This window comes from Arabidopsis lyrata (genome assembly GCF_000004255.2).
Source record: "Arabidopsis lyrata subsp. lyrata unplaced genomic scaffold ARALYscaffold_4, whole genome shotgun sequence".
Taxonomy (NCBI): domain Eukaryota; kingdom Viridiplantae; phylum Streptophyta; class Magnoliopsida; order Brassicales; family Brassicaceae; genus Arabidopsis; species Arabidopsis lyrata.
Window position 1 is genome coordinate 6160872 of NW_003302552.1, and position 70853 is coordinate 6231724.

General features: G+C 37.0%; 6 protein-coding genes and 1 long non-coding RNA gene across 12 annotated transcripts; 3 read left to right on the plus strand and 4 right to left on the minus strand.

Moving 5' to 3' along the window:
* Positions 1 to 4844: 4844 nt before the first annotated feature.
* On the minus strand, positions 4845 to 5946 carry LOC110229237 (uncharacterized protein At3g60930, chloroplastic-like). Its single transcript, XM_021028980.1, has 2 exons — positions 5650 to 5946; positions 4845 to 5576 (listed from the first exon to the last, which is right to left on the minus strand). Exons 1-2 carry the CDS (start codon positions 5944 to 5946, stop codon positions 4845 to 4847), a joined length of 1029 nt encoding a protein of 342 aa, XP_020884639.1.
* Positions 5947 to 18991: 13045 nt separating this feature from the next.
* Positions 18992 to 24692, plus strand: LOC9315018 (3beta-hydroxysteroid-dehydrogenase/decarboxylase). 5 transcript variants are annotated; one of them, XM_021029719.1, is made up of 14 exons: positions 18992 to 19090; positions 19168 to 19413; positions 19489 to 19578; positions 19665 to 19798; positions 19966 to 20136; positions 21028 to 21153; positions 21661 to 21740; positions 22322 to 22520; positions 22605 to 22710; positions 23000 to 23174; positions 23529 to 23685; positions 23837 to 23903; positions 24018 to 24085; positions 24275 to 24692. In XM_021029719.1, the coding sequence occupies exons 1-14, from the start codon at positions 19003 to 19005 to the stop codon at positions 24281 to 24283; spliced, it is 1716 nt and encodes a 571-aa protein (XP_020885378.1). In that variant the 5' UTR covers positions 18992 to 19002; the 3' UTR covers positions 24284 to 24692. The 5 variants fall into 5 exon arrangements, with proteins under 5 accessions (XP_020885378.1, XP_020885375.1, XP_020885377.1 ...); XM_021029716.1 differs by having other exon boundaries at positions 24284 to 24692; XM_021029718.1 differs by having other exon boundaries at positions 24308 to 24692.
* Positions 24693 to 28225: 3533 nt separating this feature from the next.
* LOC9315019 lies at positions 28226 to 32100 on the plus strand. Its single transcript, XM_021027715.1, has 10 exons — positions 28226 to 28749; positions 29050 to 29141; positions 29308 to 29410; positions 29844 to 30097; positions 30186 to 30317; positions 30570 to 30689; positions 30817 to 30942; positions 31024 to 31244; positions 31427 to 31580; positions 31802 to 32100. Exons 1-10 carry the CDS (start codon positions 28593 to 28595, stop codon positions 32018 to 32020), a joined length of 1578 nt encoding a protein of 525 aa, XP_020883374.1. The 5' UTR covers positions 28226 to 28592; the 3' UTR covers positions 32021 to 32100.
* Positions 32101 to 32109: 9 nt separating this feature from the next.
* Positions 32110 to 35903, minus strand: LOC9315020 (polyadenylate-binding protein-interacting protein 7). Of its 2 annotated transcripts, none has more exons than XM_021027714.1 (7): positions 35798 to 35903; positions 35244 to 35297; positions 34308 to 35129; positions 33655 to 34105; positions 33451 to 33521; positions 32934 to 33058; positions 32110 to 32784 (listed from the first exon to the last, which is right to left on the minus strand). In XM_021027714.1, exons 3-7 carry the CDS (start codon positions 35088 to 35090, stop codon positions 32490 to 32492), a joined length of 1725 nt encoding a protein of 574 aa, XP_020883373.1. In that variant the 5' UTR covers positions 35091 to 35129; positions 35244 to 35297; positions 35798 to 35903; the 3' UTR covers positions 32110 to 32489. The 2 variants fall into 2 exon arrangements, with proteins under 2 accessions (XP_020883373.1, XP_020883372.1); XM_021027713.1 differs by having other exon boundaries at positions 35648 to 35899.
* Positions 35904 to 45228: 9325 nt separating this feature from the next.
* LOC9316840 (F-box protein At1g11270) lies at positions 45229 to 46458 on the minus strand. Its single transcript, XM_002880727.2, has one exon. The coding sequence runs from the start codon at positions 46395 to 46397 to the stop codon at positions 45279 to 45281; it is 1119 nt and encodes a 372-aa protein (XP_002880773.1). The 5' UTR covers positions 46398 to 46458; the 3' UTR covers positions 45229 to 45278.
* A 1472-nt stretch (positions 46459 to 47930) lies between these two features.
* On the plus strand, positions 47931 to 50231 carry LOC110229527. Its single transcript, XR_002332922.1, has 3 exons — positions 47931 to 48051; positions 48174 to 48322; positions 50124 to 50231. It is a non-coding gene; the product is annotated as an uncharacterized LOC110229527 (long non-coding RNA).
* Positions 50232 to 52962: 2731 nt separating this feature from the next.
* On the minus strand, positions 52963 to 55479 carry LOC9316842 (probable serine/threonine-protein kinase PBL12). The gene is made up of 5 exons (XM_021028787.1): positions 54780 to 55479; positions 54361 to 54496; positions 53886 to 54022; positions 53674 to 53797; positions 52963 to 53583 (listed from the first exon to the last, which is right to left on the minus strand). The coding sequence occupies exons 1-5, from the start codon at positions 55188 to 55190 to the stop codon at positions 53120 to 53122; spliced, it is 1272 nt and encodes a 423-aa protein (XP_020884446.1). The 5' UTR covers positions 55191 to 55479; the 3' UTR covers positions 52963 to 53119.
* Positions 55480 to 70853: the final 15374 nt, after the last annotated feature.

Genomic DNA, 70853 nt, shown 5'->3' on the forward strand with positions numbered 1-70853 from the left:
CAACCAAATTCCTAGCTGGAGAACTCGGAACAAACGTTACTCTTAAGGACCTCGAGCCAGAGCCCGAGCAGACCAACCCGGGAAGAGATCCCGAACCAAGGAACCAGGAGTCTCAGAAAAGAACCCGAGGGACGGAAGACGAAGATCGAGATGGTACGCGACAGAAGGTTCTTACCATAATGGGTGGATCACCATACTGTCCTGACACCGTAGCGGCAATCAAAGCTTATCAGCGCCGAGCCGAGACGCCAAGCAACTGGACGAGACGCCTCGATCGACCTAACGACGTGATCACGTTCGAAGAAAGCGAGACAAACGGGCTCGACATGCCGCATAACGATCCAATCGTCGTCACGTTAGCGATAGGAGACCACGATATTTACCGAGTATTAATTGACACCGGCAGCACCATTGACGTGATCTTTCGCGAAACGCTCCAACGAATGAACATCGACATGTCACAGGTGATTCCGACCCCGAGGCCTGTCCTCGGATTTTCAGGGGAAACTTTGATGACGCTTGGGACCATCCAACTACCAGTCCGAGCCGGCGGGGTAACAAAGATAGTCAACTTCTCAGTCACCGATCGACCTACCATCTACAACGTCATAATGGGAACCCCGTGGTTAAATCTAATGCGAGCTGTCGCATCAACATATCATCTGTGTGTCAAGTTCCCGACCCCTAATGGCGTGAAAACAATTTGGGGCAGTCAGAAAAATTCTCGGATGTGTTTCATGGCAGCACACAAACTCCGAAACCCTGTCACTGAAGTGAAGGCTGAAACGGATCACAAGAAATCAAAACTTGGCCGGAGTGAAGAGAAGGCTATATCTAAACAGTTATAGCAATTACAGATCGAGGAGGCGCGCGAGGAGAAGAAGCCTACCTCGGATCCTGTAATCTCCATTAGCCTCGACGACGAACGGCCTGAACGATGTGTGGAAATTGGCAGCGACTTAACCGAGAAGCTCAAGACCGAGCTCATCTCATTCCTCAAGGAGAACATCGACACCTTCGCCTGGTCGGCCGAAGATCTACCTGGGGTAAGCATCGACGTAATCTGCCACGAGCTGAATGTTGACCCATCTTTCAAGCCCATCAAGCAGAAGCGAAGAAAATTGGGTCGGGATCGCGCAGATGCAGTGAACGCTGAAGTAGAAAAGCTCCTAAAGATCGGCTCGATCTCTGAAGCAAGATATCCGGACTGGTTAGCAAATCCTGTCGTGGTTAAAAAGAAGAACGGCAAGTGGAGAGTCTGCGTTGATTTCACCGATCTGAACAAAGCGTGCCCTAAAGACAGTTTTCCGCTCCCACATATCGATCGTTTAGTGGAAGCAACCGCGGGAAATAAGTTGCTATCATTCATGGATGCGTTCGCAGGATACAATCAGATTCTCATGCACCCCGACGATCGCGAGAAGACAACATTCATCACAGACCGAGGTATCTACTGTTACAAAGTCATGCCCTTCGGACTCAAGAACGCCGGCGCGACGTATCAGCGACTCGTCAACAGGATGTTCTCCGAACAGCTCGGGAAGACGATGGAAGTTTATATCGACGACATGTTAGTCAAATCCCTTGAAGAAAGCGATCACATAGCCCATCTACGCGACTGTTTCCGTCAGCTCAACAAGCACAACATGAAGCTTAACCCGGCAAAATGTCGTTTCGCGGTAAAGTCTGGAGAATTTTTGGGATATCTCGTAACTCACCGAGGCATCGAGGCAAACCCGAAGCAGATCGATGCTCTACTAAACATGCCCTCACCGCAGAACAAGCGCGAAGTCCAACGTCTCACCGGGAGAGTCGCAGCCTTGAACCGATTCATCTCGCGATCCACTGACAAATGCCTAGCTTTCTACAATACTCTGCGCGGGAACAAGAAATTCGAATGGACCGATCGCTGCGAAGAAGCTTTCCAGGAACTGAAGAAGTATTTAGCTAATCCACCGGTATTAGCAAAACCAGTCCCGGGCGAGCCACTATTCCTGTACATAGCAGTCTCTGATACGGCTATAAGTGGAGTCATAGTCAGGGAAGACAGAGGGGAGCAGAAGCCGATATTTTATGTCTCGCAAACTTTCACCGACGCGGAAACACGCTACCCGCAAACTGAAAAGCTCGCCCTCGCCGTAGTAATGTCAGCTCGGAAGCTACGGCCATATTTTCAGTCTCACTCAATTGTCGTCATGGCGTCCGTATCACTCCGAACCATCCTGCACAGTCCGAGCCAATCGGGACGCTTGGCCAAGTGGGCAGTAGAACTCAGCGAATATGACATCGAATACAGAAACAAAACATGCGCGAAATCTCAAGTCCTGGCCGATTTCATCATCGAGCTGCCAACAGAGAACGTCCGAGAAGAGTCACCCAACGCTGTTTGGATCCTCCACGTCGACGGCTCATCCTCAAAACAAGGTTCTGGCGTCGGAATCCGCCTCGCATCACCAGAGGGTGAAATCCTTGAACAATCCTTTCGGCTAAATTTCGACGCGACCAACAACGTGGCTGAGTACGAAGCGCTGATAGCAGGACTTAAGCTGGCTCGGGGACTTAAGATCAACAAGCTGCGAGCCTTTTGCGACTCCCAGCTCGTGGCAAATCAATTCAATGGAGAATACGCGGCTCGCGACGAACGAATGGAAGCGTATCTTGCTCTCACGCAAGACTTGGCGAAACAGTTCGGAGAGTTTGAGCTAACCAGAATCCCACGAGGTGAGAACACATCGGCCGATGCCTTAGCAGCTCTAGCTTCAACCTCCGACCCAAATCTGAAGAGGATCATACCGGTTGAGTTCATCGAAAAGCCGAGCATAGAAGATAATAGCAGAGATCAAGTTCTAACAGCTCGGGAAACGGAAGAACCGGAAGAAATGGACATCGAACAGCTCGACCAGCAAACTACGGATGCAACCGAGCCCGAATACGGAAGCGACGCCAAATGGATCGGAGCCATCCGAAGCTACATCGCCGACGGAGAAGTTCCTATCGAAAAATGGGAAGCTCGGAAACTTAAAGCCAAAGCGGCTCGATACACTTTGATCGACCGAGAACTCTTTAAATGGCGATTTTCTGGTCCCCTCCTTATCTGTGTCGAAGGAAACGAAGCTCGGAGAGTTATGGAAGAAGTACACGGCGGATCTTGTGGAAACCATTCCGGCGGGAGAGCCCTAGCCATAAAGATCAAACGCCACGGGTATTTTTGGCCGACGATGGTCAAAGACTGCGAGAAATTTTCTCAACGGTGCGATAAATGCCAGAGGCACGCACCAACCATTCATCAACCCGCTGAGCTCCTCTCTTCCATCACTTCGCCTTATCCGTTCATGCGATGGTCCATGGACATCATCGGACCTCTACACAACTCCAAACAGAAGAAACTCGTCCTCGTACTAACAGACTACTTCTCCAAATGGATCGAGGCAGACTCTTACGCCAGCATCAAAGACGCGCAGGTCGAAAACTTCGTCTGGAAGAACATCATATGTCGCCACGGGATACCTTACGAGATCGTTACAGACAACGGATCGCAGTTTATTTCGGCTCGGTTCGAAGGATTCTGCGAGAAATGGGGAATTCGCCTCAGCAAGTCTACGCCTCGGTATCCTCAGGGGAACGGACAGGCCGAAGCGGCAAACAAGACGATTCTCGACAGAATAAAAAAGCGCCTCGACGCAAAGAAAGGCCGCTGGGCCGACGAATTAGAAGGAGTACTCTGGTCACACAGAACCACGCCACGGCGAGCCACGGGAGAAACACCTTTCGCCCTTGTCTACGGCACGGAGTGTGTGATTCCCACCGAAGCCGAGATCCCGGGACTAAGAAGACGTTTTCTCCCCGAGCAGGAAAATTCCAACACTCAGATGATGCTGGACGAGCTGGACTTAGTTGACGAAAGAAGAGATTCGGCCTTGGTTCGAATGCAGAACTATCAGAATGCAACGGCTCGGCACTACAACTCTCACGTAAAACATCGCCGTTTCCACGAAGGAGATCTCGTACTGCGCAAAGTTTTCCAGAATACCGCCGAACAAAACGCAGGCAAACTCGGCGCGAATTGGGAGGGACCTTACACGATCGCAAAGGTAATCCGTCCCGGTGTCTACGAACTCATCAACATGAACGGCAAAGCGGTACCTAGATCCTGGAACGCAATGCATCTAAGGAAATATTACCGCTAAAAAACCTAAGGTACGCATGTACTTGAACTACGGGGTGGCTTGATCCCTGAAAAGGGTACGTAGGCAGCTCGTCCTCGGACGAGTTCAGCTACCCCCCCTAATTAAAAAAGGGGGGAGTGGGTCCGTATACTTGTATACTCCCACTAAATTTTTCAAATTCACTAAGTTTTTACCCTTCGGGTTATCAATCTTATCCACCTCGGAGATTTTAACGGTCGTCTTATCGACCTATAAAGCTAAAAGTTCGTTCGGACGATGGCCACGTCCTCGGACAGAAAAAGCTCTTTTCACCGCCTCGGTTACAGCGCGCTATACAAACAGTCGAGATGGTTCGGTCGGAGATATCCTGCCATAAAGAAATCGTCTTCAGAAAACCCAGTTGACTTCTACACTGGTGCCCCAGTTCGCTTCTAAGCACTGGCATCGACTATATCAGCTCGGATCGCAACCGACAAAGATTAGTCCTACTTACCAAAACCCAGTTTACTTAACACTGGTACACGATTTGCCTGGTTCGAAAAGTGGTTCGAAAAGTTACTCTGAGACTAGAAATTTATCGAGAACAAAATATATTCATTATCAATAATAGTGGATAAAGCCGTCCAGGCATCAAGTCTTACAAAAATCCAGAATTAAAAGAAGGAATGCGCCACGGATCTACTCATCCCGCTCCTCCGGAACATGTGCGACTTCGGAACTCAGATTCGTGCCGGCCTGATCCGTAATACCAATTCCCGCGGCAACCCCCTCGATTGACCTGTTTCCGAAATTATCTTCAACAGAATCCGGAGAAGCCGGAGGAAGCCTCAGATCCTCTCGCAGCTCGGTTCCGATCCGCACAAACTCCTCCTCAGCATCTCCATACTCAGCTTTCCACTGGAGAACTTCCTCCTTCTCATCCTCGACATTTTTGCCGCCTTCAAGGTCGGCGATCAATTCAGCGTTAGCTCTGGCCTGGACGAGGAACATGTAGCGCTCGGACGCCTTCCCATACAGGTCCATCTTCGCTTCTATCGCCTCGACCTTCTTGGCAAACTCCTTCCTAGCCGTTTTCCTCTCCCGACGTACTTCCTTCTCCCGAAGCGATTTCTCCTCGGTGAATAGTCGGTTCAAGCGTTCGATTTCGGCTTCCATCTTATGACGGAGACGAAGACCGTCCTCAGCCACCTTCAATCGCTCGACCTTCTCTGCCTTAGCCAACGCTTCGGCTTCCCGCCTGGCCTCATCCGCCTCGGCAACCTTAGTCGCCGCCTCGGCAATCTTGGCCTCTGCCTCGACCATCTTGGCATCGGCCCCAGCAATTCTGACCTCCGCCTCGGCTCGGGAAGTCTCGTATCTACGGTTCGAGGAGTCGTAGGCTCGAACCATGCGGTTCATCGAATGGAAAGCCTGGAACGCAAAAAACTAAAGTTAGTACTAAGAATTTTAAAAGGCTTAGGATGCTTCGGAAATAAACCATTACCTTCAGGAATCCCGCAGCAGTTTCGCGGTAATTTTCAGCCTCCAGCAAGGCCTCGGGCGCAGCTAGGGTCGGACCCGAGCAAGAAGCGATAAGATTAGCAGATGCCGTCTTATCCTTGTAGATGGGAGCCTCGGTGCGACTCCTTTTCTCTTTCCTACGACCTCCCGAGCTATCACCTTGGGGCCTCTTAACCTTCGCCTTAGCTTTCGCCTCGGCACCAAGAGCGACAATAGCCGAGGTCCCTACCACCTCGGGGATATCGGTCGGAGGAGAGATTCGCCCAGCCGCCTCGGGCATGATCGAAACCATATCCCGAGCTTCATTGGTCGCCTCGACACCGACGGCTTCCAGACTGGCCTCGGGAGGAGTAGGAGGTCTGAAGTTTGCCTCCAAAACAGCTTTTTCCTTAGCCGCTTTCTTTTCAGCAGCCTTCCTGGCTCTCAGAGATTGCGCAGCTCCTTGCATTTCGATGAGGTGATCTAGACGGTGGTCGGATGATTCCGAAGAAGATTGGCAGGGAGCTCCGTGCAACAAACGCAAGGCTCTCTCAATCCTTTCCTGGGAAAAGTGCTTCGTCCAATCGCACTTCCGAGCTATTAGTTCGTCGTGGAGGTCTAGAAAGCCTTCGGGAATGTCTTCGAGAAACGACGGGTTCCGATCTGCATGAACAAGAAAAAAGGTCAATAAAAAGGTTAAAGCAAAACAAGACAGCAAATACGGCTTCGGGCGTAGTACCGATTTGTCTCCACTTTCCAACAATTTTTCCTAAGTAGTCCTCATGGACACTATATTCATTCAAGGCTACGAAGAAGAAATGGTCAGTGTATTTCTCATCCTTGCTCGGGAAACCACCGATAACCCTTCTATTTGGCCTCGGAGATATGTAAAATCTCTCAACAGGGCCCGGTATGCGCCGGATCTCCAGGAGATTCCTTAAATGGCTTAGGTCGACGAGGTTGACCGTCTCAATACTTCGGACTAAAATCCCCACTAGATGTCGCAAGCCTCGGGTCGTAATCTGGGATAAAGCTATCTTGTACGACCACAGAAATGCCAAAATCGGCCTCGGGATTGGAAGCCAAAGGAAGCAATGATAGAAGAACCCCTCATAAAGGGTAAAAAACCCCTCGGGCGGATCATCGGCTCGCTCAGTTGGAGTTGGAAGTCTCAGTTCAACCCCCTCGCTAAAACCAAATCGAGCCTTGAGATCCCGAAGGGAATCCTCCGTGCACAAAGTAGAGCCCGGGGGATCAGGTTTCCTAGCTTTCTTGGCTCGCTTTCTCTTCTGTTGACCCTTGGCTGCTTGGACTTTAGCTTGAAGCAACCTAGCCGCCTCGTCAGAATCGTAGTGAACCTCCTCGGCCTTAATAGGAAGTAGAGGCACCTCGGGGGCATTTCGCCAGCACGATACTCCAGCTTCACCAGCTGCCAGTGGATGGATCCTCCTTCTACTCAAAATCGCCTCGGGATCATCAGGCAAATCCTGATCTCGAGCCACATTTGCAACCGTATCTTCCCGAGCGATGAAACGGCTCGGGTCTTCTTCCAGTGAAGCCGATTCTGCATCACTTCCACGGTACAACACGATCTGGTCTGTGGTATCCGCCTCGGGGTCGCTCGAGGAACTCCAGACCATCTTTCTCTTATAGACGGGAAGATGAGTGTCGCCTCGGGGCGAATCGCTGGAATCAGATAGAGACATTTCCTGGCTCGGGAGATTGAAGAAGTTGATCGGAGGAACAAAGCTCGACGGATCGGAGAAATCAACCTAGATCTAATGACGGCGGCGCTATGACGGAAGTATTACCGGAAAAAGTAGAAAATGCAAGAAATCAAGATCAGAGAGAAGAGAACGAACCTTGAAAATTTTCCTTTGCAATTGCGAAATGAAAAAATGAGTCGAAGGCTTAGCATTTATAGAGATTTGGGGCGCGTCGGGAACGAATGAGCCAAATAAAACACATCGAATCCGCGTCTGAGGCGCGTCGGGAACAAACAAAGTGAGTAGGATACTTCGCATCCGCACGGGTCTCGGGAATCAGCGAAAGGACCTTTCCACTTCTCGAGAAGGAATCCCAACCGTCGCACGCCAAAAGAAGATGAAACGACAGAGGAATTCGAATCGCCAAAAACTTTAAAGGGACCGAACTGTTCAAAGTAAACGGCTCGGCCTAAATGTCATAAAGCTCATCACGCTTGGTTCTCCAAACTAACGAGCTGGGGGGCTAACTGTTGGGGTCGGGTTCCACCCTTTGACGCCGAGCCAGACTTTGGGAGTCTTTCAAAGATCATCTCGGGGCATCGCATCATTCACCTCGGGATATCTGTCTAAACGATTTAGTATACCCGAGCCCATCGCCTCGGGGATACTTAAACAAGACGACGAAGGCACCCGAGCTCAATTGCCTCGGGGGCACCCGAGCCCATCGCCTCGGGGGCACCCGAGCCCATCGCCTCGGGGATACTTAAACAAGACGACGAAGGCACCCGAGCTCAATTGCCTCGGGGGCACCCGAGCCCATCGCCTCGGGGATACTTAAACAAGACGAAGGCACCCGAGCTCAATTGCCTCGGGGGCACCCGAGCCCATCGCCTCGGGGATACTTAAACAAGACGACGCAGGCACCCGAGCCCAATTGCCTCGGGGGTACCCGAGCCCATCGCCTCGGGGATATCCTGAACAACACATCAGAAGCACCCGAGCCCAATTGCCTCGGGGGTATCCGAGCCTGGTCGCCTCGGAAGTTTCTGAGCCCATCGCCTCGGGGACACCCGAAGAAGCCATCCTAGAATGCCCGAGCCAGTCCTTCATGTGTACCCGAGCCGGTTGCACAAGTTCCCCGAGGCGAAGTCTTCATTATCGCCCGAAGCAAAGACTTAGTAAATATTCTTCTCTAAAGGTATCATTTCCAAGCAAGTTATCATTTCCGAAAAAGAAGGATCATTTCCGATAAACTCGGAAATGATAAGGAAGAATCGCGAAGGATCAACTCAAATCAGGAAATCTTCCGAAAACTCCGAAGAATAAGGAAATTGTCCTAATCCGCGATATTCTGGCCGACTTCAAGATAAATGGAAATCTTCCGAGAATATCGCTGGAGAGGCGGTTTATCATCCCTATATAAAGAGACTCAAGGCTCAAACGAAGGGATAGGCAATATCGCTCTAGAGATTACACTACGCAAAGCTCTCATAGCACAAACACCTTTTTTCTTTTACGATCAAACTCTTGTACGATCAAAATCATCTTTTCATTAATAATATCAAGAACACCATCTTTGGTTTCAATCGTTTCTGTTGTTCTTTGAGAATTCACGATTATCGTATCCCTAAAATAAAACCCTAGACAAATCTTGATTGTGTAAGTTTCGACTTCCACAGGGACTCATCCTGAGTTTTCGATTGGCTTCAACGAACCGATCGAGGGTGAAAGAATTCCAAAGGGTTTCCCCTTTAAGGATTGTTTTGAAGAACTTGACGAATTCTTCAGTCGGAAGAGACGAAGCGATGACAGCTGCGAAGTGAAACAACGAGTTTGGTCAGTAAAAAATAAAACAACCAGGAAAGGAATATACGACCTAGTTTCTACCGGGCTTTGCAGTCCACTTCGATGGGAGTACATCGGAAAGATTTCCAATCGAAGTAGGAGTTTTCTTAATCAGGAACCAAGGATGGTGCCAGTTTTCATCCTTGTTTGGGAGGTACGAGATGACGTTCCTGTTGTCATTCGGATACGCCGAGAAGTACCCTGTCTTCTTTGACGAACTTCTCACGCTCAGAAGTTCGTTCAGCTCGGGGACCCCAATAATGTAGTCTGCTTCCGCCGCAACGGTTATGATCCCGAGGATGGTTCGGAGAAGATTGGGGGTTAGCTGAGGTAAAGCGATCTCAAGAGCCGCCAAGTATCGAACCAGGGCTTCAGGAAGGGGGAAGGTCAATCCGCAGCCCTTGAAGTAGATTTCATAAACGCAAAAGTAGCCGTCGCGATGATTTTCCGGGGACTCCGTAGGGTCGGCTATCTGCGCTTCCGCTATGATTCCAGGGGGAATCTGGCAAAGCCCTTCTAATCGCTCTAAGGATTGAAGGGTACAGGTGGATCTGTAGTGTGGACCAGCTATGTCGTTAGGACGAGTGCATTCGTCATTACTGGAGCCACCTTCAATGGATGGAGACTCGGGTCTTTCGGAATCAGAAGTCATCGGAGAATATGAGAAATTTAAAATCCGGCAAAGAGAAAATCGGCGAAGAAAGAGAAGAGAGAAGTTTCGATTAAAGCGTAAGAGTAAAAGTGATGATGAAAGAAGTTACCTCACGAAAGCTAAGTGATAATGATGAAACCGCCTTGAGAATCGTGGGAGAAGTGGAAAGGTTTCCCGCTTTAATAGAAAATAATTAAGATACGGTCATAATGGTGACAGATGTCACGCTACTAAACATGGATAGCGCCGAAATTAAAGGACTAACGGGATCTTGGCGGGAAAATCAAAAGATTCCTCAGAACGCAATCTTTGGTCATAAAAACATTTAAAGTCCTCCGAATTGGAATGGCACTTCGAAGAACTTGGAGGGCTAATTGTTGGTGTCGGATCCCGCACCAGATGTTCGGGACCAACCAAAGATTGCCACCTAGTCAGGATAACGGCCCATAAAGGATAAAGCCCATTAGATCCACAAGTCAAAAGAACAGTCGAAGTGGTTATCACTATAAGGAGAATCCGAAGTGACTGCACCTCAACACCACTCCGGAGACGAAGTCATGGTCAAATCGGTCCAAGGACATTTGGGCCAAAAGGCGAGGCCCATGTCTTCTATGTATAAATATAAAGGCCAATGGCCATGTAAAAGGGGATCGTTCTCTTGAGCAAGAAATATATAGCAATTTTTGTAGCAATTCATAAGCCTTTTACATTCTTATTTTTTGTCCCTCAAGAATAATCTTTCCTATTTAATAAAAATACTTGAGTGTGTGAATCCGACATCCACATCTTGGAAACCAAAAAGGAAGAAATTGTTGTTCTTAAGGCAGTGAAAAGTTTTAAGTTATGTTCATAGTATGGTAGTCCCTCCTCATGGTCATGGAGGAGAAGGACTTGCCTTCTTTTAGAAGCAGGAGATGAAAGTAGTAGTTATCTCTGCTTGTGTCAACTTTTTGGATACTAAAATAGCAGTTCAGGGCAAGTTTTTAACTACCACTGTTGTGTATGGAGACCCCGAGCAGAGCGCAAAATGAAAAAAGTATGGGATGCCCTTAATTAAGGCTTTTGTAGTCAGCAGAGAAGATCCCTGGTTTCTCTCAGGTGATTTTAATGATAATGTCGATTCATCGGAGAAAAAAGGAGGACTTCCCCAATCTAAATGGTTGTTTGTGGATTTCAGATCTTTAATATCTGAATGTGACTTGTATAATCTTTGCCACTCTGGAAACCCTTTATCTTGGAGAGCTATGTGTAGGAGTAAATCTGTAATTGTTAGGCATACTCCCTTAGTCATGTGTCGCTTGGATAGAGTTATGGGAAACAGCGCGTGGGCAGAGATGTTTTCGAATGGCCGTTGTCAATACTTAAGGTTTGAAGGGTCGGATCATAGACCCCTTCTCTCTCTTTTTGAAGTGAATAAGAAGAAGAAGAGAGGTTTGTTCAGATATAATAGAAGACTCAAAGATAATGAAGAGGTGAAGAAGCTAATTGTGGAGGCATTGACTAAAGAGGAGGATATTTCTGTGCAGAGAAGAATTGCTAATTGGAGGCACACCTTGGTGATCTAGAACAAGGAAAAGCACAAAAATAGTCAGCTGATTATTGAGAGATAGGGGGAAGCTCTTGAAAAGGCTATGTTTAGTCCCATCCATGATGAACAACTATTAGTAAACATCAATGCTTCCTTGGCAGCGGCGTATAAAGAAGATGAAGATTTTTGGAAGCGAAGGAGCCGACAACTCTGGTTATGCTTAGGTGATCAAAATACTAGGTATTTCCATGCAACTATTCGGGGAAGAAAATCTATAAACAAGTTCTCACTCATTGAACATGAGTCAGGCAGGCAAAGCCTTCTTCGAAGAAGATTAGATTAGTGCTGTGATCTCCTCTTATTTTCTGGATTTGTTTACCTCTTCATGTGGGTTGAATAATAATGTTGAAAATATTGTCAAGGAGGCTCTTTTACCTTACATATCTGATGATATAAATAAGTCACTTATTGTTGAACCGTCTACAAAGGAGATAAAAGAAGCTGTTTTTGATATTCACCCAGGAAAAGCACCATGCCCTAATGGCTTCTCTACCTGCTTCTTTCATTCAATTTGGGAGGCAATAGATTCAACCATTCTTAAAGAAATCCAAGGCTTCTTCTCCTTTGGAGTTATGCCCCTCAATCTGAATGAGACTCACATTAGATTGATTCTAAAAGGGCAAGGGCCAACAGAGGTCGTAGTTTATAGATTGCGCTTTGCAACATTTACTACAAGAATATCTCTAAGCTACTCTCTCGCAGGCTACAAATTTTGTCCATGATTGTTGCTGAAAACAAGCTGCGCTTTGAGGTTCTGCGTTTCTTAAAAGTCTCATGAGGGAAAAATATTGTTCTATGGCTGTCAAGACGAGTATGAGTAAAGCCTACGACAAGGTGGAATGGAGCTTTATTCAGATGGTTTTCCAGAGTCTTGGCTTTCACCCTATTTGGACAAACTGGATTATGCGGTGCATCACTACGACATCTTACTCCTTTGTAGTCAATAATACACCTAGTGGGAGGGTGATACAGCAGAGAGGCATCAGACAAGGAGATCCTCTCTCTCTGTGTTTCTTCATTCTTTGCAGTGAGGTTCTGCTAGGGCTTTGTAGGAAGGCCCAATTATCGGGTCAACTTTCAGGTGTAAAGGTGGCTAGGGGCTATCAACGTATAAACCACTTGTTGTTCGCCGATGACACCATGTTCTTCTGCAAAACCAACGAGAAATCATGTTCACCCTTGAAAATAATTTTGGGAAGGTACGAGTCAGCCTCTGGACAAAAGATCAATGTGTTAATATCTTCCATTAAGTTTCTCGTAAAACACCTTTAGCGCAAATATTTGGAGCTCTCAGAGCACTTTGGAAGGAAGAAGAAAGATCTTTTCTCATATATTGTCAATAGAATCAGACAACTTGCCTTATCTGGGTCCAACAAATTCCTCTCAGGCGTAGGAAAATTGATTTTCTTGAAGAGTGTTCTCACTGCTATGCCATCATACGCTATGTCCTATTTATTCTTCCAACACCCTTTGCAAGAGGATCCAATCAGCACTGACGCGATTCTTGTGAGACTCCAAGGCTGAGAAGAAAGGAATGTGTTGGATAGCATGGGACAAGCTGACAGAGACTAAGCAAGATGGAGGGTTGGGGCTTCGCGACCTTCAATCTTTCAATGCAGTCCTTCTTGGGAAGCTTGGCTGACGCATCTGAAGAACCCAAACTGTCCATAATTGAGTATTATATAAAAAGAAAAATATATTTATTATAAAATTATATATAGAGACTGATAAAAAATTAATATTTTCACTTACTACTACTCCCTCTGTTTTACAAAGAGTGTCATTTTAGAGTTTTGCACACAGATTAAGAAAACATTAAATTTTTTGTTTTTTTAAAACAAAAACATCATTAACTATATACCTAAACATAATCTGCCCAATAGTAAAACAATATGCATAATACTAATAGTCATAAAACATAAAAAATCATTAAATTTTGCATTGAAAACCTAAAACAACACTCTTTGTGAAACAAAAACTCTTTATGAAACGGAGGGAGTATAATTTATCAAAACTTTATTTTAAAATATATAATATATAAAATTTTGTACCAACGAAAATTTAACCGTGCTATAGTACGGGTCATGATCTAGTATGAGTTTAAACTTAACACAGAGGTATTGATTGTAACAACTTTACAAAGCTTTACAAAGTATATAGTTTTAAAATTGGGAAAATTGGATATTAAGGAGGTTTATTTTAAAATTTGTCTGCATATGCATTCTATAGTGAAGTTTGGTGACATATGATTTACTAACATTTTAATTCCATTATACCCTTAAACTTAAAAAAAAAATCTTATAAAATTATAGAAATCTTTTCTATTGTTTCTAAAATCTTGCAAAATCTTTCCCTATTTTTTATTTTTTTTTATTTTTGGACTAAACTATAGGGCAAGAGGGACAATAGTTACTTCCTTAGTTTGTCGTCATTCATTCCAAAGTCTTAATATCTTCTTCTTCTTCTTCTCTAAATCTCTGGCTCAATCTCTTCCTCTTCTTCGAATTTCAGTCTATAGACATGTAATGATTTTTGCTTTATTTTGTTCGTTTAATCATGATTTTATCTATACACATTATAAATAAATTGAATACCAAAACACAACATCTGGAACAAATTTGTGCGTGGGAATTCAAAACCAATGACTTTGTTGAGATTTGAGTTCTTGATTAAATCCTGCAACAAAGAAAAGAATTAGTCAAAGAAGAAGAAGCAAAGCAAAGGAGGAGCAAGATGAAGAAGTCGTCGAAGAGAAGAAATTGGTGTCGTGAAAAGAGTGGTCAACGACACAACAAGAAGAAAGACACAAGTCAACAAGAAGAAAGAGTTGGGCTTTGTGTGTTTTGTAGTTATGTTAGTATTGGGCTATTAGTTAAATTAGGCCCAAAGAAGAAAGAGTGTTGTAGTTAGTCTAAAGCAAGACTATAGTAGTTGTTGTAGTTGTTAAGATTGCTTGTGTAAGTAAACTTTAGGCAATGATGTCTAGAAGTAAGTCTAGGTCCAAGTAGAAGTATGGGTGCAAGTATGTGTGGTAAGTGGAAACGAACCACTATATGTATGTGTTGTTTGTGTTGTGTAAGATCATCCTTTGATCCAATAAACAAAATGTAGACAATTAATGTTTTCTCTCTTCTCTCTTACTAAACGTTTATGTCTTTGTGTTGAAACAAGAATCTAACCAAAGACTTGAGAGAATGAGAGAACAAGGTTCTCTTTGTGTTTGTATTAAAGTGAGTGAGTGATACAAAGCACTAAAGAGAACAAAGAGAGAATAAGGTTGTGACCTCAAAGAGTGTGAAGAGGTCCAAATGTCAACAGACTTTAAAAAAATTGTTTATTTGAGAAAATGTTTTGATGCATTAGGCTGATAGGAATAATCTAGTGTCGTGTGTCCTTATTGACAAGACGACATAATGTGAGAATCGAGATAATCAAGGGCTAGATGAATCGTGTGTCCTAATTAGGATTTTGTATCTTTTAAGAAATTCTAAATATACTTTCTAATTCTTATAGAATATAAGAAATTTTTTAAGAATACGTTTTCTAATATTTTTAGAACATGACTAAATGTTAGAAAACATATTCTAATTTTCATAGAACTAAGAGAAAAATGTAGAATATGTATTCTAAATTTTGTAGAAATTAGTATTCTAAATACCGTAGAACATAATTGACTTCTAAATTTCGTAGAACATGTAGATTATGTTCTACATAATCTAAAGATCGTAGAATATGTATAGTGTATAGAATACACATTTTAAATTTCAGAAGGTGTATTCTTAAACTTTATAGATCAAATTTTATCTATCCAAAACATCAAAAAAAACCCGACATATTTTTGATATTTTATATATCCTCATGTCTTCTTCATCATTTTTCTACAAATATTTCTTAATTAAAAAAAAAACAATTGGTTCAATCTAATGCAAAAGGTAGTTTAAGAATACACATTTATTTATAGAATGCATATATGGACAAATATTTAAATATTTATCCTTTATTTCTAATTTTCTATTTAAAATTTATCAATCACAAATTTTTTTTCAAAAACTCTACTAAAACTTTTACTCTCAATTTTTTTTGTACAGTTTGCTTTCTTGTACAACATTTTCTTAGAGTTTTGCACTATTTTGATAAAATTTACAGCTATAAAAACGTTTAGTTACCAATCAGCAACAATAAAAATAGATTGGAAGAGATGGATTGACAAAAGATGGATTGGAAAGGAAGGATTAATGGAGGAAATTTCAAATGGTTGGAATTCGGATTCTGAATTAGGAAAAGAAAAATTCGTGGAAAAGTTAAATAACTGTAGGCGGGCTATTTCGCAATGGAGAAAAGAACTAACTCCTTATGGGCGGCAAACAATTGAGGAACTTAAATCAGAATTACATGTGGCACAGAGGGATGACATGAGATCAGGGGAAGAGATTACAGAATTAACATTACGGTTGAAAGAAGCTTATCGAGATGAAGAATTGTACTGTATCAAAAAAGTAGGTGCTCTTGGATGCAACTAGGAGATAATAACTCAAAGTACTTTCACGCTCTAACAAAATAGAGACGGCAAGGAATCGGATTACGGGGCTGCATGATGAAAACGGGATGTGGTTTACAGAGGATAAAGACGTCCAAAATATAGCGGTTTCTTATTTTAAGGATCTATTTACTACAACTAAGCCCGAGGCTTTTGAGGAATCCTTGGCAGAAATACAAAGTCTGATTACGGATCAGGTTAATAATTTTCTAACGGCACCTGCTACGGAGAGTGAGGTGAGATCAGCTCTGTTTATGATGCATCCAGAAAAATCGTCAGGGCCCGATGGCATGACAGTCTTATTTTTTCAAAAGGCTTGGATTACAATTAAATCAGATCTTATTGTTCTGGTTAATTCTTTTTTAGATGATGGAATTTTCGACAAACGGTTAAATACGACAAATATTTGTCTGATTCCAAAAACAGAAAGACCGACACGGATGACGGAATTACGGCCTATAAGTCTATGCAATGTGGGTTATAAAATTATATCGAAGATTCTTTGTCAAAGACTTAAAACGGTTTTACCACAACTGATTTCGGAAACACAATCGGCTTTTATCGAAGGACGGTTGATTTCGGATAATATACTTATTGCACAAGAGATGTTTCATGGGTTGAGAACTAACCCGTCATGTAAAGGAAAATTCATGGCCATTAAAACTGATATGAGTAAAGCTTATGATAGGGTGGAATGGATTTTTGTTGAGAAGGTTCTAAGAAAATTGGGTTTCTGCGAGAAATGGATTAAATGGATAATGTGGTGTATTACAACAGTTCAATAAGAGTGCTCCTTAATGGGCAACCTAGAGGACTAATTGTACCAGAAAGGGGATTACGACAAGGAGATCCGCTATCTCCTTATTTATTCATCTTTTGTACAGAGGTGCTTATTGCGAATATTCGGAAAGCAGAAAGGGAAAATTAATTACGGGTATTGAGATAGCAAATACAAGTCCTTCGGTTTCACATTTGTTATTTGCGGATGATAGTTTATTCTTTTGTAAAGCAAACAAGGACCAGTGTGAGGTAATTTTAGGGATTTTAAAGAAGTATGAAGCGGTCTCAGGACAACAGATTAATTTTTTAAAATCCTCCATTCAGTTTGGACATAAGGTACACGAGGATATCAAGGATGAAATCAAATCTACCTTGGGAATCACTAATATTGGTGGGATGGGCTCTTATCTCGGTTTGCCGGAGAGTTTGGGTGGATCTAAAACAAAAATTTTCTCTTTTGTCAGAGATAGATTGCAAACAAGAATTAACGGATGGTCGGCAAAATTTTTATCAAAAGGTGGAAAAGAAGTAATGATTAAATCGGTAGCTACAGCATTACCAACTTATATTATGTCGTGCTTCAAGCTACCAAAAACAATCACTTCTAAACTTACTAGTGCGGTTGCTAAATTTTGGTGGAGTTCAAATGGGGATTCCAGAAGAATGCATTGGATGGCTTGGAACAAGTTGTGCAATAGCAAATCGGAAGGAGGGATAGGTTTTCGGAATGTATACGATTTTAATTCAGCGCTATTAGCCAAACAATTATGGCGGTTGATTACGGTCCCAGATTCTCTTTTCGCGAAGGTGTTTAAAGGGCGGTATTTTCGGAAATCCAATCCCTTGGAAAATATAAAATCATACTCACCATCGTATGGATGGCATAGTATTTGTTCAGCTAGATCTCTGTTAATAAAGGACTTATTAAAAGGGTCGGATCGGGGACATCCATCTCAGTTTGGGAGGATCCCTGGATTCCAGCTCAATTCCCGAGACCAGCAAAGAGTAATGGTTCACGTGTTGACCCATTGTTAAAAGTTCACAATCTTATAGATAATCAGTCGAATTTTTGGAATATTGATCTCTTAGAAGAGATTTTTGATCCAGAAAATGTCGCCCTAATAAGTGCCCTACCTGTGGGTGCCCCAACTAAGGAAGATACACTAGGTTGGCATTTTACAAAATCTGGAAAATATACAGTCAAATCGGGATATCATACCACCATGTTAGAAAAGTTGGAGACCAATTTATCTTTGATTGGCCCAGACATCAAACCGTTAAAAGCACATTCTTGGTAAGTGCAATGTCCACCTAAGATACGTCATCTTTTATGGCAAATCTTAACGGGTTGTGTACCATGTTACGGAAAACTTGTGGAGAAGAGGTATTGATTGTGCCACAGGTTGTGCCAGATGTGGTGAACCAGTGGAAACAATCAATCATACACTCTTTCAATGCCATCCGGCACGACAGGTGTGGGCACTTTCCCAGATTCCTACGGCAATGAGAATTTTTCCAACGGTGTCTATTTTTACGAATATGGACCACTTATTTTGGAGAATGCCTTCGAAATTTAATTCTTCAGCGTTTCCATGGATTATCTGGTATATTTGGAAAGCAGGGAATGAAAAATTCTTTGAAAATATTGATAAAGATCCGTTAGAGCTATTACGGTTAGCGGAAAAAGAAGCACAATTGTGGCAGTCAGCCCAAATCGAGCTTCATCATGAAACTAATGGTATTGTGGAATTGGTAACTCGGTCTCGAGTGGGGGATGCTTCACTTGATTCGAATTATTCTGGATGTCGTTGTTTTGTGGATGGATCATGGGAAGAAAGTGATAAGTTCTCTGGTACAGGATGGTTCTGTACATCATCAAACGGAGAGCCGCCAAACTTGGGAGCTGCCAACCTCCGTAGAAGTCTATCTCCATTACATACAGAATTCGAGGCTCTTCTCTGGGCGATGAAGTGTATGATCGGTGCAGATAATCAAGAGGTAGCATTCCTTACGGACTGTTCTGATCTGGTGAAAATAGTGTATTTTCCAACCGAATGGCCGACGTTTTCAGTGTACTTGAAGGAATTTCAGAGCGACAAGGAAGGATTTTCATTCTTTTCTTTATCTTTAATTTCTCGTAATGCTAATGTAAAAGCGGATAATTTGGCACGAAAAATTTGTGCAGAACCGCTTCATATGTAAACAACATTCCTGGAGAATGACTCAAAAAAAGCTCTAATTAATTTCGGATGAAAAAAAAAAGAGAAAGGTGTGGGGACGCATCACACACCAAATCACTGTTTCTCCTGAAAACATCTTTCAAGCTCTCTCTCAAAGGTAATGCTTCTTTGATTTCGCCATTTTTTCTAGTCGATTCAAAAGTTCACTAACGACTTATTGCTTTTCCGGTGAAGACATGACGCCGGAAGCTACGGAGAATGAGCGATGGTGCGTTGTTACCGGTGGTAGAGGATTCGCGGCGAGGCATCTTGTTGAAATGCTCGTACGCTACGAAATGTTCAGCGTCCGCATCGCCGATTTAGCTCCGGCGATAATGCTTGATCTTCATGAAGAGAACGGAGTTCTCGACGAAGGATTAAGATCTGGTCGTGTTCAATATATCTCCGCTGATCTTCGAGATAAATCTCAAGTCGTTAAAGGTTTTTGAATCTTAAATCATGGATTGTCATTGGAGTTTGAGATCCATGCATTTTTGTAATTGCCTGTATCCATAGCTTTTCAGGGAGCTGAGGTGGTGTTTCACATGGCAGCTCCAGATTCTTCTATCAACAATCATCAGCTTCAGTACTCGGTGAATGTTCAAGGTTAATAGAAACTTCAATCTTGCAAACTGGGAATTTTGTTAGTTCTTGTGTTTATGTTGCCTTGTTTTGGGGTTTTTAATGTACAGGGACACAAAATGTGATTGATGCTTGTGTTGATGTTGGAGTAAAGAGGCTTATTTACACTAGCTCTCCTAGTGTTGTGTTTGATGGTGTTCATGGTATTTTAAATGGTAGTGAATCAATGGCTTACCCAATTAAGGTATTATTTACACTTTGGTGTTAATTTATTGAACTGGTGCCTTTGACCTTGATATTTTGTCTTTCTATTGTGGTACAGAACTATGGCTTTAATAAGATTATATGAAACTCTGATGATTCTATGCTTGTTTTGGAACTTGGTTACTTATATATTCTTCATCTATTCAGCACAATGACTCATATTCAGCAACTAAAGCTGAAGGAGAAGAATTGATCATGAAGGCGAATGGGAGAAAAGGACTACTCACTTGTTGCATACGTCCAAGCAGTATTTTTGGTCCCGGTGATAGATTATTGGTACCCTCACTTGTTGCTGCTGCTAGGGCTGGAAAATCCAAGGTTAGGTTATTCTCTTTGTCTATCGCTTTGCTCGTCTATCTGCTGCTGACCTTCCTTTTACCTTTCCTTTTCTATCTTCTCTTGATACTTTTGTTATTCTCACAAAGGCAGCTGCCCCTTTATTGACATATTATTCTCTAAACGTGTTTGAAAGTCATGATCATGCTATACATTTTGTAGATAGCTCTATACTATGAGGTTTTTCTCAGAAGTCAGATGATTGACTTTCAAGGAAAGACGGATTGATTCACATGGAATAGAGGAAAAAAATATACCATAAAACTATAAAAGCAATAACTGTGAAATCTTTTAGTTACATTAGACTTAGTAGAGCAGAGAGAGAATAATTTATGTTTGTTTTACGCAGAATTTGTGGTCTTGACTCCCCAGAGTTTGTTAATTTGAAGCATTAAGCTACAAATCTAGAGGACTGAACTTTCTATATGTCTGGACATCAAAAAGATGTGGGATTATCCTTGCAAACTTAAACTAGGTGGCATAGATTCAATGGTCTTAAATGTAGCCTAACACGAGATACAAAGGATGATGGAGAAAGCAACAATAGTGTGAGTACTTGAGAAATGATTAAGGGAGGGTTCCTGGTTGCGCGGTGTGATATTCCTTCCTAATTAAGAATATGACCTTGCATAGTAGGATTTATTTGGTCTTTATCTGGCATTATTTTTTTAGGTTTCTGTGATTCATGTGCATTGGAATTATCTCTCTTACGAAATGGTGTGCTGCTAGTTAAGAGGTGCTTTATATGATCAGGGATCTCTCTAAAATGAATTTAGGTTAAGATGCATTGTTTGCTTGGATATCTTCTTGGACATAAAATCTTTCATAAATTTTATATTTGATACGACTGTTTTCTGCTTCTTTAATGTCCAGTTTATTATAGGTGATGGGAATAATCTCTATGATTTCACTTACGTTGAGAATGTTGCTCATGCCCATGTTTGTGCTGAGCGTGCTCTAGCTTCAGGAGGAGATGTTTCTACAAAAGCTGCTGGACAGGTATTTGTTTTCAGTTTATTACATGCCTTCGTTTTCTAAGGTTGAGTTTGGTCTCAGTCTCACATCATTTTATTTGTGGTCTCAATAGTTTTCTAGCTCTAAATGTTTGAAATGAAATGCTGTCATTTGGTGAACCAGACTAAAATAAGGAAGGCATTTCTGTGCACAGCTGTTAATGCATACCTGAAGCATTAGAAACGTTTCAGACATGCCATGAAAACTGAGAGATAAACTGTATCTACTCAAATATTATGTGAACTTCAAAGGGCCTTGCTGGTTTTTTCGTTTGATATTATTTTTCTTTTCTGTTGTGTTTAGCTTAGATAGATCCGTTTGAGATGTTCGCCAAACTCTTCAGAGATGATATACATTTTTATTGCCGTATTTGAATCAAATTTAATTCCTGAATACAAATTTAATTAAGGCGTCAAATGAGATGGTAATTTCTTTATGATGTTGTAGGAAAATCCTAGTTGTAGGCTGACCTGAAAGTTAATGGATTTACAGGCATATTTCATTACCAACATGGAGCCAATTAAATTTTGGGAGTTTGTGTCACAGCTCCTTGAAGGACTTGGTTACGAGAGGTATTATTTTCCCCCTTTTTTGTTTGGGTTTGCATCTAGTGTCAAGTCATCAAGATATACTAGCTGACACATTTTTTCGCTTTATTATACTTGTAAGATTTTTCATACACAAGGAAGGGGAACAACACGTCTTACTTTCACTTTATTTATGTTCTTACATGGTAATTGAGTTGAGCTTGACCTGACTTTCTTTTCGGAAGTAGTATTTAATTAAGTTTGCTTTATGAGTAACTTTTGATGAAGAGACTTGAGATAGATGAGATTATCAAACAGCAATATTTTACAGAAGAAATGCCATTTCAGCTGGAGTGAATAAAACAGTGTCCAGAGCCTTTGATATAGAAAGATTATTATGCTTATATAAGGAAATAACATACTTCAAAATAATTGGGTATATCCAATGATTTCTGCCTACATTTTTGGGCCTGACAAGTTTTTCTGATTTCATGAAAACCATTTTCTTTGGCATATAGGTTTCTGAACTGGTTAAAATTTTTTTGACGGCTTTACTATCTAAGAACGAACGCATTGTACTAAAACCATCCCTTTTACTGTTCTTTCTAATGTATTATATTTTGCAGGCCAAGCATAAAGATCCCTGCGTTTGTCATGATGCCGATTGCGCATCTGGTTGAACTGACATATAAACTGTTGGGACCATATGGGATGAAAGTACCACAACTAACACCTTCAAGAGTTAGGCTTCTCTCGTGCAGTAGAACTTTCGATTCCACAAAAGCAAAGGATCGGCTAGGCTATGCTCCTGTGGTGCCACTTCAGGTTATACAATATTTGATTTGAAACCGAGATGTATTTGAAGCCTTTATTGTTCTTTATATATTGCATGCCTTGATGATCCTGCAGGAAGGTATACGGAGGACGATAGACTCATTCTCTCACCTAACAGCTGGAAGTCAATCCAAAAGAGAGGGCCCATCCAAGGCTTCTAGGATCCTTGGAGGCGGAAAGGGTATGACCATATATTTCATTTACATGCTTCTCCTCTCAGCTGATTTGTCTCTCACATGATAAGATACCCAGTGTTTATTTTTAAAATGCATCACTGGATATTTTCTTTTTATTTTACAATCTTGAGACAACTTCAACATCTGCACGGCTCTCCTGAGAATGATGGTGTTAAGTTCCTAGCTACCATATTAATGTGAAGAGGCTTAGGATGTTAGTAAAACTAGACATATTTTCATACTTAGAAAAATCTACCCTGGTCTTGATTCATTTGTTATGACATGATTTTGCAGTTGCAGATACACTTCTCTGGAAGGATTTAAAGCAGACTCTCATTGCCATATTCATTCTAATTAGTGTCTATTATAACTTTGTTGCAACTGGTTCTACCATCGTAACTGCTCTTTCAAAGGCTCTATTGGTAGCATCGGTATTTTTGTTCCTCCATGGCATTCTACCAGAGAAAATGTAAGATTCCTGAAATGCCAGCTTTTGATAGATTTTCATTTATGTGCAATATGAACTACCTTTACCTAGTTCTCCGACAATGGAAACAAGAAGGTATAATCTTCAATATAACATCTATTTAGATTATGGACAAATGAATATAGATGTATGCGAAGCATTTTTGAAACACATAATTATGTGTTTCTCACGAAACACATAATTTATCATCATGTTCATGTCGTAGTAGAAGGGAAAGATGTATGCGAAGCATTTTTGAAACACTGTGTCTTGTACTCTTCAATCAGGAACAAATAAAATAAGCAATTGCTGTCTATTTAGATTATGGACAAATGAATATAGATGCTTATTTTGCAGATTTGGTTATACAGTTGAAAAGATTCCTGCATCGCAGTTTCACCTCTCGAAAGACTCATCAGAACACCTCTCATTGTCAGTGATCTCTTCATGGAACACCACTGTAAAAGCTTTAAGATCTCTTTGCCAGGGGAATGATTGGAGCTTCTTTTTCAAGGTATTTTTTCCTTGAACTAGTTATCGCTGGCAAGTTCCAGTCTTATGATATCTCAATCCCAACCTGAAGCAGAAATGGGGACAAAATTTGGTTGTGAAACTCATCTTAGTTAATGTTGTATAACATTGGTTTGGTGTTTTTAATGTCATAGGTGGTCTTCGTTTTGTTAGCATTGAGTTTGGCTGGAGCCATATCTCTTCACAACATATTTGTTATTGGTACACTAATTTCTCTCTCTATCTAGTTATTACTATAAATGCCAACACTACGGTTATATGAATTATAATTGTTCGACAATAACTAGTTTTGTTGTTCTGTTTTTTGTTTAACAGGAATTCCCATTGCCTTCATTGCTTTTATCGTGTACGAAAAAAAGGAGCAAGAGATCGACTCAATAGTGGTGAGTTTTAAATCTTTCGCATGCAAGCGGAAATCTGATGTATATGAGAAACTGTTCGGAAGCAAGAAACATGACTAAGAACCCTATGCTCTCTGCTTAGCATTTGTACCATTCTTTTGTTTCCAACGACCTGTCACTCCGGTTTGAGCTTTTTTCAGGTATTATTATTTGTGAATCTCTCTTTTACAGATTTTCTAGTGGTTTTTGGTAACATGCTTGGAGGAAAATGGATGTTGCTAGCTTGCTTGGTTTGCGAGATGCCTATTAAGTCCCCAGCATTTGTCCTCTAACATGAAAGTAAGCATTAAAAAATCGAATGAATTTGAGAAAAAAAAAAAAAAGGAGAAGAAAGATTCGCAAAGCCTATAAAGTCTTGTGGCTCTATGTACGATCATCTACTAAAGCTCATGTCTTCAATTAGTGCCTTTGAATATAGGATCAATTGATAGATCATCAGAACACAAAACAACTTAAATATTAAATCAAATGACATATTAGTATAAGCCAACTTTATGAAGTGGCAGCCTTTTTTATCTACTTCTAGTCTCTGTTTCTCGAATTTTCCTATCCTAATATCCAAAATGAATGTAAATTGCGTTAATTTTCACATCCTATATTCCAATATCATTAGAACCATAGAGAGAAGAATAATCGTGATTTGTACAGTCTGGGTCTATGCGGTGTAAATCATTCTCCACCGTTGGGAAAATGATTAAAATGTCGCTTTTATAGCACATAAGCAAAAAGAGAAAGTGTCAATCAAATCAACTAGAGCAATGCTAACATTGCAGCGAGTAAAAAATTATATATATATATATATATTAGACGAGAGGATATGGTAGATAGATGATGCATATGGTAGAGAGATAATGTGTGGAAAAAGAAAATTGTGAAAATGAGAAATTGGTTTACAAAATATATAAAAAAAAAACAGACTCTTTTTAATAGGAGTTTAAAGAGGTGCAAAAATAAAAATAAAAATTAACTAGTACTTCCTCCGTTTCGTTTTAGTTGTCGTTTAAGTTTTTTTCACACAAATTAAGAAAAGCATTAAATTTTCTGTTTTACCTTTATTAATATATCTTATAAATTTTTTTCATTGGCCAAAACATTAAAACAATAGGGATAATACTGGAATTTTTACCAAACATTTGCATTGAAAACCTAAAACGACAACTATTACGAAACAAAATTTAAATCATAAAACGACAACTAAAACGAAACGGAGGGAGTAGTAACTAATAAGTGTAGGATAATATAATACCATTCATAAAAATTGTTTCCAATAAATTCCATTACTAAAAGTTTGTCTGTCTCCACCAATAGCATTTTGGTCTTCGTGACTAAAAATGAGTACAAATACAAAAAATTGCACACAATAATATAATAATATTGATGAAAATAGTTAATTTGGGAAAATCACATTTTTAATCCTCAAAGTATAACTAGAAAGCACTTTAAACTTTGAAAGAATTCTACTAACACTACAAACCACCAAGATTGTTTTATTAACACTTTAAACCTTCAAACTAACTTTTCTATTTGCAAAGCTATAAAAAAGATGAAACAATCAATTTATGTTTGTTTAATATATATTTATTTAATTTAATTTCTATTCTAATTAATTTTATTATTTATTGCAATTAATAAAAATCTATAAAAAAAAAAAAAACTTTATTTTCTTCGTTTACTCACTGTCCGACCATGAAATTTTTTGATAAACTGTTGAAACAATCTTTTAAATTGATCCATAAGCATTTTCACTCTCTCCACTGGATAAATATGAATCTCATAATATCAATTGAATAAAAAGATGGTCAACATATACAATAAACTAAATAAAAATCTGAAAAATTGTGGTGAATAGTCGAAGATGATGATTTTTTTTTACTTTTTTATTTATCGTCAAAATTGTAATAAATGATAAAATTAATTAAAATTTAAATTAAATTAAATAAATATATATTAAACAAACATAAATTGATTGTTCCATCATTTTTTATAGCTTTGCAAACAGAAAAACTAGTTTGAAGGTTTAAAGTGTTAGTAAAACAATTTTGGTGGTTTATAGTGTTAGTAGAATTCTTTCGAGGTTTAAAGTGCTACCCAGTTACACTTTGAGGGTTAAGAATGTGATTTTCCCTATTTAATTTTCTATGAATGAAAAAAAAAAACAAATGGGAGGTAGATATGTGTATTATAACGAAACAAAAAGCTACTATTTATAACAAATGGGTGTAAGTTAATAAGATTTTCCAAATCCATGATTTAGGTTTGCAATTTATAGAAACAATTGCTTGGCCTTAATAACAATTGAAAGCTTTTACCAAAAAAATAATAATAATTGAAAGCTGCATAATTTAATTGTTAATTAAAACAAAACGTAACATGATTTTTAATTGGCCTTGATAAAATTATTATATCAAGTGTGCTTCGAAGAGATATATGACTAAACCGTTTATATTAAGGTATTGTATATTAGTTGCTCAAAAGTCAAAACAACTACTACGTATAGCTGAGAGAATATCATCTGGATTGATCTTTAGAGAGATTGTGGGTAACCCGCATCCACCACTCTTAAGTCGTCTACCACTACCTTCACTTTCATCTAGCGCAGGCTTCAGCAAAATCTAATTTAAGAAAAGTTTACTCATTCAAAACTTAAAGATAATTCGTACAGATTTAGTCTTAATCTATAGAGTCTATTGAGTATTACATCAAAATCAGTAAAAAATAGAAAACGATTATAAAAAAACAGAATTGTGCCTCCTCTTAATTTTTTCTTTAAAAATTAATCATTTACTTAAGCCGAAACCATAGAGAAAAAAAAAAAGATGAAGAAAAAAATCATATACTAAAAATTCCAAGTTAAAGTTTTTTTTATCTCTCTCGAGATTCACCTTCTTAAACTCAGTGCGATATTTTGAAACCTTTCTTTTTCATTTTAATGGCGTTAATTACAATTAATCGTTTTCTCCTTATAAGATAAATGTTACCATCGTTCTTGTTTTCTTCTTGTGTAAATATTTCTTGATATAAGATCTTTTAATTACGTTTTGAGATAGATCATTTATGTTTGTTATGGTATTTATGCGTTGGAAATAAAAAATTCATAATAATTATCTTTGAAAAATAAACATTTTAGGAGATAATAGAAAAAATAGAATAGTAAATATGAGCAAGATTTTGCTTTTTTAAGGGTTCCAATCTTCATCTCATGTTTCTCCCGATGAAGAAGATGGAGCCACTAACTACTAAAAAGATCAGTATGTCAATATAGATATCCACAAATAATGAATATATAAATCATATAAACTATTTATTTTAACGGTCAGGACAATCAGTCATATTTATTTCCGAGAAGGTTGTGGGAACCGACCTCCACCTAGCCTTACAATATAATATTGAAAAAAAGCTGTTTGAATTTACTAAAGTAATTTGATTTTAAGATATTACTTTAAATGATAGAAATAAATCATATTGAAAAATATGTCTCTAGCTAGATAAATAATTTTTTTAATACAAATAATTAAATTATATTTAAAATGATTATGGTGTATTTTAGATTTGGAGTCACTAAAAATAGAGAGAAATGACACATGCCAAAAGAATAGAAGTCACGTGTCAAAGTTTCAGAACTTGTGTTTTGTGAAAATTTTACTTTATTATATTCGAAAGGTAATCACACAAAGATTAAAAATAGAAATGTATAATGGGCTCTCCTCCATCTAAACCAAAATCCTACAAAGTATTATTTTGCTATTAATTTATTTAAAAATTAATTAGTATTACCACTCTAATTTATTTTATCTTTATTTTAACCTTTTATCCCATCAAAAATAGCAATCTTTCATACAAAGCCAAATGTTATCTGAAGATAACTAATCATACAAAAATAAAAATAAATGTTTAATTGGATCTCATACAACTAAAACAAAATCCTACAAACTATTTAGCTATTAAACTAATTTTTAAATTTACAATACCACTCCACTTTATAAACTTTTATTAAAAAGCCATAATTACAAGAGTTTTGCTGTTGTAGTTAATAATAAGAAGTCGGGCCGGGTCAGGTAGGGTCGGGTCAAGTCAAGCCCAACTATTTTTGAATGAAGTTATCATTTGCATTTTGCAAGAAGTGTTAAGCGAGTTTGAAATAGAGTGGTCTCATTCTCCAAATTTGGAATCACGCCGATAAAGCCAAAATTAACCCCACGAAAAAGCTCCGACAACCAAAGTAACCATCTTTTTTCTCCCCCCACTCCGAGGATTCATCACTTAAAGCACCATTTTGTCCACAATCACTAAACCCTAAAAAAAAAACCTATCTTTTTCACCTTTGAATCCTTTTCATGCTTCTTCTTACATTCCCCGATTTCTTTTTTTCCTCTGAGAAAGTGATTTCCTTTTGATTTTGATTCTTTTTTGCAATGATTCCGTATTTTGAATTAAGGGTTTATAATAAAGCAGAGATTGGAGTTTGGTTTGTTGTCCATCAACTATCACAATGGGTGCTCTTAGAAGAAGAAATGTTGGTTTGATTGATTCAAAGGGTTGTTCCAAATTGTTTCCTGTTTTACAATCTCCTCCTCCTACTCCTTCAATGTCTCACTCCAATGGTCCATTCTCTTCTCTTGTCATTTGCGTCACTGGTTTATCCAAAGGTAAAGACTTTGTTCCTTTTTCAATCTCTATTAGGCAGAAAGTTTGAATTTTTATGTTCATCAATATTCAAGTTTCATACTTGGCAACTATTTTTCTAGAATTTTAGATGTTGTTGTTGTAACTTTGGTTTTATGTTTGTAAATATAAAGAATTTGTTCCTTTTTAATCTCGATTAGTCAGATGTTTGGAGATTTATGTTCATCAATCTTTAAATTTCAGATGCTGTTGTGATCTTGTTGTATTTGTAACTTTGGTTTTGGTGTTATGATATGTTGTTACATTGCTTTGTTTCTTTGCAGATGCGAGAAAACAAGTCAAGGAAGCGACGGAGAGACTTGGAGGCGAGTACAGTCCTCACCTTCACCTACGATGTACTCATTTGGTTGTCCAGATATCCTTTTTCTCATTTCTGTTCATCTTTATTGTAACTTGTAGTGTTTTGGTTTCGACTACAGAACCATTCATGATTATGTCCTTCTAATCCTGTAATAGAAACATATATCTGATCACTTGTTTGCATTTTATGGTGCTTTTTGAGATGCTTAACGAAAACTTACAGCTCATGTGGACGTAAGTTTGAGCACACTTTGAAACATGGGACAAGAAACGGTCTCTTTGTTGTTACTATTGGCTGGTTTGTAGATAGCGTCAAGAGAAACCGTAAGTTTTCAGCTCTGTTTAAATTATTTCCTGAATGATTTATAGGTTAGCCAGGGAGTTAGTATCATAAATTTGACCATTCAGTTTTTCTGGTTACTTATATGGCAGTACAAATTTGTAAATTCTTTGCTAGCATATCCGTGGACCCTTGACTTTTTGTTGACTCTTTCAACTTTTTTGTTAGAGGAATAATAACCTTCTAGTCAGCAGTGATACATTGGCTTCTCCTAGTTTGCTAAAGATATTCTGTGATCTATCAGCAGCATGATATTGGAATACTCTAATTAGCTTTGGTTCGGTTATTAGTGTATCAAACTCAATCAGAAAAGATTTACTTTGGAAAAGAGAGCTCATGGATATTCTAACTAAAGTTAAAAGGTTATGTGTGTCCGAAGTTGTAGCTGAAAGTTGATACTTTTGTGTAATGTTGTAGTCAGGATGAGTGAATCACTTTACAATGTTAAACAACTTGGACAAAATTGCGAAAAGGGGAATGAGCTGAGCCGGGTTTTTGATCTCGAACATATTTGTCGTCCTCGTCAAATTCAAGCTGTAAATTTTGGCACATCAACGAAGAACCACCAAGTATCTTCTTCTGGAACAGAGTCTGGCACTAGTGTAGACATGACTCTTGCTGACCATTGCATGTATGTTGATTCAGACATTTCAGATGAACTCCGGCTTAAGGTAATTTATCTCATTGGGTGTTTTCAACTTGTTGGCCAGATTGCAGTCTTTTCTGTGAGCCTCCTTAAATAGAATGTGGTCTGTTTAGGTGTTAAAGGTTGCTGGAGAGCAAGGAGCAAAAGTGATTGATTCATGGTTTATTGGTTGCAATGCAAGTCTTGTCGTGTGTGAAGGTGCTTCTATCCAGAGATATCTTGGCCATGCCAACACCATTGTCTCGGTGAGTTCTTCTTTATGTCATTGTTGTAGAATTGTAATGTATTCTCCAGAAGGTGTACTTCCGTTTGTTTTGATTCTCTATGAAAATGTGGAGAATTTTATAATCAATACCATGTAAATGCTACTTGATTTCTCTGTTGCTTTGTCATACAATTGACCATAGTGAGCTAGATGAGAAAGATAATCCTAAATGATTAACAGATTTGTCGTGATGACCTAAACATGCTTGCTTTCGCTTCTTTGTTTGCATCAGCCACTATGGGTTCTGAAAACAGTGGAGAGACATCGACAAAGACTTGTTCATATGTCACCTGATTTAGCCAGACAGTTAGGATTAATGCTAGAAAATTTTGAAGATGGTACTGCAAAAGAGGTACTTTATCTTTTGATATGGTGTGATTTTTATCCTTGCACGTAATTTCTCAGTCTTCCTTGTCCCGTCTTGTAATCTTTAGTGACGAAAGTAATAGTTGCAACCTTTCTCTCTATAAATGTCACAGAAAATTTGCGAGCAAGGTAATTCTCAAGGTGCTTTTAAATTCAGAAGTTTATCAAAACAAGAACGGAAAGAGACTGTAAATATAGCTAAAACTGGTGTTAGGAGACGGCGTGCTCGCCATATGCAGGTAAGTGATGATCCCCTGATGTCTTGAATTCACCGTAATGTCTGTATTTTTATGTCTGTTCTTCATCTGAATGTCTCATAGACTTGTCAAAACCCAATAAGACGCATAACACAAAGCAGCCTGCTGGAGAATATTTGCTGGACAATATCTGAAGTAGCTTCAACCGCCACTATTTTTACTGATCCTTGCAGCAGCAGTCGTGACATCAGTGAACCCCAGCTTTCTGTTGTACAAGAAGGGATAGATAAAGGGTTAGATTCAGTGGCTTCTTTTTCAAATTCAACCAGAGCGCTCACCGAGAGGTACTGTTTCGCTCTTCTTACATCTCTTTTTCTTCACTCTTTAGTTTTGCATGCTGCATGATTCACCTGAGAAGTAAATTGCGTCCAGTGATAGTCTACTACTGTCTATTGTTGCCGTTGTTGCAATTGTGGAAATATCTCACTGTGGCCAACTATCTTTTTTCCTGGGTGTTCTTCTGCAGCGAAAAGACGGAAGTGATATTTAAAGACAGCTTCCTTACAATTCTATTTCCAGCTGATCGGTTCTCGGAGATTGGACCATCTTCACGCACTTATTTCAGTGATAGCGGTTTCACTTGCCTGCAAATCTTAGACTATATCCACAGATTTTACCAGGTATGTAACCTTCTTGATGTTTCTGCAATCCAAATGGCAGATTCCTTAGTTTAAACTCCTCTTAGCAGCTATGCGTATAGGTGGAGTGAGTGATTTATACCATCTCTGTTGATATAAGTCTCTGATCAGATGTGTTTATGATTGTAGATTTGTAGGTTTATGACCCCTTTACTTTCACAATAATTAGATGCTTCTTCTTTGCCTGTATATTGATTCTGCAGGAGAACTTGCCGGATCATGAAATAGAGGTTGCGATTCACACAGACTCAAGGCACGCAGACCGCCTCAGAACAGTGTATTGCAGCAAAGAGACATCAGATGAAGGACACATCGTTTTCCCGAGAATAGAGTTACTGGGAAGCAGGAAAAGTTTTGAAATGCTTAAGCGTGTGAATGGAGAGAACAACAGTAATGTTTATGAGCTCATGATTAGAGCTTAATTTCTCTTATACAATACAAAATGGGAACAAGATGTTTTTTAAAGTACAAAATATCACCTTTGGCTTATGAATTCAAAGCACACTAAATCTAAGAGAATTACAAATATGAGAATTTCCAGAAGAAAGGAGTATAGCATATAGAGTAAAACTGTAAAAAAAGTACAGAGAATCAACAAAACATCGTATAGATCCCGACAAAAAGATAGAAAGAGGATCGATCCTCCGATGCTACAAAAAGTATTAACTGAACAAACCTAAACATTTTATGCATACGCCTTCATTCCTTCCTTCTTGCAGATCTCTTTCCTAACACTTTTTTTTCCTTCTTCATTTTCAGCTAGTTTCACTCTTTCTCTCCCTCCCCATGTACAGATCAGATACAACAAATGAATAGCGTGGTCACCTTTAGTCTTTTTTTTTGTTTTCTTTTCCGGTTGTGTATCCTATATAAGTACCTGGCTTTTGTCTGTCAATATATGATGACTCTAAGGAGACCAGCCTGCGGCTCGGAATAGTCAAGGCCTTCTTCTTCGAGTAGGTAGCGCTGTACAGCAACTGGGAGTCTAGCCGGAGTGCGGGAACCCCTTGTGTGGTGGCCTGTCCCTACACATATGAAAACCTGAAGCCTTTCTTGCGTTGCTCGAGCTGTGCTCCTCAACACGCTCAGTTCGTGCTTCAACACCTGAAGAGCTTCACTCACATGTAACCCATGCAAGTCTATCATTCTCTCATTCCCTCTACTGTTTCCTTGACCCACTGGGTTCCTGTTTCATTTATTGCTCATAGACAGGTTAGAACACAGATACTGAAAACAAGAGTTTTGTTTTTCGTTTATGGAAATAGCAGTGTGTGTTTTTGGGATAAAAGATCATGTCATAAGGGGATGCAATGGAGTAAGGTAAAGAAGTCAAACCTCTGGCGGTAAATAGCTTCTTGAGCTTTCCCATGAGCAGCCTTCATTTGCATGTTATGCAACTGTCCCTTGACACTTAGCTCTTTAGCTAAGGCCTTATTGCCAACAAGGTATGCTTGACGTGCCTACGCTCAACCAGAAGCAACATAGAATATTGAGAGTACATGACTAAAACAAGAAAGATAACAGGTTAATAAGATGACGCCGAGGTAATAGAACCAGTGAAAACCCCATCACTGACAAAAAGGCTTTGTAAACTATTATCTTAAATTGCATACAAGACTCGAAATACTTTATGATTCACTATGTCATACACCCGATTTATTTTTCAAAAATCAAACTGGACAATAGAGAGATCACCATCAAGGTTAGGCCCCAATACACGGTCTTAACATTTATAGACAGGTACGGACCAAATGGAACTTCCCAGTTGCACAAAACAACATAGCTAGATAGTCTGCAGAAAAACTAGAGGCCACATAAACGAGTAAAAATGTCATTTCCAAGTATATTATACCTGTTCAAAGTACACATTCCGCAAACGTGCATAATCACGTGCTTCCTCGCGTAACTCAGAATACATATTGCCTGTTCATCCCCAGGAGAAAGAGAGCCAAAAATGCAACACCGTAAGATAACATATGTTCAATACAGATGTATAACAAGACTGATATACCAACAGCATATGCGATAAAAGTTTGTTATAAAGGAGAAATTTTACCAACAGCATCTCCGGTCTCCACCCAGACAGGAGCAGGTCGAGTTTGGGCTCGACTTTGCAGCTTATCAGAATATATACTCCTCCCACGGCCACTTTTGTAAGCACCAGCTGAAGCATGAGAATTCCTGCTAGAGCCAATAGATGAGTCTGCTGAATCGTTTCGTTCATATTTCCACATACCAGAATCCGGAGATGCTAACTTCCTGACAGCAGAAACATAATCGATGGAACCGGGCTGAGTAACTGATGGTCCCGACTTGAAGAAGAACATGTTATCCTTTTCAGGAGATTGGTAATGATTTCCAGTTTGTTGCAAATCATCCCCACCAAACTGGGCAGGAATACCATGGCTATTTGAGATGCTTAGGGCAGGAAAGTCCATGGGAGTTAGACTAGGAGGAGCATAACTCTTAGGGCTTATGTTCTGATTCAATCCACCATCCACTTGTAGCTACAGGAAAAAAACATGGAAGTCAATAACCATTGAAACACACACAGTCCTATCTTCAACAGGCAAGAAACACACGTAAAATAGTAAAACAACATGATTGGACATAACAGCTAAAAAGGACAATAATCACTCTTAAATATTTTAGCATAATAAGAAAACGAAACATCAATGACGCTATGCCATATATTGACTAGGAGAATACCTCAAGCTGAGTAAGCATCTCAACTGTCAACTGCAAATCACATCCATTAGCAAAATAAACCTCTGCTAGACTTTCAGTGGCAAATCCGGGGAACTGAGAAGCAAGAAAATCCACAGGGTTCACCTCCATTTCCCCTGCACTCTCAGTAATCAGTTCGTTAACAAACCCATGTCGAGATTTCCCACTGAAAGGGTTTCTTTCCCTGTCATTCCCAAGAAGCTGCTCAGCATTCATAATTTGCTTATCCCAAGGCTTTGGACTCAAATGCATGAAACTCGGTCGCTGAGGATCTTCCACAAATGAAGAAATGGGATATATACTCTTCTCTCCCAAGCTATTACCACTAGCATTATGTGAAGCTAATCCAGTTTGGTCAGAAAATCCGAACCCTCCACTAGCAGAAGGAAACTTTTCAGCTTCATTACCGTCAAACAACGACAAGCTAGCTAATGACAAACTCCCAGATCCATAAGAATTGTCATCTTGAGTCATTAACCCAAAATCTGGAGTTATATCATCAGGAAGTTGATGACTCCAGAACTGACGTGCTTCTTCATCTGAATGATGTGATGCAGATGATTCAGTCCGGTCCAAAACCGCTTTCCCAACAGAGCTAGAGGAAGCTAAAAGTCTTGATGTCGCCGCATCCAAAGTGCTTGTACCTCCAGATGAAGGAGAACGTAGAGTAAACGGAACAAACTCAGCAGCATGAGGGTTCAAAGTTGTTGGCTTGATACTAGTACCACTTATCTTTGGATCACTAGCTTTCTTGGTTAAGCTCATTGCTAAAATGGGACAAAAGAAGACTAATAAAAATGAAACCTGCAAAAAAAAAAAAAAAAAGTTGGCTTTTATAACTCAAATTACTCAGAAAAGAAACCTGCAAAATAGTTTGCTTTAATCAAACAAATTACTCAGATAAGAAAGTAGTCTCACCTGACGGTAATAGAGATACACACGTGCGTGGACTCTCAATTCATATTACCAAACCTAATCAAGAAAAAAAGAAAAGATACATTTTTCAGTGGCTACAAATTCATAAGTCAAACCATTGCAGCTTTTTTTATTTATGATAATGCAAAAAAAACAACTCATTGTTCTTCTTACCAGACAAACATATAAAAGACTCCAAATTTTGAAACCCAATTACTAAATTCATAAATTCTAGAAAAAGAAATTGAATGAGGGTATCTTTAAATAACTGAAATAAAAGAAAACCCTTTATTAAAAACAAGATTTTTAAGAAAATCCAAGAAAACAAAAACCAGATTTGTGAATTATTCAACCACACAAAAAGAACCCAAATCAAGATAAGAATATATCTAAAAGAAAGAGCAAACCTTTGCGGAAGAAATAGGATTGGATCCATGGAAGATAACAAGATCAGAGGTACAAAGAAAGAGGTAAAGGCTGCTGTTGAAAACAAGATAAAGAGAGAGAGAGATTTTGCAGTTTGGGGTAATCGGAGAGCTTAAAGTTGTTGTAGTTACCTGCTTCACCTAGGGATTCGAGTTTTGGGCTAAGCGTCGTCTTCTTTCTTCTAGTCGAGTAATATTTTTGTTTGGGGTGTTGTTTGGCTAAAGAGGTAACACGAGCACCACAAGATTTTATTAAACAAGACACCAAACCTTGCGCCACTCGATTTGACCTTTTTTTTTTTTTTAATCTATCTACATATATTTATTACTAATAACACTTAATCCTTATCAAGGGTTTTAATTGTAAAATTTTGGGCTTTAATTATTTGCTTTTGATTAGACTAACTTTTTCTTTTAAATTATGGTTTTTTTTAGATTTCTTTATATTTTAAATCATCCGTAAAGGGAATTCATTTTTAACCATATTCCTTTAATATATTAATATAAGAGATTATTTTGTTTAATGTGCTAATAAGCGATATAGTAGAAATTTTAATATGTGTGAAAAATATAGAACGACACTCTTTGTGAAACAGCGAGAGTAAATAATTTTAACAAATGTTTGTATAATTTTCTTTAAATTTCTCATTTTGATCGAAATTTTCTAAAGTTGTCACTTATGTAGCAATTGTGGTCATGTAAGGAATTTGTGGTCAATATGCGGATGTCCTGTACCTAATTTGAGAATGCATGATTGTTTGTATGTATAAATTTGTGTTCGATGGTATGAGCCTATGAGGATTACATAGTTTATTAACATTCAAAAACGTGAACACACATGGCCTTACTAATCTATATATACATTTTTGGAGTACACTTAGCAAATAAATTCTAGAGTTGCTAAGTATTTACAAAGAATGCCATTGACATTTATTATTTACTTTTACAAAATTTAAATAAAAGATATTAACCAAACAATATCTTGCCTAATTTGTTTCTAAAAATCTCTAAACAATCTTTCCATATATCTTCAAAACAAAATTATATCAAATATTTATATTAACATTTTGCATATTAATAAAAATACTAATTTATAATAATCAAACTATTCATATAGAAAAATCATATACACATACAAGAAAAAAACTATATATGTCATCATTTAAGCCGTTGCTTTATTTAAATAAAATAAAAACACAAAAACCTGAAATCATATATTTTACATGATAAATTTAAAATACATATTAGTAGTATAAATTTAAAATCATTCAAAGAACGGTATACCACGGGTGAGATCTTAAAATTATTGGATTTTATTACAATAATAATTTATTTTCTTGGATTTTATAACACTAATAATTTAGCTAACGGGATAATATCGACGTGTTTATATGGAATGACGGGTTTGGATCGATATTAATAAATAACGGTATATCACGGATGAAATCCTAAAACTAACAATAAAAATACAATTATACAATCTTAAACACAAAACAAAAGAAACAATATTAACAAAACAAATACAACTTAAAATTTTTAGTTATAAAAAAACCGACCCAAGGTATACTTCGGAGTCAAAATTTTAAAATCCACCATACATCGTTACTTAAAAAAATGTATGTTTTCGTATCTATACTTTAAAATTGAAACCTAAACAATAGTAATCATACACTAAATAATACATAGATATATATCTACATTTAAAAATACAAATTAATATGATATATCTTCAGTTAAACTTTAAAAAATAACATTATATTTTTTTAAAAATATAGTCCCGCGGTGTACCGCGGGTTAAATTCTAGTCTACATATACATTTTAGAACACAATTAGCAAATAAATCCTGGAATTGGGAAGTATTTACAATTTATGCCATTGACATTTATTATTAAGTTATAAAATTTAAATAAAAGATATTAACCAAACGATATCTTGCCTAATTTGTTTCTAAAAATCTCTACACAATCTTTCCATATCTCTTCAAAAACAATTTCCTGAATGTTACCCTACAAAATAGAGAAATTGTTAAAAATGCCCCTTTTTCAACCCCTTTTCAAAAATGCCCCCTTTGAGAGTCTATTTTTAAGTTTGCCCTCTTTTAATTTTTAATGACCATTTCACCCTTATTTAAAACAAAATTAGGTCCACAAAATACAAAATATTTTTTGGCGGGAAAAGTGATCCCGCAATTTTCCCGCCAAAACACTTGTAAAAACCTTTAAAATACCTTGTAAAATTTTCCAGTAAAAATTTTTCCTGCCAAAAAATTTTCCCGCCAAAATTTTTTTTTTGCGGAAAAAGTGATTCCGCAATTTTTTTGGCGGGAAAAATTTACAAAGTATTTTAAAGGTTTTACGGAGTATTTACAAGTGTTTTGTAAGGTTTTACAATGTATTTTAAAAGGTTTTACAAGGTACTTATAAGGTTTTATAAGGTATTTATAACTTGTAAAACCTTATAAAAAACTTGTAAAACCTTATAAATTGTAAAACCTTATAAAATAGCTTGTAAAATCTTATAATATCTTATAAATACTTTATAAATACGTTGTAAAACCTTTTAAAATACATTGTAAAACCTTATAAATACACTGTAAAAAACCTTTAAAATACTTTTTAAAAGTTTCCCGCCAAAAATTTAACGCCAAAAAATTGCGGAATCACTTTTCCCGCAAAAAAAAGTTTTTTGCGGGAAAGTTTTTTGGCGGGAAATAATTTTACGGGAAAATTTTACAAGGTATTTTAAAGTTTTTACAAGTATTTTGGCTATAAAAATTGCGGAATCACTTTTCCCGCTAAAAAATATTTTGTATTTTGTGGACCTAATTTTGTTATATTTCCTTATATATTTGTGATATCTTTTATTAAAAGAAGGGTAATTTAGTCATTTTATACATAAAAAGGGGTATTTTTTAAAATGGACAGCCAAAGGGGGCATTTTTGAAAAGAGGTATTGAAAAAGGGCATTTTTGTGAGTCTCCTTACAAATTATGCATAAATCCGATTTATAGCAAATATTTATATTAAAATTTTGCATAGTAATTAAAAATACTAATTTATAATAATCAAAATATTCACATAGAAAAATCATATATACATACATGAACAAGAGCTATATATATCATCATTTAAGCCGTTGCTTTATTTAAATAAAAAAAAACACAAAAAGTTGAAATCATATACTTTATATGATAAATTTAAAATATATATTAGTAGTATAAATTTAAAATCATTCAAGGAACGGTATACTACGGGTGAATTCCTAAAATTATTAGATTTTATAATAATAAAAATTTATTTTTTTGGATTTTATAACACTAATAATTTAGCTACCGGGATAATATAGATGGGTTTATATGGGATGACGGGTTTGGCTAGATATTAATAAAAAATAGTTTATCACGGATGAAATCCTAAAATTAACAATCAAAATACAATTATACAACCTTAAGCACAAAACAAACTATACAATATTAACAAAACAAATATAACTTGAAATTTAAAAATTTTAGTTATAAATCTTAGACCAAAAAAAATCCCCTAGCCGCTGCTCTGCTCTCGCCTCTGCCCTTCGAGCCCACGGCATCTCTTTGCCGGCCTCATGGGGCCGCCAACACAGGCCCCATACTAGCTCTTCTCCTCGAAAGGATTCATGGATTTCCCTTGCGAAAGGGAATCCTATGTCTATCTCAGATTTTCAGACAAATGTTGATGTAGTGAATGGAGTGGCGAAGTTAACCATTCCAGAAGAAGTTTTCGAAAGCTCTATCCCTTTGTGGAAGAATTTTGTAGTAGGTTACTTCATGGGGGATGCCCCTCATGTTGGATCCATTCACTCAACAATGAATCGGATTTGGACAGTAACAGAGAGAACATCAAAGATTGATGTGCAGTTCCTTACCAAATCTTCAGTTCTGTTTCGGATTGAAAACTCTCGGATCCGAGAGCACGTCCTTCAACGTCGTTGTTGGCATATCGCGAATGTCCCTTTGGTAGTCAATGAATGGAATCCAGAGTCGGCTCAGGCTCCACCAGATCTTTCCGCCATGCCTTTGTGGGTTGATTTGAAAGGAGTGCCTGCTGAGCTTTTCCAGGCACGAATGATGAATCAGTCACAGTATCAGTAAGCTATCCATGGCTACCGCCGAAATGCCAACTCTGCTCCAGCTGGGGTCATGTCGTAAAGGACTGCACAAAGAAGGTTGTTTTGGCGAAATCTAGTTCTCCTAAGATCAAGGAAGTTTCAGCAAAGTCTGTTCAGGAGATGGCTCAAGGTTTACTTGCGGACCTGGCAAAGTCTCTAGTGTTTCAGGGTATTGATTCACCGAGTGTTGCACTCTTTCCTGAAGTATCTTCTCAAAATGATGCAGTTATAAATCCTGTGGTTGCTGGGGGTCCGGGAAGTGAAACAGAGCAGGAAGCATCACTTGAAAATGAGGGAAATTTGATCTGGACAGTAGTAACAAAGAAGAGCCCGCTCAAGTCACATAAGCCTCCCAGCGCAGTTGGAAAACAGGGGACAGTGGCCATTTCACCAAATGGTTTCGGGATTCTTGATCAAATAGGTGAACCAGGTGTCAGTGAAAACAATCAGACCCATGAAACAGACAAAATTCGCGAAGAAGGAGAAGTGGTAGAATCAGATGCAGATGAAGATAATGTGGTTACTAAGCAACGTGAAGAGCTAGTAAAGGAAACTGTTTCAGGGAAATCCACTCTTCCGCCGAAGGAAGTGGGCTCAAGGAAGGGTCGTAGTCGGTCTCGTGGACCTAAACAAGTAATTGCTAGACGTAAAGATGGGGGACAATCAAATACCGCTTCCACTCGGAAGCAATGATATCCCTTTTTGCTTGGAACATGCTAGGGTTCAATCAACCTCGCAAGCATAAGGCAGTCCGTGGTTGGATACAAGCAAAGCGACCTGCGATTGGAAGTTTCATTGAGACTAGAGTACAAGAGCATCTCGCAGAGCCTATTATTCAGTCTATTCTACCAGGGTGGTCTCACACCACAAATTATGAGTATCATCGACTGGGTCGTATCTGGGTTGTTTGGTCTAGTGCAGTAACGGTCATGATCCTGGCTAAAAGCGCTCAGCAGGTTACTTGTCTAGTTTCTCTGGTCAATGCAAATATCCAGTTGGTGTGTTCATTTATATATGGTTCTAATTTCGTTGCAGAAAGGAGAAGTTTATGGGCAGAGCTGTATCACTTAAAGACTACAATAATACCAGCGACTATTCCCTGGATTGTAGCTGGAGATTTTAATGAGGTTCTATCGCTTGTTGATCATTCTCGGGCGCTTGATTATTCTCTAAATGAGGCGGGTATGAGAGACTTTCAGAATGTGGTATCTCTTTGTGACTTGGTGGATCTCTCTTCTTCTGGGCCAAATTATACATGGATTAACAATCAAGATGATAATCCGATAAGTAAAAAGCTTGATCGAGCCTTAACCAACCCGGCATGGCTGTCTATTTTTTCCCAATCTCATGTCCCATTCGAAGCGGGAGGCATTTCTGACCATTTGCGCTGTGTGATCCATCTATCCTCCACAAATTTGAACCATCGCAAACCATTTAGGTTTTTTGATTTCATGGCAACACACGATCACTTTCTGCCGACGGTGGCACATGTATGGTCTGTTTCTGGTCCTCTGTATCACTCACGAGCTGCCCTCTCTATGTTCCATCAGAAACTAAAAAATCTGAAGTATCATCTTCGTGCCCTGAATCGAACTCAATTTGGTGATATCCCACGTAAGGCAGCTGAAGCTTATGACCAGTTGTGTCTTTGCAAAACGCTGCAATTTCTGACCCGTCTCAGGATAATATGATGGCTCTCTCTTCAGCCACAGAGCGATGGAACAAATTATCAGGGTTCAGAATGTGCTCTCTAAATTGTTGGACCGGGCTATGTTGGAAGGCCGCATTGGTAAACATCCCCGCTGTGATCAAGTCTGCGTAACGCATCTTAGCTTTGCAGATGATATTCTGGTCTTTAGTGATGGCTCCCCGGATTCTTTGAGAGAAACAATGGTCGTGTTTGCAGAATTTGCAATTATTTCGGGTCTGCGTATAAATGCTAGTAAGTCCGCAGTTTTTGTTAGAGGCCGGAGCCAACAATCAACAATTACCGCAGCAACTGAACAGGGACTCAAAGTTGAGACTCTACCGATCTGTTACCTTGGGCTACCTCTCACCACAAAGACAATGACCAATCATGACTATAGACCCCTTATTGACAAGATCAGAACACGTCTACTCTCCTGGACGAGTAAAAGTCTCTCTTATGCTGGCCATCTCCAGTTAATCTCATCAGTCATTACGAGTATCTCAAGCTTCTGGTGCTCGGTTTTTAGATTATCGCAAAGATGTTTTGATGAAATCGAGAGTTTATGCAGTGCATTCTTGTGGTCAGGCAATCCGAACACATCTACGGGGGCAAAAGTCTCTTGGAATGATATTTGTAAACCAAAGGCAGAGGGAGGTTTGGGTTTGAGAAGACTGCGAGATGTATCAAGGGTTTTCGCGTATAAATTGGTTTGGAGATTGTTTTCTCTATCTGGTTCTCTATGGGTGGCTTGGACAAAACAAAATCTGATGAGGAAAGGATTTTATTGGACAACTCCTAACACGAACTTAGGCTCCCGGATCTGGCGTAAACTTCTAAAACTATGAGACGACATAAAGCCTTTCATACAGGCTCAGGTCAACAATGGAGAAACAGTGTCGTTTTGGTATGATAACTGGCTTCCCATGGGGAGGCTGCTGGATTTAATGGGTGACGCGGGTCCGAGGATATTAGGCATACCGCTCCTGGCCACAGTCAAGGAGGCGCTGGGTCCTAATGGTTGGAGGCGCTGGGTCCTAATGGTTGGAGGCTTCGTAGGACGAGGCTGCCTCATCTAGTTTCGATCATTGAACAGTTACGAGCTCAACCACTACCGTCTCCGTCAAAGGGCCATGATTTGTTCTTATGGCGGCACGGGGTAGATGATTTCAAACCGGCATTCTCAACTTCAAGAACATGGGAACATTTTCGTATACATTCAGCTCTAACAGAGTGGAGCAGAGTTGTGTGGTTTGGCCAGGGCATACCACGTTGCAGCTTCATCACATGGTTAGCGGTTCGCGACAGGCTCTCCACGGGGGTAAGAATGCGGTTGTGGGGAGGTGATCAACCATGTGTGCTTTGTGGGGAAAGAGATGAATCGCGAGACCATTTGTTTTTCGCGTGTCCATTCTCTTTCTCTGTCTGGTCTAAGGTTGCGGGAAAGATTCTCGGACATCGATTGGATCCAGATTGGGATATTACACTAGCAAGCTTGTTAGGACGGCTGGGCAGTCATGATAAGAACATATTAATACGCCTCAGTTTCCAAATCACAATCTATTTTGTGTGGAGGGAGAGAAATACTCGGATACAAAGCGGCACATTCTGTTTGGTGCCACAGATGGTGAGACTCATTGACAAACAAATTCGGAACAGGATAGCTTCACTAGACTACTCCAACAAACCTCGACTACGTACCTTGCTTCAAACTTGGTTCGCGGTCGCACCAGTCCGATAAGATGCTCGACTTGTTAAGCTCTGTTTCTTTGTGCTCTGTTTTCCTTTTAATTCATGTTGCTTTCAATTACTTTTGTACATAAACTTTCACTCTTGGATCAATAAATTATACATTCAATCAAAAAAAAAAAAAAAAATTTAGTTATAAAAAAATCGACCCACGGTATACTGCGGAGTAAAATATTCAAAATTTTAAAATCTACCATACATCGTTACTTAAAAAAGTATGGTTTCGAATCTATACTTCAAAAGTTGAAACCTAAACAATAGTAATCATACACTAAATAATACATAGATAGATATCTACATTTAAAAATACAAATTAATATGATATATTTTCAGTTAATCTTTAAAAAAATAACATTACATTTTTTAAAAAAATATAGCCCCGCGGTACACCGCGGGTTAAATTCTAGTTCAGTAATACTTTCTGACCCTCAATTTTCGATGGCCTTTGTGCATTGACAAACCACTGATCTATGTAGTAAAGAAAATCACCATCATTTCAATATCTAGAATTAGGTGATTGATTAAAGTTTACACAAGTGTAGTTTCTCTGCGCTTAACTATATGGTTGGTGATTTAGTAGAGCACCAGATACATATAATACAATAGCAAAAAAAAGGTCTTCGTTAATCAAATCATCATTTATGCCGAAAATGTTATGTTACAAACTTACAATGGTCCATCATGGGTATTTTGAAGAGTTTTGACAGATATATCTAACTCACCACGCATGCAATAGCTCTAGACTATCACCATCTGACCAAAGAACTTTGTCATGTTCCACTGTAAGAGGCCAGGAAAATGTTTCAAACACTCCATATCAAACTCCTTCTAAAAAAGCAAGAAATCTCTCCCCTATTCCATGTAAGTCATATTCTTCATTGTTGTATAACAGTCTAAAGATTGTATATGTAATATTTTAATGATTCAAAGTAAGCTAATACGCTAAATCTTATTAAAAGTGTCAGGTAGTCCATTCAATAAATCTTAGCTAACCTCAACAATAATCGGTGACTCCTCATATCTAGCTGAATCTTCTTATTCCCAAAATGATGAAATTTCCGGAGCTTCTACGGTAAAAAACAGAAACAAAGGTAAATTTTCGTTTTAGAATTCACTTTTTTTATTAGATCACAATAATGGATCCAGATTTCATACTTAACAAATGCATGTTCCTATTTGTTCATACTAACTATCCATATGGATCCAGAATTGTGAATCTTTTGGAGCGTTTTTTGTTAAAGTTCTTATTAATTAAGATGGTCGAAGTAGAGAAAAACCCTTCAATGGGGTAATATATATGCAGAACTAATAGAAGCCAAAAGATCTATCAAGCCTGCTTCTAACAACTTGGAAAGGTACTATCAACCATGGTGAGTTTGAGAAACAAGATTAAGTCGTCAACCACATGAGAACCCGAGTTTATCAGGAGAAACTTGGGTTTCTTCGAACACCTTTAGCTTTGAGAGGATGTGAACATAATACAGACAAGATTGATCTAGCTTATGCTCTTACCTTTTGATCTATACTACTTTTTATAACTTGTTGCAGTTGTGGTCATGTAGGGAATTTGTGGTCAATGTACGGATGTCTTGTACCTGATTTGAGAATGCATGATTGTTTGTTTCATATAAATTTGTGTTCGATGTTATGAGCCTATGAGGATTAAATAGTTTTATAACATTTAAAAACGTGAACACACATGGCCTTACTAATTCAGTAATACTTTTTGACCCTCAATTTTCGAAGGAGCAAGATTTGATCGCCTTTGTGCATTGACACTTGTGTAGTAGAGAAAATCACCATCATTTCAATATATAGAATTAGGTAAATGATTAAAGTTTACACAAGTGTAGTTTCTCTGCGGTTACATGCATACATACATATATGGGTTGGTGATTTAGTAGAGCACCAGATACAGATAATACAATAGCAAAAAAAAGTTCCTCGTTAGATATATAATCAAATCATCGTTTATGCGGAAAATGTTAAATTACAATGGTTCATCATGGGTACAAAGAAAAGAAAGAGACAAGTTAATTTGACAAAGCAGAAAATAAACTCTCGAAATAATAAACAGAACCTACGGGTCTGGAAGGTTTGAAGAGAAATTCATAGGATTTGGTATGGAGATCATGTATCACCAGTGCGTGGGAGGTATCACGACCTTGAAGCAATAACTTACCCTTGTCCATAATTGCTATCGGTGAGAGGGCAAACTTGGGTACACCAAACCACGAAAAAGTTTGGGTGAGATCTATGCAACACATTTGGTTCCATGTCTTGCCTGAAGGATGGAACGACCATATGACTTGGGTGGGCCATTTTTTCTCAGATACGCACAAGCGGTTATCGAGGATGCACATGGTGAGCTGACGAGGGTCACATGGATGGGCAAAGGGAGCTTTACATATGACTTGGAAAGTTTCGGTGTGAAGATCGAGAGATAGTACCTTGGGTTCTTCACAGTCGGTGAACCAATAAAGTGACCCATCTAAATATACCGGTTTATGGTAAGCATTGATCTGATAAGGAGAAGCAAGGACAACGTACCTCCAAGCATTGGTGGTAAAATCGAAAAGCTCACAAGTAGTAGCATTCTCTAGGCCAAATATGGATGAATTATATAACCAAACCGGCTTGTACGTGCCCGTTAATTTATCTTTACCGAGTCCAAGCTTTGGACTTGGGAAGTTGACATCTTTTTTATCGAACCTAGGGATGTAGAGCTGTTGATAGTTGCAAAGAGGAAAATTCTGATACCATCCAGTTGCGGGATTCACCACAATACTCGGTGTGTGGATACCGTAGAGGCATACAATACCATCACAACTGCCATAGCAGAACAAGGGGCCCGAATTAGGGATCCTGCCTGTCCTAGCTACTGATGACCCGAAGCTAAATACTCGATTATCATCTCGTTTGAGAGTATTTTCACCATTGACACACAGGAAAAGGACATAGACACCTCTTGAGTGCCTACGGCGCTGCAGACGTCGTTCCTTGAATCGTCGGGAATCGATTGTTGATTTCCACTTCTTGGATACAGACCTAAATACAAGCAGAGCCTGCACGGGAAGTCTCTCGAGGATGAGTTCTATTACATCGTGGGGTAGCAATTCTTCCTCAGACGAGCGATGTCTTTTCAACAACATTGTATCGTCTCTAAATCACCAGGAGAGGCTATATCTATATATATACACGGATTGAGTATCCGAGTCGGGCTGGGAATTGGAAAAATGGAAACTTCAAGTCAGTTTGGGAAAACTGGAAATTTCAACGCTTTCTCCCTTTCCAACATTTACTATGATTCAACATGTATCAATTTTATTCGTTTTTTCTATTATATATTTGAAAATTATAATATACTAGGATTTAATCCGCGGTGTACCGCGAGGTAAAATTGTATTTTATGTATTTTATATAATAATTTATAATTTATTGAATTTTTAAATTGATATTATAAAAAATTAAATTCTCATTTATTTATTTTATATTATAATTAATATAGTTGAAATATGTACTTAGAAGATTTGTAGGTATAGAAATAATATAGTGTTAATATTAGCAAGCATTTATAATTATGGACTATTATAATAATTTGATATTATTTTGTATCAAAAAAATTTATTCCACCGTATGTTGTGGGTAAACTTTTTTAAACTAAAAATTTTAAATTTTAAGTTATATTTGTTTTGTTAATATTGTTTGGTTTGTTTATTATTTAAGACTATATAATTATATTTTTATTTTAAATTCTAGGTTTCACCTGTGGTATACCGTCCCGTATTAATATAGACCCAAATCCGTCCAACCATATAACCATGTTTTGCATTCAGAATCATTTTGGTCCTTTTTATATTATGACTATGAACCATTGCCCAATTTTTTAAGCAATGTGGGACATTGTACACATATTTTTTCTTCATCGATTGAGTAATATATGTCCGTTTTAAAAAATTTGAATCATATTATATACAGAAAAATCAATTATTTTTTTAATTATATGTATTTTATATAAATTCAAAATAAATTACTATAAGATCATATAAAAGTGAAAAAATAATCATATATTAATATTTAAATTAGGTAGAGATTTTTTAGGAAAATTAGCAATTAATCGAATTTAGAAACAAAATCAATTTGTTACCATATTTGAAAGCCATGGTTTCTAAAAGATTTTTTGAAAATATTTTGTAATATTAATTAATAGATAAATATTTATGACAATGACATTCTCTTGTAAATAAGTGTCAACTCCAGGATTTATTTCACATTTGTACTTCGAAAATGTATATATAGATAATTATAAATAAAAAACAATTTCCTTGTTAAATTATTAATTAGGAGAAGGTGTTTTAATGTGGTTAAACATTAAATTTTTTTTTTATCAAAATTTAATATAGTTAAAGTATTACAAAAATGTGAAAAAGTAAAAGTTGTATCATTTTGGTATTGTAATTGTTGTAATAGTGTGTTAAGTTCTATTTACTTTTATGTTTATCATTTTGGTATTGTAATTGTTGTAATTGTTGTAATAAAAATTTAAGTAAGAAAATATGTTGTAAGTGGTTATGGTTGTTTTACATTTTTTGTATATTCTTAAATAATCAAAAATCATTATAAAGACAACGTAAACAAAATTAAGATAATTTTCGTTTAGTGACATAAGTCTTTAAACAAAAAAAAAACAACAAAAAACAGAACGACATTTTTTACAAGATTATTTCTGATGCTCTCCGAGCATCTCGATTTTTCGATCAGATAATCCACCGATCGAGCATTTATCTGGACCGATTTTGATCGTTGGTGAGTCAATACCGAACTCAATTGACATGTTTCTTTATTTGTTGAGTTCTTATCTTTGTATAATTTCCGAAAATCTAATCCAAATCATTTCTGTTTTCAATTGACGGTGAATGACTTCAAAGAGAATCCCGATAAGACCATCTGAAAGTATGCATTGGTTTCTAATCGATATCTGAAAGTAGACAGCAGTCCAAAACACCGATTATCTTAATCCGGGCAAGAGTTAGATTCGCTAATCGACCAGAAAACAATCAAGAATCATCTCTATAAGGTTAGTTTCTCAGCTATTGTTTCAGATAAAAAATCATTTAATATTTGTTTTGTCTAGGGATAAAATTCAACTAAGCTTACTTACTTTTGTCCTAAATGTTAAAACAAACATTTTATTGTAAAGAACTGCAATCTAGATTAAATCACTTATTTTGTTTAAGAGCATTTCAGTGAATTGTATTAGTATGAATATGAATAAGAAACTTATAATGTGTTGCATTCAGAATTCTTTGACAAATCATATAATTACTAACTAACAATTGTAAAACAACTGGAGATTCATATAGTTCTAAAACAAATTGCTGTTACTTAAAAAAAAAAACATTGTTGTTCTAATTACACAAAACAGAAAACTGAAACTCTCCTAATTTCTTAGATTTCGAAAGGTCTCTTTGAATATTACATTCATGGTTTGACTCTGAGTTTTTCCTTCTTTATCCACAATAAGAACTTTCAATTTTTTTTTGGATGTAACTCTTGATAAGGCAACATATAGCTGGCCATGCGAAAACACTGTTCTCGGAATATAAAGCGCTACCTCTTTAAGTGATTGTCCTTGGCTTTGTTTATTGTCATTGCAAAAGCCACAACTAATGGAAGTTGTCTTCCCCTCAATTCTATTTCCAATAATCACTCTAGCTTTTAATATATGATTAGCCATCTACGTTATTTATAATCTAGTGCCATTACATAGCCCGCCTTTAGGATCAATGTTTCTCAGTAACATTAACCGCCGTACCAATATTCACACGCAGATTGTGATTTGGCAAACCAGAAAGCTTGATATTGTCGAGGAAATCAGAAGTGAAGACATGGTTGTTTAACGAATCCACATCATGAGGATCAATACTATATGCACTTAAGTAGATCATCTCTTCACATGTTTTAAAAAACAGTTAGAGAATTTGAAATATATTTCTACATAAGGAAATACTATAAACACTTTGCTTCATCTTGTATTCAATTGGTTGAATTGTATCATCAATTCTTTTTTCCTAACAATCAGGAAAAAAGGGCATGTTAAAATATAATTATCGAAATGAGTTTAATACTCAGCAAAATTAAACCTATCATCCAAACATTTTAATCATACATTCTCATCAACCAGAATCATGGTTGTAATCTCATCTCCATACTTTGGAGGATTATTCCAGATGCTCAAAATCTTCACAAAAACCATCCATTTCGTACGTCTTCATAAGTTTCAAATCAGACAGATAACTAACGTACTACAAGAAAACATCACAATTTCTGACAACGGTATTGGTCAGAAATTTGTCGGAAATGGCATATTCCGGCGAATTTCCGACAAAATCAAATTCGATGTTATCATATATAAAGGAGTAGGTATAGAAGAAAATTAGTAGAAAATAACAACATACCAATCAAGATGTTTGGGTTGAGACCACTAGTTAAAACATCATTGAAAGAGGTAAAGGTTAGGTAAGGTGAATCAGATAGAGGTTCCATTCTCATAACTCTGGACTAGGCCATGAATTCCAATTTGTAACGATGATCAGTTACTTATAATTGACCACTTACGTAAGTCAACCCAAAGTTTTCAATGGTCTTCCACTATCCTGGAACCACTAGCTTCTTCAAACGGTTCATATGCTCCCTTTTCACTGAAGCATGGATCTTCTTGCGCTGCAAAATAGATAAAGTATATTAGTATTACATTTGACAGTATTTTGTTAAAGTATTGAATAGTCATGCCAAAATTTAGTTTAAGAAATCTTACTTTGAAATCAGACAAAACTATGTCGAATGCCTCACCAAATTTCGTCGTGAATATTTTCCAGGTATGAAGGACATAGACTTGCACCCTGCAAGCAGTTTTGTATGGCTTTGACATCATCAAGGAAAGTAATTGACTGAGCCATTTGTGAAGAAAAAGCAAAAAAAAAAAAGAAGAATGCGAGATTTTTTATGATTAGAGGTATTTGCTTGATGATTTAGAAATGATAATGACGTCGATATTTATAGTGTTTAAGGATGTTAGGGATTTTGGCTTCAAGATTTTCGAAAATATTGGAGAGAAGTCGTAAAATAAAAGATTGCGTAAACAACATATATTGTATTTGATATATAATGAATGATTCACTATTTTTGGACAAATAAGGATATTATAGTGTTGTTTATAGTTAGGATGAGATCTAAGTGAATATTAAAATATCATTTGTTTAGGAATTAGGCGAGATATAATCGAATATGCATTGAATGGTGATCGAATATGCCCTAATTTAGATACCAAAAATGATGAATGGCTAGGAATGCATACTTGCGATGCTCAAACACGATTAGTTACTTGAATTCGTGTTTGCAACGATTTGATCCAAGACCCGCCTATTTACAAAACACACGGATCCAAAGTCTTTTAGTGGCCCACACATCTGTGGTCCAGTGGTAGTTGAAAATTGGGGAAATGTTGGAAGAAATTAACCCAGGTTCGATCCACGCTGGAAACAAAAAATCCTATTTGTGTGGGAAGTCTGGGCTTGGGCCAAAAGGCCCAAGCAGTTTACCTGATAGTGCAGTAATAGGCGATCTGGCTACTCCTGGCATTAGTCGGAAAGTATTCCAAACTCAGGACAGACAGTGTGGTGGCCCTTCGGGGAGTAGTCCACTCTGAAGCATTTCGGTGCGTTTCTACCGAAGCTGACCGGATCAGCTGATAGAGTTTATCAAAAAAAAAAAAAGTCTTTTAGTGAGATTTTTGACAAATTAACACTTTTCAATATTTATTAACACTCTCCAAATGCTTCAATTGAATGGCAATTTATACATTTTTCAATTGGTACTTCTCTTTTAATTATAAGAAGATCACTCTATGTGAATTGTCTGCTTAATACTGGTCAATCGAAAACCAACCATACGAAACTACATAAAGCCTCCCACATATGCAACCATATAAGTTTTAATAAAGCTATATAAAAACTCATAAAATTTCAATCTAATAATACAGATAGAATGGGTGGAATATTTGACTTTAATTATATAGATTTTTTGCAAAACAAAAAGCAGCAACTAGCTATTTTCTTAGAACTTTACTTTTCATCTCAAAAAATATATTGGCCAATTCTACGAAAGTAAAAAATAATACGCAATATAACATTTCGTCACCACCGTCAAATTTTTTAAATTTTAATAAATAATATATCAAATCGAAACTTCCGTGGCAAAAAAATTCAAATCCACCTTTAGAATTATGAAAATATAATGTATGTAACCTTAAAAACTTTTAGAAGATACTTATGAAAGTGATATTGCGTATTACTTTTTACTTTGTATGATTAATCTATATTTTTGGCGATATATGTTAGAGTTGTTAAAAATGGTGACTTACATTATATTTTTGACTGCATATGATTGATCTTCAGTAATATATTTGATGAAGAAAAATTTTCAAATGCATCAAGCCTCTTCGCAAAACGGAGAGAATTTTTTTTTTTGATTAATTACATTGATAATCCATGTTCCATGAGTTTTCCAAAGAGATCGCTCAACTTTAGTTTATTCCCATGGAGAACTTATCTTTATTCCCATTGTATTATCTTAATTTCAGTTTGTATGAACTTTTTTCTTTTGAGATATTAAGTGAATGAAATTTCGTTTGACAAAAAAAAAGATTATATATACATAAATTTTTCTATATATTTTTCTTCGTATCATAAAAATCTTAAATCATCTTTTCTTTCTTTCATTATATAATAATAAAAAAAACGAAGGGAATTTATATACACTAAACCTACTAAATTAAACATACAGTAATTAAAATTTATTTATTTTCCTTGATTCCATAACCCCCCCCCCCCCCCCCCTCAAACTGTGTATCGTTTAAATAAAATTCATTAAATTTAAAGCCTCCAAAATTAATCTGATTCAAATATTATGTCATCAACTTTTTACATGTTATACCATATTTCTAATTAAGCAATCTTCTTTATAAATTAAAGCCGAAGACTAATATGCACAAATGTTAAATGACACTATGAGCCTCTAAAAACACAAAATATTTTTGTCTTTCCTCAATCTTTTCATTTGGTTCACACAACAAACTGTCACAACCTTCATTAACCAACTTATCATTAAATTTGCTTTCGAGTTTATTTTAAAAATTACTCCTTCCGTTTCGTTTTAGTTGTCGTTTAAAGTTTTTTCACACAAATTAAGAAAAACATTAAATTTTCTGTTTTACCCTTTATTAATATATTTTATAAAAAATTTCATTTGCCAAAACATTAAAACAGTAGGGATAAAACTAGAATTTTCACCAAACATTTGCATTGAAAACCTAAAACGACAAGTATTATGAAACAAAATTTAAATCCTAAAACGACAACTAAACTGAAACAGAGGGAATATAAAATATTGTAAATATTTCTATTTATTTACGACATCGTGTTTTGAAAAAAGAACGGTAAACTTCTAATGTGCTTTCAAAGCGGATTTTTGGAAGATTCATACAAAAGAGTTTCCAAATGCTTCTGATTCTGAAGCATGATATGCACCTCTGACGAAGGTTCCGTGCTACATAGCCGTATAAATAAGATTATCATTTCTAGAAAATTGTATGATTTAGAAACATTTATTTTATATTTCTTGTGCATATATAACTCTTTTGTACAAAGTATTTTTGAATTATGTAAAGGAAATCTAGAATACCAGAGAAGAGGTAGACTTAATTACATCACCTTTTTTCCTTTAAATTTATGGAAGAAGGGTCATAACTTAAGATGAGAATTAATTTCGTTCATATAATATGAATATTCAATAATGTCTGAGGAAATGATGTATTTCAAACGCCATTGTTTTGCTTTGCCTTGGATTCCTTGTAAACGAGAGAATCTGAATAAGCGATGTTCACAAGTCTTTGTCCTTTACGCTGATGCCTAAACTTTTTTATATCAACATACTTCTTTCCTTCTTTGTTGTTACCATCACGCTCCATAATCTCAACTTCTTGAATAGACTCTAAGACCTTAACCACCTCACACATTGTAGGTCTATACTTAGGATGTTGGCTTAGACACTTGTATGCTAGGGCAGCAGCTACCTGAGCCGCTTCTATTTTGTACTGGTTCTCGAGCCTTGGGTCAATTACCCGCTCTAACTTTCTTTGGTCCCTTAACATGGGCCGCGCCCATTCCACGAGGCTTTGTTCCCTCCGTGTTCGGGTGTTGTCCATGGACCGTTTCCCGGTTATCAGTTCTAACAAAACTACTCCAAAACTGTATACATCATTCATCGTCGTCAAATGACCTACAACACATGTAAACCATTAAAGATATATCTCAAAGCATGCATATCGCTTACACGGTAAAACAAATCAATTCCATACAAAAATGTTACCAGTCATGATATATTCCGGCGCAGCATAACCTTGTGTTCCCATCACTCGGGTTGTTACATGCGTATGTTCGCCTTCAGGTCCATCTTTGGCTAGACCGAAGTCAGATAATTTGGCGTTATAGTCCTGCAAAATCAAAGATTAATCAGTCGAAAATAACAGTTTGATTTAATAATGGATACATAATTTAAATAGGAAACAAGAAAAAACTCACGGAGTCTAACAATATGTTAGAGGTTTTGAAGTCTCTGTAGATGACTGGTTTCTCTGCTTCATGGAGAAAAGCTAAACCTTTGGCGGCTCCAAGGGCTATCTTCATCCTTATTCCCCAAGCCATTGCTAAGCTATTTCCTGTCCCAATTCAAACACTTTTCAAAGTTAGTACCTAATATTATTGAATATTGTTTAAATTGCAAAAGATATATAGTATATAGTTTTTAAAAAGTTATTAATGTAGTGTACGACCAATTAAATAAACTAAAAACTTGACGAAGTTAACGTGAAGCATATGGATTCTTTTTGAAATATTTTTTCTTTATGTCATTGTATACGTAAAAAACGTGAAGTCTTCATGGAGTTATTCTTTTAGGTTTAAACAGGCCATATATAGAAGTTCTATAATAGAACATATATAACAAAAATCGAAACATTTTTTAGCAAGTTAGGTAAAAATTAAGTAGATGACGTACTTCGAAAGAGCTGATTCTCCAAGCTACCTCGAGGCATGTACTCATAAACAAGCACTCTTTGCTCTTCTTCACAACAAAACCCTATTAGCTTCACAAGATGTTTGTTACTTAGTTGTCCCAAAAATATTATCTCCGCCTGCAAACAAAAAGGGTTTATTTATCGATAAATTTTGTATATATTAAAAAAAACTTTATGAAGAAAATTCACAAAAAAAATATTTTCAATGACATACTGCAAAATGGTTAGATTCATAGGTAAGAAGGAAAAACAAAAAGTAACCTTAAATCCTTCTAATGCATTAAAATTCAATGAACATAAAATAATCGGGACGGTCTTTTCGTAAATAAATTGGTCTCTTTTTTAGTAGAAAAGTCTTGAATCTAACAAACACACATATTAAAAGAGAGAGAAATGTTACCAGCCATTCTCTATGACCTTGATGGCCATGGAGATCAAGAGCCTTAACCGCAACCGGTTGGGCTTCGATACCCGGTTTAACCTTATCATCAATAAACCCTTTGTAAACCGGCCCAAACCCTCCTTCGCCCAACATGTTACTTCTTGAGAAATTATGCGTAATCACTCTCAGCTCAGACAACGTGAATAAACGAAGCTTCTGAGATGTGAAGGAATGAGAGAGATCATCCATGACCGACATGGGCGAGCTTGGATCGCTTATGTCCGATAAAGACAGCCTCTTGAACGCCGGACAAGTTCTTATTTTCATTACAGAATTCTCCTCTCCTTCGTATTTTCTTGCGTTCTTTGCCTTGTAACACCCCAAGAACAGAGATGTCAATGATGTCTTCTTCTTCTTGATCACTGCCATTTTCTTCTTCCTCTTTTTTGTTCTTTGGGGAAAAATTGGAGAAAGATAGTCTTTTACTCCTTTTGATGAATCTTTTGTAGAGTGCGTAGGTTTAGAAATTAAGGATGTTATAGTTAACCTACTTGTCTTCAAAGTCCTGTAGTTTATAGTAGTTGTTGTGTCTTATTCGTACTGACCGACCTTTGTGTTTTCACATTTATATTTATAAGTTAAGTAGTTGCTTTTTTGTATAAGTTGTATACAAAAATAAGTTATTTTTGGTGGATATATTTATATGGTTCTAAGCTGATATATTTTTTTCAGGAGAAAAACGATTCCATGTTCACATGAATCATCACAATAATATTGAAAAAATAACGCAATTTGTTTTCTTTTTTATCACAGTAGTGTTATAAATATTCATATCTTAAAGTGAGTGAACGTGTTTTCACAATAATATTGATTTTAAATTCATAATTGTTCTTAGACTTCATCTCACAAAAGTCTACGGACTAAATAATTTTGCGTATATTGTTCAATGAATTAAAAACAAATTGTCTCTCGCTCTACGTTTCTACTAATACGACTCTCATGTCGTTTCATAAGACTTAGTTCTCTGTCTAATAGTTTTTGTTCTAATAATTTAGGTAAATTAAAAATGATTTGGTGAATTTAAAAGTGTCTCTCTACATTCCACTAATTCGATTTCTGGTCTCATAAGACTAATTAGTTCTTTCTAATAGTTATTGTTTTAATATTTAAGCAATTTAAAAATGATTTGGTATAAATTTCTGGCTGGCAAATATATACTACGCACAAAGAAGATATGATTCGCCTTGTTGAAAGGAGAATGAGATGATTAGGACATAATTGGTGTCCGTTGACTTTGTTTCTTCCATGATTAAATTTTAAGAAGTAAAGAACAGAAACAAATTTGAACCATTGATTTTGTTACCCTCTAATTAAATAATCATTTATTCAATAACTAAGGGTAGGTTGGTCTTCAGGTACGTAACATAATTTTCAGACATAACCTTTATATTGCACCGTTCGTTCCTGTCGTTAGAAGTTAGTATCACACTGATCAGTTTTATATATATTTGCATTGATATTGTGCACAAAACATACTCGTATAAATTTACATGTGAGCGTGGGTTTGCTCTGACAACAATATGTGATTGCAAGCAAACTTGTAAGTGTCTTGTAACCTTTGAGAATATCTTTTATCAAAAAAGAAAAGGAAAAAACACTCGTAATTACCTTTCCTCTAGCTACTTGAGCTATATTTGTCCACGTTACAAAAAGTGTTTCCACAATACCATGTCAATAACTCATAGCAGGAGATTCGAACCCAATTGCGTTAGTGAAATTTGAAACAAAGCTAATACTAAAACAAATTAATGGCATATGAGGTGATTCGGGTTTTCTCGGTCCAGTCCTTCTATTTAGGGCTTGATTAATTTTTCCAAACCATTTGTAAACGTAACATTTGCGGACGGTAGCCGGTAGGATAGCGATTGCGGTTGCTAGTGTTAGCAAAATAACAATCACAAAATTTGTTTTACACTATGTTTTGGATCACTTTAGAATGCTAAATTACAAAAAATTCTTCCTGCTAATGTTTGCGGCAGTAGGTGGTTAAAAGAAAAACCGTTTTAAGTCTTAAATCCAAATAAATTTAAACTTTCTTTTGACTCTTGGAGTCATGCTCTGAAGTTGTTAACAAATTTATTTGCCTGAGAGTATAAGTGCATTGCATCCGTCTAATCATACCAAAATAAATGTATTTTAATACCTATCAATTAAATTGAAGTGTTGTTCGTCGCATGCATGTATGTACGTACAATAATTATATAGAACTGTCGGGGAAATTGTGAATCATCACCGGCCGCCACATGAAATTATTTGCCTTTTGAAATTTATTAGCCTATGTTATAGTTTAAGGCTGGTAAGATTTTGGCGGCTATGGCCCTTGAAATATGGTAGACAAGATCATCCATATAAGATTTGTTTTTTTTTCACTTCTAAATTAATTAATGGGTGACTTGCGCGATTTTGTATTGTTCTTTAGTGGCTAGAAAAAAACCATTTAGCGATAAATTTATTTGAGCAAAAATTATGTTAGTGTAGTTTAGCAACTTTGTATGTACTTAGTAACGTAAAAATGTAAAATAATACATTTTAATGTAAACTATTTGTACATATTAATATTGTCCAAACAATCTGCAGTTTGTGAATCTTTTCACTGTATTCTCCATCTAGTATTACTATAATAAATTCCTCATCATCGAATATTATGTGAACATGATCACTTGCTGCTTCTTCTTGACCTTACAACTAAATATTTTGACCTAGAACTTGTTTTTCTAATTCATCCAAGTATCTTGATGAGTTTTTCTCCATGGATGAATTAGTATCCTATATCTCTAAGATATCAATCTCCACAGAAGATCTTGTCTTAACTGATGTGCTCCTATTAACCAAACTAATAATTTAGAAAAAGTTTTGTTCCTATTAACCAAACTAACAATACTGACGAGTTTTTTTTTTTATAATTTTTATCAAATCATTTCAGGCCAAAAAACAGTTTGGAGTAAGAGTAGAAATAAAAATGTCGTCTTCTTGGTAGCAAATTTTGTTGTCTTTGTTGTTAATCTCAAACTTATTTACTCAAATATAGATAAGGGGGATTTATGAATTTTTCTATTCTGATCTTAGAATCTTTCTATCTTGATCTAATAAAACTATGAGCATATATATACTTATTTTAAGTCGCTTGTTTAGGCACCGGTTTACTTTATTTACAAGCAATTGTCCAATACAGTGAACAAAGGAATGACGATCGAGTTGTCCACATTACCTCTAATTACACTGGTATCCATGGTTATGTCTGTCAGTTGGGCTTTGACCCAATTGGTTTACCTGGTAGTCAGTAATGCAGGTGGTCTGACTACCCCATGACACTTAGTCGGGAGGCACACCAAACTCGGGATAAGCAGAGTGGTAGCCCGAAGGACCTAGCCGTCTAGCACGGTGGACAAGTCTACTATGTAGCACCTCGGTGCGTTCCTACCGGGGCCGACCGCATAGCCGATAGGGTATATAAAAAAAAAAATAATAAAAAAAAAAAATCCATGGTTATGTCCCTTGCATAAGAGAAGTGGAATACCATGTAAAGAAAAATTAGAAACATATGAAAAACATATTCCCATGAGAATTTATGTTCATGAGCTAAGGCTAGGTGGCTCAATCCAAAGATGAACAATGCAATTTTTGGTGCTTATGTGATGTGGTGGCGGAAGCTAAAACGGGGAGGTGAAGATCGGCTCTGTTTTGAGACGTTAAAACAGAGTATTTACGAGTGAAAATAGAGACGAAAGTGGAGATGGGATGTGAGGTGGTTTAGATGAATCGATGGAGATGGAGCTGAAGCGAGATGGAATCAAAGTGGAAGTCCTCCTTCGAGGGCTTGACACAAGCTCTTTTGGTTGCTAAGGCTACCTTTTTTTGGTTTTTTTTTTCTTTATTAATTCAAATCAATGATATTGATAGGGCCGGTCCTGAGCTAAAGCACATGAAACAAGGGCTTTAGGCGCCAAAATTATCCTATATATATTAGGGGTAACATTTTTGTCCAATAGTTGTTTCATGGTCTAGTGGTAAGGACATTTTCCTCTTACACAAGCAAGCTGGATTCAATTCCACACACTGATTTTCTTTTTCTGCTTTGGGCAGCAAATATAATAATGATACCAACCAACGTTGTGTTGGCCTAGTGGTAAATCTCCTATGTGTCCTAAATCAAACTAGATAAGCTATTGAGCTTATCCTAATTAAAAGTTTAAAACAAATCCAAAACTAAATAAATAAAGGACTCTTGTTGGACACGTAACACAACACCAAAGCCTCTGTTCAACGACTCAAAATACCCGATAATGCGCTGCATCATTATTTGAACTTAAAGTTGTCTCCTATTACCTCCAACATAAACCATTACAGGTGGGAACATAATTGGATTTACTAAATTCTTACCTCTGACTAAGGGTCTAAATGGAAGTGCGGTTCGGCTCCGGTGCGGTGACCCTAATCACATGGTCACCAACGAATGGATCTCCGATTTCACAGTGATGTGTTTCAAAAGCGTGGAGGGTGCGATGACTTCTATGAAAATTAAAGGTGCAACAAATCACACTTAAAAGCTCCGTTTGTGGTGCGGCAAGGTTACATAAACTTGTCATTTTACAATTTTGTCCCTATCTATTTTCCACACAAAATCATTTTGTTTGGAAAAAACGGAATAATACTTTTAGCAAGAAAATTCAAAATCATGTTTTTTTAACGGGAAAACGGAAAATCACGTTTTTGGCGGGAAAACACGGGTTCACGGTTTTGGCGGAAAAACACGGAATCACTTTTTTGGCGGAAAAAACTGTAAATCACGTTTTTGACGAAATCACGTTTTGGCCGAGAAAATGCAGGATCAAATTTTTGGAGGGAAAACACGAAATTCTTTTTTTTACGGAAAAACGCGGAATCACGTTTTGGCGGGAAAAGACGGAATCACGTTTTTGGCGGGAAAACACGGGATCATATTTTTGGCGGGAAAATGCGGGATCATATTTTTGGCGGGGAAACGCGGGATCATATTTTTGGCGGGAAAACGGAGAATCACGTTTTCGACGAAATCACGTTTTTGACGGGAAAATGCGGGATCACGTTTTTGGCGGGAAAACGCGGGATCACGTTTTTGGCGGGAAAATGGAGAATCACGTTTTTGACGAAATCACGTTTTTGACGGGAAAATGCGGGATCACGTTTTTGGCGGGAAAACACGGGATCACGTTTTTGGCGGGAAAACGGAGAATCACGTTTTTGACGAAATCACGTTTTTGACGGGAAAATGCGGGATCACGTTTTTGGCGGGAAAACGCGGGATCACGTTTTTGGCGGGAAAACAAAGAATCATGCTTTTGACGAAATCACGTTTTTGGCGGGAAAACACGGGATCATGTTTTTGACGGAAAAACGCGGGATCATATTTTTGACGAAACCACGTTTTTGGCGGGAAAACGGAAAATCACGTTTTTGGCGGGAAAACACGAAATCACGTTTTTGACGAGAAAACACGGAATCACGTTTTTGGCGGGAAAACAAAAAATCACGTTTTAGACGAAATCATGATTTTTGGGAGAATAACAAAATCATAGAATGTAAGAAAACGTGAAATTACTTTTTTTGGCGGGAGAACACGAAATCGCATTTCTAGGAGAAGATACATCAAATAAATAATTAAAGCATTAATAACAATAATAATATAACCAATACCCTTTTTAGTAAATTTGTCATCCAGTCGCACCCAAATCAGTTTCTCATTCGGAAAAAATATGATAACGGATCGTAGCCGAATCGCATTACCATTCATAAATTTAATTAATCACACCGCACCCAAACTACATCGCTACCTCACTCAAATCGGAGTCACACCTAAATCGGAGTACCATTCGAAGCCTAACTCTTACGTGAAGCCAAAAATAAGCTAATGAACAGAATGACAAAGATTTCAAACCCTGCTAATCTTATTATATACATACAGTCAAGTAAAACATAAGATGTTGTCACGCGTTAAATCTAAATTTGTTAATATATTTTTTAAAAAATAAAAACATGTTCCTAATACTATTGATAAAAAGGAAATATATACATAAGCTTCAATTGGTAACCATAATTTAGGAAAAGAATGAGAAGGAATGTGATATTCCTCTTTGTTCCTCAATATTTTTACCATTTACAAGTAATATTTTTTCCACACCATTCCTCTACATTCCTCACCAAAAGAGGAACACTAGAACAAAATGTTCCTCTCCAAAATTGATGAGAAACAAAATGGAACAAAAAATGAACAAATATTGAAATTCGTTTTTTTTTTATTTTAAAATAAATAAAAAAGAATTTTATCAATAATATATGTATTTTATTATATAAGAATTTTCATACCTTCATAATATATTAACAGAAAAATATTTTTGATAAGAATTTCATGTTGAATTACTCTTAAGTCTTCATTTGAAAATTATATAAATAGTAAAATAAATTTGAAAATGTTTATATTGTAAAAGAATAATATATTTTAAATTACTCTTTCTATTGTAAAAGAATAATATATTTTAAATTACTCTTTATTTTATGTTAATATTAAATATTATTATTTAAAATGATATATATATATATATATATATAAATTTAGTTCACAAATTTTAGTCTCAAATTAAATATAAAATTAAATAAATATAAAAAATATTTAGTATTTTTCATTGAAATTTGATTTATTTACTATTTAATATATCTTTAAAGATATTTTTATTGTTTGGTTACCATTCATCATAATAGTACATTTTATTCATTCTCTGCATCTTTTCTTTTTTGTTCCTTAAAAATTGTTTGTTCCATTCCGCATTGTTCTTTTTATTCATTTTTTTTTGTTCTTTTAATGGTTACCAGTCGGAGCCAATATCTCCTTACTAATATTACGGAAGTACATAACTAAAATTAACATTATCTTTTATCAAAAATTACATCAAATTACTATTAAAAATATATGTTTCAAATAACAAACTAATAACTAGATTGGCACCCGATGTGCGGGTTTAATTTTTTTAAATTAAAACTAAATATAAAAAATACATATATTAAAATTTATTTGTAAGTAGAAACTATATTTAGGAAGTAAATAGAGAATATTTTTTAGTTACAGAAAATAGTTATTTATATATTCAATTTTTGCTTTAATACACTAATTTGCATGTCTATATTTTAAAGTTATTGTAACATTTATTATAATAATCTAGTAACGTTAAACTATCAATTACCAAAAAAAATTTCAAAATATTCATCATTACTCTTATTGCCAAATCTCAAAAAAGTGATGTCGCAATCTCACCTAAAATACGATTCCACACATTCTTCAGAAAATGCTTTACATGTAAATCGCCGGTCAAACTATCATCTTATTTACACTCATTTACAAATCTACTTTATACTTTACGACTCAAAATAATGTGTTATTAAATTAAATCATGACATATGGTAAAAAATTTAATCGATAGACTTGACACATGTCACAATCATATTAATTATATGAGTTACTAACTGTGAAAACCAAAATTTATATAATAAGATAGTCACTAAGGGTAAATATGTCAAGTACTAATTTCGGCAATTTAATTACTTTTTCAAAACAAAAATGTTTTAATAGTTTTCAAAAATATATAATAAACCAATAAAATTGTATAAATAAGAATTGATATCTAACGTATCATATTAAATTGTTATTAATCATCATACTTCACGTCTCATCTTGTTTGATTTTATTTTTACGAAACAAATAAATCACCACATCATCTATATAATAAAAAAATAGTTATTTTCCCGCATATGCCATGACTTGAATTAAAAAAATATATATAAATGGTTCAACCTATAAATTAAGAAAAATAGTATTGTGTCAAAAATTCCACATCAAATATGGAGATAAGTGATAGTCTAATAACATTATATAAAAAGAACATATTAACAAGATAAAGAAAACAAAATTGAAAAGTAGGTTACTTAATAAGCTCTAAAATTTGAATATTTATATTCTGTTTCATCCATATTTTTAGTTGAAATGCATAATTAATAAAATAAGAGAAATATTTAAAATATTTTAACTTTAAAAAAAAAATAGATTAACTTGATAGTTTTTAAGAAAAATATGATAAATATTTTTCATATCAATAAATTTAAAAATTATAAATACTCTAATTTATTTCTAAAATAAATATATTATAAATATTTTATTTGATGTAAAAATTGAAATTTTTAATATTATAATTTGATTAAAGAGAAAAAAAAATTAAGAGTTCACAAGTCGTATGATGTAATGAGTTAGGATAGATAGCGATTAAATGGAAAGTATTAAGATCATATGCTGAGATGGCTCAAATATGCTTTGACACCTTGAAAGTTTTGCAAAATTGATTATAAAACTTTATCATTTGTCCCACATATTTGTAATTGTAGTACGACATAAATTCAATTGTAACCATTATTTGCAATTGTATAACCACATATTTACAATTTCATATACAAAATAATCTAATATAGATATTTTAGTTCTTAAAACATATTAATTGATTATAACTATATTAGTTTTTAATAAAAATATTATCCTGCACATAATTATAACTACTTTATAAAAAAAAATTAACCAAACTTTAAAAAAAAAAAATTATCTGGGGTTGTCTTATGAAAGATTTAATAAAATCGAGATTTATTCAATAAAATCATCTAACTAAAATAAATATTTAACAAAAATAAGACCTAAAAGTGTTTTTACTATAATAACATCACTTAATATTTTTTAAAAACATCAATGTGTGTTGTAACACGGACCACAATCTAGTATTTTGTAGAGTAATGTAAAAGAAGTTGATATAAAGGCTGCGGCAAATCGAAGTCTTCACTAATCTATAATTATATAGGTAAACACTCGTGTATATAGTTTTAACATAATCGATTTGGTTGTCCATTGTTGTGAACAAAGCAAAGATGAGTTGTCCTCCTATGGCTTTAATGAAGGTATAGAGGTTAGTATATCTCTTTATCCTCCATGTCCTCCTCCTCGGAGTCGTTATGACGAGAAATGAAAACAAAATTCAACATGTTGTTTTGGGCTGTTACTTTATATGCTTGATATAGTAATTTCTCTTAGAAAGTGACTGATTAAGTAACTGGAGTTTGAATTAAATTAAATAATGTGGTTAGAATACCGTATTCAATGAACTAGAATCTCAAAAGAATTGCGCATATAAATGTTTTTACTTTTTAGAGTGCAGTTGTCCAAAATTTGTAGTTCTTTTTTGCAGACTTTGTGCAGCATAGAGAACTGAAAATGTGGACATAACATGTGTCCTCAACATTGCTTATTTTATTGGTTTTTTCCTCCGGCGACAGTTGTAAGACATTAACTAGTAGTCCTATCGAAGGGTCTAATCGGTGACCGTCTCAATTATCGCGAGTAATGATTATGCCTATATTCATTTCATAAGCTGAAAATATACTATTTCTAAGTAGTTTGCGATTATAAGAGCAAGCTTCCGTCTTTCGATATTTCTTGATAGAGTTTTGATTAAAAGAGGCAACTTTTGAATTTTTCCTTTGCGATTAATCTGAAATTAACCTAGAACTCGAAGGGTATATCTATATTCAACAAAAAGGTATGAACTTCGAGGTCTAGATTCAAATTCCGTTTTCTGTTTTCATGTTCTGAATTCCATACCTATATGCCCGAAAAAAAATCATTACTTTGGCATTGTTTTGTTTGTATTTAGGAGCCGGATTCAACGAACACAATTTACTACGTGTCAAACTTCCATCTCCTACCCATTGTGGAAGTCATAGTAGGTCCGACTATGTGGGATCATGATAGACTCCTAGATGAGGATCTACTCCCAAGAACACACTTTGTTGGTTTTGAACATGAAAGATACAGCGGAATGGAAGAAGGGCGAGATCAAAGGTGGAAGATGAACGGACAAACGGATGAGCGGATGCAGCGGATTGAAGAGGGAACGAATTGTACTTTCAAGAGAGGTGGAAATCTCTTAGACTACGAGCTTGAATACAACTTAGATATTACACACTAAGAAGGAAACAAGTTGAGAAGATATTACGCACTTCTAGGATCAAACAAGAAAAGAGAGATTTTTGATAAAAAATGTTTGATGGTTTGCAAATGAGAGCTACAAGGAGAATATAAAGAAGAGGAGGATGAAGGAGAAGAGAGGAGAAGGAGAACATGCACGAGCATGCACAAGTCCACACTCATGCAAGCTCATGCAAAGTGTCTAGGAAATTACAAAGGCATTAAATGCAAAGTTTGAACATAAAAATAAGATAATGGGCCAAGGGAAAGTGATGGGCCACGAATTGGGCTGATAAAGGGAGGCTTGAATTGGGACAAAACTTGACAAAGGAAAAAGAGTGCGTAAGCAACACTTATCCCTTTACCGAGCACTTTTGGCCGTGGTCATCATAAGGGAGACTTGGGCCACGTCTTCTTGCTTCTTGTCTAGCTTCCTAAGTAGTCCATTGATTGCTTGATTGAGCTTTTTGGATCTTGATCGAGTTAGAGGACCCGCCGGGACGATTAGTGCTTCCTCCGGTTCAAGCTGCTCCTCGGCTACATGCTGCTCCTCGGGTTCGTGTGGTGCGGTTGTGTTGGCCATGGTCTCATCATCCTCTCCCACTTGAAAAAGATTTGACCTCAAATCCAAATTATCTGCAAAATAAGGAAGAAGATCAGAAACATTGAAGCTACCATTCACCGTGTACTTATCTTGGAGATCGAGTTGGTAGGCGTTGTTGTTGATCTGTTTGAGCACTTTGAAGATGACTTCCCTTCGCCCTTTGTTCGCATACTTCTCGTAAAGCTTCGTTCGGGCTTCAAGATTTTCCTTAACCTTCTTGTGAACCTGTTTTACTAAATCGGCTTTCTTTTTGCCATCTAAACTTGATCTTTCACTCAAAGGTAAAGGCATTAGATACAAAGGAGAAGTGGGTTTGAACCCGTAAACGATTTCAAAAGGAGAAAACTTAGTCGCGGAATGCATCGAATGATTATAAGCAAATTCAATATGCGGCAAGCAATCTTCCCAAGTCTTAAGGTTCTTTTTAATGAGCACACGCAATAATGTAGACAATGTTCGATTCACAACTTCAGTTTGACCATCAGATTGCGGATGACATGTAGTAGAGAAAAGCAATCTAGTTCCTAATTTTGACCACAAAGTTTTCCAAAAATAACTAAGGAACTTAGTATCACGATCGGAAACTATGGTCTTAGGTATTCCATGAAAACGAACAACTTCTCTAAAGAACAAGCTAGCAACATGAGATGCATCATCGGTTTTATGACATGGAATGAAATGCGCCATTTTAGAAAAGCGATCAACAACCACAAAGATAGAATCCTTACCCGTCCTAGTCCTAGGCAATCCTACCACAAAGTCCATAGATATATCATTCCAAGGATGCAAGGGAATAGGTAAAGGGGTATACAAACCGTGGGGTTGAACCTTAGCTTTCGCTTGCTTACAAGTCACGCACCGTTCACAAAGTCGTTCGACATCTCTTTTCATGTGCGGCCAATAGAAGTGTTCTTGCATTACCTTGTACGTTTTAGCAACTCCAAAGTGTCCCATTAAACCACCTCCATGAGCTTCCCTTAGAAATAATTCTCGCAAAGAAGAGTGAGGCACACAAAGTCGATTTTCAAAGAACAAATAGCCATCATGCCGATAATATTTTCCAAAGGCAAAATTTTCACAAGATTGGAATATTTTGCTAAAATCAGAATCATTAGCATACAAGTCTTTTATTTGTTCAAATCCCAACAATCTTGCATCCAAAGAAGTAAACAAAACATACCTTCGAGATAATGCGTCGGCTACAACATTGGGCCTGATTGGTAACAGCTGTAGCTTTACATTTTTTGATGTAGAAATATGACTGTAGGTTTATTTGCTGTGGCTGTAGATTTTATTGCTGTAGTATTTTGGCTGTAGAATTTAAAATTTTGGAAAGTTGAAAATTATGTGCTTTAGGAAAAAAGGCTTTCTACAGCCAAAAAAATGAATTAAGGAAATATTTTGGCTGTGAGAAAAAAAAAGAAAGCCAAAGCTTCTAAAGCTTGATTGGATGTATTTCAAATCTTTAGAAATTTTTTTGCTTTGTAAAGACTCTAAAGCACTTGCCAATCAGGCCCATTATCTTTACCTTTTTTGTACTTAATCACATATGGAAAGGTTTCTATGAATTCGACCCACCGTGCATGACGTTTGTTGAGCTTTTGTTGACCTTTTAAGTGCTTGAGAGACTCGTGGTCGGTATGAATGACAAACTCTTTTGGCCATAAATAGTGTTGCCACGTTTGTTTGTAGTGCTCGGACCAATGCGTAAAGCTCTTTGTCGTAGGTCGGATAGTTGAGTGTTGCTCGTCCTAACTTCTCACTAAAGAACGCTATGGGCTTATGATCCTGCATCAAAACAGCTCCAATACCTAACCTGGAGGCGTCACACTCAATCTCAAAGGTTTTCATAAAATTAGGAAGAATTAAAACGGGAGAATTAGTAAGCTTCTCTTTCAAGGCTTGGAAGGCGTCTTCTTGGGCAACTTCCCATTTAAATCCAACGTCCTTCTTGATAACTTCTGTAAGTGGCGCGGCAATGGTGCTGAAATCCTTGACAAATCGTCGGTAAAATCCCGCTAAACCGTGGAAGCTTCTTACCTCACTTACATTCTTAGGACTTGGCCATTCTCGAATCGCCTTGACCTTTTCTTCGTCAACCTTGATTCCATCTGCACTCACAACAAAGCCTAGGAAAACAAGATTATCCGTGCAAAAGGTGCACTTCTTGAAGTTCGCATATAACTTTTCCTTTCGAAGTAAGTCCAAAACGAGTTTAAGATGCATGACATGATCTTCTAAGTTCTTGCTATAAACCAAGATGTCATCAAAATAAACAACAACAAATAATCCAATATGCTTCCTAAGGACATGAATCATCAATCTCATGAAAGTAGTAGGTGCATTTGTTAACCCAAACGGCATAAGTAACCATTAATATAATCCTTGTTTAGTTTTAAAGGCCGTTTTCCATTCATCACCTTCTTTCATCCGGATTTGATGATAACCACTTTTAAGATCAATTTTCGAAAATATGCTAGAACCATGCAACTCATCAAGCATATCATCTAAACGAGGGATAGGGTGGCGATAATTAACCGTAATATTATATTGTTGATGGCTCGGCAGTCCACGCACATACGCCAACTGCCATCTTTCTTTGGTACTAGTAACACCGGAACGGCACACGGACTCATGCTTTCTCGGATATGTCCTTTATCCATAAGCTCGTTCACTTGTCTCTCGAGTTCTTTGGTGTCGGTTGGGTTGGTGCGATAAGCTGGTCGGTTTGGTAAAGCGGCTCCCGGAACAAAGTCGATTTGATGTTCGATCCCTCGGATGGGTGGTAAACCTATGGGATTATCTTCCGGAAACACGTCCTTAAACTCTTGCAAAACCAACTTGATCTTACTCGGTAGCACCGGTTCGGGATTAGTTGAACAAGTAAGAGTTTCTTTGAAAACAAAGAGTAGGCTATTTTTATGACCTACCTTATTCTTACCCTTGGTATCGATCGGTTCGGTTGGTTTGATGGCCCGTTGCTCCATACTTAGCTGATCTAGATAGATTTCATGCGGAGTCATCAGAATAAGAGTCGTTTTTCGGCCGTTGTGTTCAAAGGTGTGTCAGTTAGTGAAGCCATTGTGGAGAACTTGTCGATCCGATTGCCATGGACGTCCAAGAAGAATGTGACTAGCATCCATCGGTAGTATATCACACATGATCTCGTCTTGATACTTGCCGATTGATAACGGAACCTTGACTTGTTCGTTGACGGACATCTCACCATTTTTGTTAAGCCATTGGAGCGAATACGGTCTCGGGTGTATAAGCACTTCTAAACCAAGCTTCTCAACCATACTTCTACTCGCAACATTGGTACAGCTTCCTCCATCAATGATCAAGCTACATACCTTACCTTTGACTAAGCATCTTGTGTGAAACAAGTTTTCCCTTTGCGCTTGCTCTTCGGCCTTAGTTAGAACACTCAATGATCTTCTCGAAACAAGCAACTCTCCTTTAGTTGGGGCTTCCAAACTCTCTTCCATTGAATCGTTTTCCAAACGTTCATCTTCGGATTCTACTTCACCATTATCTCTAAGGACCATGATCTTTTTGTTAGAACAATCGCTCGCGTAGTGCCCAAGTCCTTGACACTTAAAGCATCGAATATCTCTAGCCCTTGTGGTCACTTCCTTACCCTTTCCTTTCGGGTCTGGATCTAGCGATTTCGGCTTGACGAATGGCTTGTAGTCCTTTTGGTAGACGGACTTCTCTTCCTTTTGATAACTTGGTTTTTCCGAGTTGTATTTGGGCTTGACGGCGCCGTAGCTTAATCGGGAATTTCTTCTTTTGATTTGCCGTTCGAACATGACCACTTTGTGAAGCAGCTCATCAAGTTCCACATAGTGTTGAGTTTCTAGGCGATCTTGGATTTCTCGGTTAAGACCTCCTATAAATCGGGACATAACGGCTTCTCCATCTTCTTGAATATTGGCTCTTAGCATAAGCGTTTCCATTTCTTTAAAATATTTCTCGACCGTCTTGCTTCCTTGGACCAAATTCCTCAACCGTTGATGTAGTTCACGATGGTAATGACTTGGCACAAATCTCTTTCGCAAGATGGTTTTCAACTGATTCCATGTTTCGATCGGATAGTCTCCGGCACGTCTTCGGCTGGTAACAAGTTGATCCCACCAACTTAGCGCGTAGTCGTAGAACTCAGTAGCCGCAACTTTAACCTTGTTGGCCTCGGTACACTCTTGACAAACAAAGACTAACTCAATTTTCTGCTCCCACTCCAAGTAAGTATCCGGATTGTTGGTTCCGTGAAAAGCGGGAATCTTGAGTTTTATTTTTCCCAAAGGATCTCTAGGCGGGGGTCTTTCTCGTCGCTGCCTACGTTGACTATTGTGAGAAGAGGCATGACTATAGTAATTTCTTGCTTCCTCATCTTGCCTTGGTTCCTCTCGGTGCTGCCTTTGACGTTGATTTGGTTCCGGGTTGATTTGATTCAAGTGTAGAGCACCAAGCTTCTCGTCAATCATTGTTGCCATTGCAGCTGTGACGGATTTCAAGATTTTTCTCTCCAAGCTAGAGGTGGATGACTCTTCGTCTTCAGATGTCACCATTGTACCTGAAAAATCGAAAATCTAACAAGTAAACAGTCCAAAAACAGACAAATCTAAACGGATCTGGAAAAATATCAAACGATTCCATAAATTCTAAAATCAATTTTCAAAAATACTAGACTCGTTACTGGTTCAAATACAATTGGTTTAACAATTTTTCAACGAGCCAAATATTTTTAAAAATTAAAACAAGATGCGATCAGAAATCTGGAAAAAGTGAAATCGAGAAAAAATAGAAAATTTAGAGTTGGAACTTCAAAACCTGGTAACAAAGTGGCTCTGATACCACATGATAGACTCCTAGATGAGGATCTACTCCCAAGAACACACTTTGTTGGTTTTGAACATGAAGGATGCAGCGGAATGGAAGAAGGGCGAGATCGAAGGTGGAAGATGAACGGACAAACGGATGAGCGGATGCAGCGGATTGAAGAGGGAACGAATTGTACTTTCAAGAGAGGTGGAAATCTCTTAGACTACGAGCTTGAATACAACTTAGATATTACACACTAAGAAGGAAACAAGTTGAGAAGATATTACGCACTTCTCGGATCAAACAAGAAAAGAGAGATTTTTGATAAAAAATGTTTGATGGTTTGCAAATGAGAGCTACAAGGAGAATATAAAGAAGAGGAGGATGAAGGAGAAGAGAGGAGAAGGAGAACATGCACGAGCATGCACAAGTCCACACTCATGCAAGCTCATGCAAAGTGTCTAGGAAATTACAAAGGCATTAAATGCAAAGTTTGAACATAAAAATAAGATAATGGGCCAAGGGAAAGTGATGGGCCACGAATTGGGCTGATAAAGGGAGGCTTGAATTGGGA

Coding starts and splice junctions, on each gene's coding strand:
- LOC9315020 (XM_021027714.1), bottom strand. CDS start 35,090: ATGAGCTTAACCAAGAAAGCTAGTGATCCAAAGATAAGTGGTACTAGT. Junction 34,106..34,307: donor AGATGCTTACTCAGCTTGAG/GTATTCTCCTAG, acceptor TTTTTCCTGTAG/CTACAAGTGGATGGTGGATT. Junction 33,522..33,654: donor GGAGACCGGAGATGCTGTTG/GTAAAATTTCTC, acceptor GGGGATGAACAG/GCAATATGTATTCTGAGTTA.
- LOC9315019 (XM_021027715.1), top strand. CDS start 28,593: ATGGGTGCTCTTAGAAGAAGAAATGTTGGTTTGATTGATTCAAAGGGT. Junction 30,690..30,816: donor AAGATGGTACTGCAAAAGAG/GTACTTTATCTT, acceptor TAAATGTCACAG/AAAATTTGCGAGCAAGGTAA. Junction 31,245..31,426: donor ACCAGAGCGCTCACCGAGAG/GTACTGTTTCGC, acceptor GTTCTTCTGCAG/CGAAAAGACGGAAGTGATAT.
- LOC9316840 (XM_002880727.2), bottom strand. CDS start 46,397: ATGTTGTTGAAAAGACATCGCTCGTCTGAGGAAGAATTGCTACCCCAC.
- LOC110229237 (XM_021028980.1), bottom strand. CDS start 5,946: ATGCCCGAGGCGGCTGGGCGAATCTCTCCTCCGACCGATATCCCCGAG. Junction 5,577..5,649: donor CTGCTGCGGGATTCCTGAAG/GTAATGGTTTAT, acceptor TTTGCGTTCCAG/GCTTTCCATTCGATGAACCG.
- LOC9315018 (XM_021029715.1), top strand. CDS start 19,003: ATGAAAAAAAAAAGAGAAAGGTGTGGGGACGCATCACACACCAAATCA. Junction 19,414..19,488: donor TAAATCTCAAGTCGTTAAAG/GTTTTTGAATCT, acceptor CTGTATCCATAG/CTTTTCAGGGAGCTGAGGTG. Junction 19,579..19,664: donor GTACTCGGTGAATGTTCAAG/GTTAATAGAAAC, acceptor TTTAATGTACAG/GGACACAAAATGTGATTGAT.
- LOC9316842 (XM_021028787.1), bottom strand. CDS start 55,190: ATGGCAGTGATCAAGAAGAAGAAGACATCATTGACATCTCTGTTCTTG. Junction 53,798..53,885: donor CTAACATATTGTTAGACTCC/GTGAGTTTTTTC, acceptor TTGATTTTGCAG/GACTATAACGCCAAATTATC. Junction 53,584..53,673: donor GCCGGAATATATCATGACTG/GTAACATTTTTG, acceptor CATGTGTTGTAG/GTCATTTGACGACGATGAAT.